Source organism: Mchenga conophoros, linkage group LG9 (assembly GCF_057382185.1).
Source record: "Mchenga conophoros isolate Kocher_MC1m ecotype Shallow Benthic linkage group LG9, M_conophoros_male_GT1.1, whole genome shotgun sequence".
Lineage (NCBI taxonomy): Eukaryota > Metazoa > Chordata > Actinopteri > Cichliformes > Cichlidae > Mchenga > Mchenga conophoros.
This window is the reverse complement of record NC_140534.1, coordinates 31,762,712-31,834,800: the sequence shown is the minus strand read 5'-3', so window position 1 is coordinate 31,834,800 and position 72,089 is coordinate 31,762,712. Positions and strand designations below refer to the sequence as shown.

Below are 72,089 nucleotides of genomic sequence, written 5' to 3'. Positions count from 1 at the left end.
CTCAACGTGTTCACAATAAACTGTGAACAGACACCGAGGAGAGCAGCAGAAGACCTCATTCAGGAGCTAAACTCAACATGAACTGAACTCACAGTAAAGTTAGCTCGGTGCTTACCTTTAGATGAGCCCACAAACCGAGAGAAACTCCGCGATGAAGCTGCAACTCTTTCCAAACACAGGAAACAGATCAGGGAGCAGAGACCCACGTGGTTCACGCTGATCTCAGCTACGATCCAGGAGACAAGGGTGGGCAGATCGATGCAGATATCGATCCAAACGGTGGTTTAGTTTGTTTTATCATCCAAAATCAGGATTTTACTCGCTTAGGATGAAACGGTAACTCCGTCTGCGTAAACTGTGTCCAGCATGTGATCCCGGAACGGACTTCTTCTTCTTTGTATTGGTTATTGGCGGTTGTCAAACACCAAAATGGTGCCTTACCGCCACCAACTGGTGTGGAGTGAAACGTCGACACCAGAATCCTCCCTCAATGTATACTCTGTTTTAAAAACTGGAATAAGGCCTGACAACTTTCACTTCTTGAACCCTTTTGCAGTAAACTTACGTTTTGAACAGCGGGCGCGTCAACATTATCCCCCTATTCAGCTTCTCGGCGACTCAAAGGTTTGACAGTCACCAATAGTGGTGATCAAACCAATATGTCCAAATCTTATTCCAGATATGACCACCTCCTCTCTCCTACTCCTTCCTGTGCTTCTCATTTCTCCTACCCTCCTTAAATTTCTTTCTCCCTCCCACTGTTTTTGTCATGTTTCCTTTATTTCTCGCCTTATTATACTCGTTATCTCTGTCTGACAGAAGTTAATAGCCAGTTCAGTTAACCCCATGTTTTGTGGCTTTCTTCACAACTCTGTCGTTTCATTTCCTCTGACTCCATAGTGAGCTGGAATCCATAAAAAGCCAACTATAAGTCCCATCATGTGTATTTCGTTAAATGTTTGCTGAACCTCTGTTAGTACATCTGCTCTACTTTCTGAGTGGCTACACTGTAAACTGGCCAATGAAGAGCTTCAGTCTGAACAAATGCCTGATTGTAACGGTCACATGTCTTCTACCCACTGAACAGCTGACAGTACTGGAAGCATTTCTCCAGTGTGTACTGACGGTCCACCATTGATCCTTTTCAGGTACCACAAATGCTACCCCGGTTTGACTGGCTGTATTCTTTGATGCACCTGTATATATTTGTACATAATTATAATACTGATCAATGTAAGTCTGTACTGTATGTAAGTTTAAATTAAATTCCCTATTCCTGTTCTTCTTCTCATGTAATGTGAAATCTACTGTGGCATCAGTATATTTGGCTCCAGGGGAATTTATCATCTTTCTGTCTGGTTGGGTTTTTTTTTTTTTAGCATCTATTTTTTATTATTTGGTAAGAGTGAATTCTGGTCCACACTAGTTAGTGGTGGCAATGCCCCACCTCCTTATTTGCAAAACGTCAAAAAAAAGTGAGCATGCACCAGGAGAGGAAGACTGTGTCCAAATTCAGGGGACTGATACTTGAAATGCCGTATTTGTAGGCAATTATGTCACAGCGATGCGATGAAGGCTTTCCAAAGTCGAAGAGTCCTCCGAATGTGGTGACGAACGTGTCCTACTTTTCCACACATTTCAAGGATGGGTCTGGTGTATCCTTTGTGGCCCACCATATCCGAGGATTCACTGCGAGTCATACAGGAGAATTTTTCTCATAAGAATACCAAACGAAGTAGGAGTTAATGCTGGAGAGGAATACACTATTAAATTAAGTATATGAAAATCTGGTTGTATAAAAGTTACATTTTTGTAGTGGTTGTGTTGTTAGACTTTGGGCATTTGCATATGGTTTTTACAAAATTAATATAATCTTTGTAAAAACTGCTCGTAAACTAGCTTGTATGGTGGGTCTTGTGATTTTTCATGTATTGCCGCTAACACACAGCTGATTTAGATTTTTAGAATTAACCTTTTTGTGATATGCTTTGGTACCAAAGAGCAAACGGCTCAATTTATTAAAATCAGGCAATAACAATAACCTCTTCACTGGGGTGAAGAATCCAGCCACTGTGGCATGGAGGTACAAGAATAAATCAATTTACACATCATATTGATTTGGGTACAATTTATTAACCCTCATGCTGTACAGAACCTGTGGTGTTGTTAAGGTTCAAAATTGAGGAAGGAGAGTACAAACCACCCTTGGTCCAGAAGCTCTTGGTCAAACAATGATTTTTAATTCACACGTGGGAAGATCACTAGAAACAGCAATTGATCTTCAACTTAATCAAAGCATAAACAGATATTTATACCGTCAGGGCTTAAATTTAATGACGCCCCTTCAACGTCACAGATACATTTTATACATAGATCAAATCAAAACCACAATGACTTTTGACACCGTTTAAAAGAACAATTGTCTTCTATCTTCATAACAGGTGCTTCCTGTCACTGCCGGATGCTCGCCTGTCATCCTGACACCTCAGCAGCAGTTCTGCGACAAACTGCTCTTTTTGCAACCCCAAGCAAAACATGATTAAACTTTCACCTATAAATGATTCTCTAACTGAGTGTGTGTGTGTGTGTGTGTCTGTGTGCTAACCACAATTGCACCCTGTTTCACCTCGCGACTAGCTCCTGACCTCTAACCAGACAGAGAGACAGAAGCCGCTCTGATATGTAACAACTGAAACTATGTATGTGTCCTCTACTAAATAAATGTTTTAATCAAGAACCCCTACTAAAAGCTTAATACAAGAATATGAACATATAAAAGATATTAAAATGAACTGTTGTGTAAGCATGTATTGCAATTCCTTCTATGTTCTAGTTTTCCCTCAGCATGGATCATCTAGACACTCTCACTAGGTGAAGCTTTAGACCATTAATGAACCTCAAATAAGCACAGATATGCATTGTGTATAAAATAGTTAGAACTGCACCTGGAATACAAAGTTAACATTATCATAAACATCTTAAGGCCATCTTAAAGCTATCTGTTACATTGTTAAAGCAATGATCAATTTGAATAACCTAGTAATTCAAATGGCCTCGTCTGGCCTAAACTACAGATTATATTATTAATGCAATGGTAATAATGATGATTATTTAACAATAGCAGTAAAATAATTTCCCTGCTCCACAGTGTCCAGATTGTAGATGGATTTAGGGATAGATATTTGATGGCACCTGTGTGTGCTGCTTGCCGTCAGCTGTTACCTGCTTTGTTTTTGCTAGCTTTGTTTACATCTGTTTTCTTCAAAAATGTCTGTACACTTCTGGTTTATGACTTCCAATCGCTACTAAATATCAGAGCCACTGAGGTAGAGCAATTCCGACTGGCCCAAGGACGTGAAGATTTTCATATCCCACCTGTGTTCGAGACTGTACCACTGTTCCTCCGGTGCGATCCACAATGCCATCCCACCAGGAAGAAATGTCAAAGAAGGCGAGGGCAACAGGGCAGTGTATTGGTAAAATTCAAAAATTGCATGGCTGCTTCACCAACGGCTAATCCTTACGCTCTTCTGAACAAATTTGCCCCGGAGATCAAGTTGTTCATCTACGGGCGATCCCTGGAATTGGTGCACCTATTGGAATTGGCCAGCAACCCTGTATTAGCTAGATTGACTCTGGTTAATGCGAGGTGCTAAAAAAAGATAAAACCTTTATTTTGAACGACTTCTTCACCACTCATCGCTTAAATCTTCTTCTGGTGACGGAAACTTGGCTAAACTTGGGTGAGTTAAGCTCGCTTTCGGATGTTGTCCCTCCAGGCTGTGAATATCTGAAGTCGCCATGATCTACTGGCCAGGCTGGAGGGCTCGCCATAGTTAATAAAACTATTTCAACTGTCAGCATTGGAATGCTCTTCTGCTAGATTAGGGGATACATTGTCCTCAAAAACCTAAATTTTTTGTGGGGTTCCCCAGGGGTCCATTCTTGGCACAGTTCTCTTTTCAATTTATATCCTCTCTATGCGCTCAATTTTTTAAAAAACATGGCATCTCACACCTTTGTTATGCAGACAACTCACGGATTTACCTGCCACTGAAACATAAATCTGTGAGTCCTTTGAAGGGATTGCTGGATTGTTTGGAGGATGTTAAGGCGTGGATGGCTTTAAATGTTCTCAGTTTAAATGAACCGAAAACAAAGATCATTGTGTTTGGTCCCTGTGACCACTACGACTTTGGGCCCTTAGGAATTTATTTTGAAAGAGCCCTTGGGAGGAACCTAGGAGTGAGCTTTGATAGTAATCTAACATTTGATAAACATATTAATGCTGTCATCAAGACCAGTTTCTTTCATCTTCAGCTACTTGCAAAGTGAAGCCAATTCTCTGTTTTAGAGACTTTGAGATAGCTATTCATGCCTTCATTTCATCTCACCTCGACTTATGTAATAGTCTTTACTCTGGTGTTAGTCTGTCATCAGTTAGCCGACTGCAGCTAGTCCAAACACTGCAGCACAGTTACTAACTGGCACATGGAACTACTTTGAACACCGGCGCCCCCGTGCGTGGCAGCTTGTTACAGCAGCTCCGCTCATTCTCAGCTTCTTTCTTATCTCCTCTTTACTTTTGCCATTTTTTTTTTTGTATCTAAAGTTTCAGCTGTTAGATTCTGCAGTCATGGACTACCGTTTTGTGCTAGTCTTGGTTGTCTTTCTCTGTTTTTTTTTTCAACTTTTGTTGGCCGTGTTTGGGAACCCGGCACATGGATATGGATCCTTTGTTTAGTGTAGGTATCAGCTGTTACCGCTGCGTCCCGCAGCAGAGCTGCCGGTGGACAAACACGACATTCCCAGCAAGCTGAGAAGGACACAACGTGGGTGTCGTGCTGGGAGGGAGCGCTGTCGGCAGAGAAGGAGACGCTACAGACCATCTGCCCCTTCTGTAATCACTGGAAACGTAAGATCTTTACCAGGCACGTTCAGAGGGGGGGCGCAAGGGGCTTGAGCACCCGTCCCTTTCCTGATGGGAGCCCAAAGTGCCCGTTTGTTGAGGCATTTTTTTTATGTGTGTGTACTTGTGGAGTCCTGTCTGTGCCCCTCAAAAATAATATTTAACTATCAATCATAGTTTTTGCTAAATAAAAGGATCTGACTTGCATCAGTCACATGATCGCCATTAACCAATGATTGCCCTTGATGGCAAAACGCTCTGGTTACGAGCGTTCTGCTACATGGACCAGTTGTTGGAGAGGTATTCCAGTATAAAAATAATAATAAGCACAATTGGAATGTTTTGCTGCTGTCAGAAATTTATTATAGATTAAGTGCAGGAGTTGTTAGGTGTGGATAATTACATAATAGTTAATTGCAATAGCAAGGTGTGCCTTGTTCTCAAATGGACACCAAGTGGAGAGTGATAGATGAGATGAGGGGATGTCATATACTGGCATGAATTCAAAATTCTGCTCCTCACATACAAGGTCTTAAATAATCAGGCCCCGTCTTATCTTAATGACCTTGTAGTACCATATCACCTTATTAGAGCACTTTGCTCTCGCACTGCAGGCTTACTTGTTGTTCCTAGAGTATTTAAAAGTAGAATGGGAGGGAGAGCCTTCAGTTTTCAGGCCCCTCTTCTGTGGAACCAGCTTCCAGTTTGGATTCGGGAGACAGACACTATCTCTACTTTCAGTTCTGTTCTAGGATGCCCTCTGGACCTAGAGGTGGTGAGTGACAGGAGAATGGTGGCTAAGCTGTCATCCCTGTTGGACAACATCTCCAACCCCATGCAGGAGACTCTGACAGCTCTGAGCAGCTCCTTCAGTGGCTGCGGCACCTACGATGTGGGACGGAGAGATTTCGCAGGTCTTTCCTCCCCACTGCTGTCAGACTCCACAAGAAAGACTTCAACTGACCAAGCACACACATCCACACATGTGGATTCGATTGTATGTAGTATTTTATTTCATTCTATTCTATTGTGTACAGTATCTCATGGATGTATTATTCCAGTGTTTTTTCTCAAAATTTTCTATGCAACTTTGCACTGTCCACTGATGTAACAAAACAAATTTCCCACACGTAGGATTAATAAAGGTTATCTTATTTTATGCAACCAAGACTACATATCTCCCATACTGGCATCCTTACACTGGCTGCCAGTTAGGTTTTGAATTAATTTTAAGATTTTATTATGTGTTTTTAAGGCGTTGCATGGGTTAGCACCCTCATACCTATCTGATCTTTTAAATTGGTTCGCTCCTATAAGATCACTGAAGTCTGTGGATCAGATGCTCTTAGCTGTCCCAAGGTCCAGATTAAACATAGAGGATAAGAAAGGTCTGGCCTCTCTTATCTGGAAACAAAATTAACAAAATTGATTGAAAAACCTGTTGCAAAAATTCATTTTCGTTTTGTTTTGTGAAGCTACAAACTGATGAACTAGATTACTGGTAGAATGATGTATAGAATGATTTAGAATGATGTTTTTTCTACAGTTGACAGGCTAACAAACCCTCCTGTGTCAGTGGCAGCTGAACTTCATTCGACCATGACCTGTAATGACTTTGCCAAATTCTTCACAGAAAAAATCCAAAAGATTAGACAAGCAATTGGTACATCAACAGCAGATTCAGGATATGTACTGTGTCCACTGAAAAACTGTTTAAACACTAGAGGTGGGAATCACCATACATCCCGCGATACGATATTATCACAATACTTAACGCACGATACGATATTATTGCAATTTTTTAAAATATTTTGCGATATTCAGATTCTGTACATAAAGGTCAACTTTATCAATATTCATTTTATCTAATATCAAAGTCTCACACTCAGTCTTTCTCTCATTTCAGTCAGTTTTATTGTTGACAAACTGAACGGTTTGTATTACAGTCTAGTCCAACTTAACTGAATGCAACAATCTGGTACAATTATAGCTATTCTGAACTATGCAATTTATGAAAACTATGCAGCCCATTCAGCAACTGAAGAATTAGAAAGTAAATTAAAACAAAATATAATTTTACATTAAATAAAAAAGTTTTAAACTTAATTAAAATAAAACATGTCTTAAATTAAAATAAGTAAACTGTCATGTTTATTGCTGCCAAAAAAAAAAGTTAAACACATTTGGACAGTGAAGGAATGTCAGGATTCTTGCTCAGAAAAAGGATCAACATGCTCTGAAGTAAGAGCATGTTCCAGTCCACAAAAACTTTTTTTGTAACAAAATATCGATTTCTGCTGTCCCTGTATCGATACATTATTAGCAAACAAAATATCACGATGCTACACAGTATCGATTTTTTCCCCCACCCCTATTAAATACCATCAAACAGTTTCACCCTATTAACAGCAAAGACCTGGAGGACATCTTAGGTCAACTGAACTCCTCCTGCTGTTTAGATGTCCTGCCAACAGGTTTTTTCAAAAAGGTCTCAAAGAGTCAGATGTGTTACAGATCGTCAACTTTTCTTTAATGTCAGGTGTGTTTCCAGAACCACTAAAAACTGCTGTAATTAAACCTATACTAAAAAAGGACAATCTTGACAAGACACAAATGAACAACTACAGGCCGATCTCAAATCTCCCATTTTTAAGTAAAATCATTGAAAAGCAGTTTCTCAACAGCTCAGTTACTTCTTAAAACAGAATAACTGCTATGATGCCTTCCAGTCAGGTTTTAGACAGAACCACAGCACTGAAACCGCTCTGACCAAAGTGTTCAATGACATATGTCTGAATACAGACAGTGGAAAAATGTCAGTCTTAGTTTTACTGGATCTCAGTGCAGCATTTGATACAGTTGACCACAACATATTACTCAAACGACTGGAGAACTGGGCAGGTCTTTCAGGACTGTACTAAACTGGTTCAAAACATACTTAGAAAACAGGAAATACTTTGTATCAATAGGTAACTTCACATCTGAGCAGACAAGTATCACATGTGGAGTTCCCCAAGGTTCCCTCTTGGGACCCCTTCTGTTTAACATTTACATGCTCCCACTGGCACAGATTATAAAGCACAACAAAATAAACTGTCATAGCTATGCAGATGACACACAAATATATATCACAATGTCACCAGGAGACTGAGGCCCTGTACAGGCTCTTGGTAAATGCATTGAGGAAATTAATGACTGGTTGTGCCACAATTTTCTCCAGCTAAACAAAAACAAAAGTGAGGTAATAGTCTTTGGTGCCAAAGAAAAACGATTACAGGTCACCAGAGAACTTCAATCTATACACCTAAAAACCACAAACCAGGCGAGAAATTTGGGTGTAGTGATGGATGCAGCCCTACACTTAGAAAAACACATTAAGACAATAACAAAATCAGCTTACTATCACCTCAAGAATATTTCAAGGATAAAAGATCTAATGTCCCAACAGTGCATGGAAAAACTAGTCCATGCATTCATCTTTAGTAGGCTTGATTACTGTAACAGCATCTTTACAGGTCTACCTAAAAAATTCAGTCAGACATCTACAGCTCATTCAGAACTCTGCTGCTCGAGTCGTCACTAAGACCAAAAAAGTGGACCACATCAGTCCAGCTCTGAGGTCTTTACACTGGCTGCCTGTCCGTCAGAGGATAGACTTTAAAGTCCTGATGCTGGTCTATAAAGCTCTGAATGGTTTAGGACCAAAATACATCAGTGACCTCCTGACCCAGTATGAACCTTCCAGATCCCTCAGGTCATCTGGATCCGGCTTTTTATCAGTTCCCAGAGTCAGAACCAGACACGGAGAAGCTGCATTCAGCTTTTATGCTCCTTATATCTGGAACAAACTCCCAGAAAGCCTCAGATCAGCTGAAACACTCAGTTTATTTAAATCCAGGTTGAAGACTCACCTATTCTCAGCTGCATTTGAATAAAACACCAAATCCACACTTTTAAGCTTAAATTTCAATACTTACATTTTAACTACTGATTTTATCTACTGTTCTGATTTTATCGACTGTTTTTTAATCAATTTTAAATCATTCTTTTTATTTGTTTTTGTTTTTGAATGTCTCTGTAAAGCACTTTGAATGACCTTGTTGTGGAATTGTGCTATATAAATAAACTTGCCTTGCCTATAAATGAAACATGGTTTGCCCTCTTATGCATATTGTAAAGATGTATCATGACTAGTAATGTGGGATACCACTGATTTCATTTCTGATTCGATACCAAGTAAAATTCAGGCTGGTATCGATGATACTGAACCGATACTGATACTTTGTACAAAAAATTATTTTATTTATTGTATCTTCTATTGTATCTCCAATTTTAGCATCATCATGATTACAGGACATCAGACTACTTGTTCTTATCACTTAATAATGCAGAAGTCATCATATAATAAAAAAACTTAAGTGGTGCGCTATTTGAACACTTTGCCTGCCTGCAGCATTAAAGGACTCCGCGAGAGACGTCTGTCTCGCCCTAGCAGCACCTGTCCTCTCCACTTCAGTTCGCCTCAACATACACTCATCATATCCTGCGATATGATTTACTCTCAGGTGTTTGACGAGGTTAGTGGAGCTGCCATGACACCTCACTTTCTTACCACATGAATCGCAAACCATGTCTCGGCTGTTTGTGGAGATAAAATACGTCCGCAGATGACCCCAGTTATGCTCAGCCATTGTTGTGAGTGCGCACGCCAGGCTCTGCGACACATTTATACAGCCGTATTTCAAACATGACTATGAAAGGCGGAAGAGGAAGTAGTTCCTTCCAGTGTAGACGATCCAAATGGTATTTCTTTATTTTCTTTCCACTGTGTTCCTCTTAATGATGAACTACAAATTTACCCTAAATTACTAAAATATCGATATTTTAATATGAGAATCGATTCTAGAACATAAGTTACTGGTATTTGAGGAATCAATATTTCAGTATCGATCCACGCATCACTAATAATGATTTATTATGCCTCCTTTAAGTTCAATAATTACTATGGCTGTGTCCCAATTAAGAGACTGCACGTTTGAAGTACGCGCACTACGCGTACTACGTACGGTGCGTACTATAAGTACGAGAAGTGCGGAAGTGAGAGGCTTGTGAAATGGGACGGTATACGCTTCGTCGCGCTGTTCAGGTTGCCTAGCAACCATAATACTAACCGCGAGACACGTTACATACAGCTTTGTTTGACAGAAATGAAGGAGAAAAATGTTTTGTTGGTCATTCATTTTTGTCATGACATCACTTTGATTAGTTGAGTATCTGAGGCTGAGACCACGGGACTGTAAAACATGATTGTTGGGCTTCATTTCTGTGCTGAACAGTCATTTAAGATTAGTTAGTAAATAACAATTAGTTAATGTTGTTCATGAGACTAAAGCCATCTCACTGTGGTAATGTAAATATAATATGGCCAATATTATAGTATTGTCAGATTATTATATATATATATATATATATATATATATATATATATATACACACACACACATATACATATATCACTGACTTTCAGGTTGTTGTGTTTGTGGATATATGACTGACTTTACTTATTAAACATTCGCACATAAATAAGTGACGTCATATTCAGTACTTTTGACAGTTCACTCTTCGGCCGCTCCATCTTATTAGGGAAATTCCACATACATAAATGTAAATTTCAAAACTCAACCCCATCATTTAATTTGTTTTTGATTGAAATTGAATATTACTTAAACTCTCTTAAATTAACTTCCAATAAAAAAGGTTTATCATTGATTGAAATTCATTCAGAAATGTTTAACGAATGAGCTGTCACAACTTTCAAGTACAAAGTTGTTATGAAGTCTGTCACATTCCCCCCCTTTTTTTCTTTTCTATCCTTTATTTATTTATCCTTCTTATTTCATTGTACTGTATATTGTTACTCTTATTTGCCTTGCATGTCTACTGTACAAACTGAACTGGAATGACTGACTGTTCGCTTTATGATTTCAATGAAGTTTGGAAAAAAAAAACCAACCTCTTCGGCCACTCCCTTCTCCCGTATTTTGCGGCACACTTCTCCACACCCACCGCCGCGCTATGAATTGTGGGATATATGGGACCACGAAGCGTGCACCGGACCACGCTTGATATTTGGGGAAATCGACGGCGCATTTGGAGTATGCATTTGAAGTACACTTCGAATTGGGACAGCCGTCGTCGCGTGGCGGTGACGTAACTGCACTTAAAATGCGTACTTCAAGCGTACAGTCTCTTAATTGGGACACAGCCTATGTCCTCTGCCTCATGTAATTAGGAGCTGGTGTGTAGGAGCCATTTTTCTTATTTCCCTGTCCTTATCACCACTAGAGGGTTGTATTTCATTTTATGTACTGGTTATGGCAGAGGTAGGTACGGGGTTATTTAAGGTCAAGGGTAATTCTGTCCAGGTGTTGCTGATGAGAAGGGGCAAACCATTTCCTACTGTGCTTAGTCTAGTTACTTGTTGTCTGTGTTTAAATGGAAATTCAAATGGATGTTGCAAAGGAAATAAAAGTCCCCTTAGGCCCCCTCCTTGATTCAGTCTTTCCCTTGTCATGTAAATGGTCTCCTTGACTCTGGTCTCAAACCGGCGTTCCTCCCTGTCCAGGATGTGTACTTGTGTTCCTGGAGGACAGGCGGGTCCATGGACCAGTCCACAGCTGAACACCGTACTTGGGTTCAACTTCCAGTGAAACTGAGGCCACAGCTCAGGACAATAGAAGATTGAAAAATGCTGCCTGGTCTAATGGGTCTCAATCTCTGCAACGTTCGGCTTTCAGAATTTGTCTTAAACACCATAAAAGCATGGATCCATCCCACCTTGTATCAGGAAAACGTTGATGAACTCTGAGCAAATGAAACCACAACTTTAAAAAAATGAATTCCCAAAATTAATTGTTTCGACATCTTAAACACAAAATCATAAGTTTTAATACCTACAGCAAGTTTAAGGAAAAATACAAGATTTTAAAGATGTTTCAAATTTTTCTCAAATGTAATACAGCAGATGGAACTTACATGCATCTTCTATGGGATTGTCTAAAAATATCTAAATTCTGGCTCTGCATCAACAAGGAAATGAACTTGATACTAAACTGTAAGATCTGTAAAGATCCGGGTCAATTCTTACCACAGTTGCTGCCTCTGAATAAAAATCTGGACAAAAGAGATCCACATTATTAAATAAGCTTACGTTTAATGTCAGGAGATGTGTTATTGAACTGGATTACGGAGCAGCCCCGCTACTGTAACTCAAGTGTTACAAGGAAATTTTTCATAACTTTCAGGTCAGATTTTAAATAAGCTGCAGGAACCCTGTTCAGTGTGAGTGGAGAGCAGCCAAGTCTCCTCCTCTGATAAACCTCCATCTGTGCCACTGAAAACAGTTCATCTGACTGTGACTGTAAACATGTTTCCATTTGTCACTTCAGCCTTTACTCTGAAATACAGGAAATGAAATCACAGCTCAAACTTCTTCATCCAACTGCTGGAACAAAGCGAACCACTCGACATGAACACTGAAGCAGAACAGTTTAGAAAGCTTAAAATGAGACTAGGGAACCATTTTCATTCATAGTTGCCTCATCAGATCTTTACAGGAGATTCACTCTGAACTCTGTGGAGCCTGATCTCAAGGGTTTTGAGTCTGACCCTGAAACCAGAAGAGGATCTTTCTGTCTCTTTAGATTCACTGTGATCCAGTGATGGGAGTGATTTCAGCCCTGAGTGATCACGCTGATGTTTGCACAGAGCAGACAATGAGGTGAATGTTTGGGCACATTGGTAACAGTGAAACAGTTTATTAGTAACGTGGGATCGTTTGTGTTCGGAGTATGAACTGAGATTCCTGAAGCTCTTGTCACACTGGTCACAGCTGTAGTTTCCTTCCATGTGTGCACGTTCATGATAGTTACGATTAGCTGATTGTGAGAAGCTTTTGTCACAGTGTCTGCACTTGTATGGTTTCTCTCCTGTGTGGACTTGTTTGTGTGTTTTAAGCCCACTTGCAGTAATGAAAGATGACCCACACTGATCACAGAGGTGCTTTTTAACCCCACTGTGAATGAGTTCATGGCGTTTTAATCCACTTGATGTGGTGAAGCTTCTTCCACATTCTTTGCAGTATTTCAGTTTGTCTCCAGTGTGTTTACGTTGATGTGTTTTTAGGGTGTATTGGTGACTGAAATTTTTTCCACAGAGGTCACAACGAAAGTCTTTCCCACCAACACAGTGATGACAGGGTTGAGAACTGGATCCATCTGTGTCGCTCTGCTTCTAAACAAAGACACAAAGACAGTGTAAGTCAGTCCTTCACCATTTTTATCCTGAACGTCGCCTGAAATAAAGAGCGAATAAAAAACAAAATCATAACTGAAATGAAAATCTGAATAATCACTCAGAGCTGCTTTTTCAAGGCATCTTCCTTGGGGGGCTCAACCCGGGGTAGCGGTCATGTCCGGTTGAGGGCTCTGTTGGCTCTCAGATGACTGTTTCCTCGCGGCTGCGTGCAGCGGGGCTAGGGGAGGGTCTGTGCTGATGGACGTGGGTTACTGACCTGGTGGCCTGGCTGCCCCTGGGTGGGTCCGGGATGGGCGTGAGGTTCTGGGGGCGCTCCGTCTCCGGGCTGGGGCCCGGGCCGGGCCTCGGGGGCTTGGGTCCTGGTTGGTGTTTTGCCGGGGTTGTGGGCGGGTGGGTGCATGGGGGCCCAGCCCTGGAGCAGGGTGCCGCCGGTGCGTCGAGCCACCTGGGGGGCTCTTCAACTGGTGGGGGAGATGGTCACATCTGCAGGAGCTTTCCTCTCTTCAGGGACTCTCTCTGCAGGAGGGGGAGATACAGGAGAGGTGGAGGAAGATCTCAGCCTGGGCGTTTACTGTCTTATGTAGTCTGGAAGATGAGTGGATGGTGGGGTGGGTGCAGCTTTTTCTGTGGTGGGGTTGGGTGAACTGTCCCGGGCTCTGTGGGGCCGGGAGGCGCTGCTGCACTGGGCCCCGGTCTGGATGGGCCTGGGCCCTCTTTCTCTGGCGGGTCGCGGAGTGTGGGAGTGCCTACTGGGGTCAGCGGGGGAGCTGGCCCCAGGGAGGGGTTACCTGCCCCTCCCTTCCTTCCCTCCCCATCTCCAGCTGCCTCCCTCTTCCCGCTCCACCACAACCACCCACACATGCAGGGCCTTGGAGTAGGGGTATGTCACCAGGGTGCAGAGGAGGCTACCCCCCCCCTCTGTCTCCTTCCGGCTGCCTCTGCCTCAATTTTACCCCACAACTTAGACATTCACATTATTCACACTCTCATTACACATACATATAGGATCTTAGGGGTGGGCACAATCACGGAGTCCATATTACCATCAGGGTGTACACCTCACCCCTGGCGTCGTTGCCCACCTCTCAATTTTAAATACACTTAGACATTGAGGGCTATCAGGAGGGACTATGCGCTTACCTGCTGCTCCTTGGCAGGTAGCTCCATGCCCTCCTGGGTTTTAATTGCACCTTAGAACACACATGCATCAACACTACAATGAGCGGGTGGAGGGAGGTTTGGAGTCTTCTCCCACCCCCATTCTCTGCGGCCTGCTGGAGCGGGAGGGCTAGGAGGAGTTGGCCGCCCGACTGCGGTCTGAAGTGTGGGGCCTCCCTGCTGCTACGGAGTCGGGGCGGTCTGCCTCTCCCCACCGCAGGGAAAAGGGTAACACCACCTGGGTCTGGGTGCAGTTCCCCCCTCCAGGGGCAAGGGTACCTAGACCCGGTTTGTAGAGTACGCTTGGGGAGTGTGATCGTGTGTACAGCGTCTCTTTATGTCTGTCTCCACGTTGGTTGAGTGTGGAGTGAGTGCATATGAGAGCATGAGGGGGGGAATGGATGTTTGTGTCTGTGTGTGCCTGTATGTCTGTGTCTATATGTCAGGTTGGGTATCAGACACCACCTCTCTGGGGACACCTCAGGCCCTCCAAGGTTTGGAGGCATATCTCCACCCACCACCACTTCCCCTGCCGGTGGCGGACTCCCTCAGACATCGGTGCGTTGGTGGTTCTTTGTGTCTGGGGGTGGGCACCCAGGTACACACCGGCTCACTCCTTGGCGGCCGCTTATCGGGGCCTGGAACCTGGGGCTCGCTTGGACCACTTCGGAGGTGGGGTGCCCCCGGCCTCTCGGCCTGGGGCTCGGTCACTCAGGCACAGCTGGCTGCCGGCGGAGCTCACGGGCGCGTCACTGCAACTCCCCCTGACTTCTGCTCCGCGGCTGCTGAGTGAACCCTCATCTGGGACTCTCCTCAGCTCTTACTGGGACAGTGGTGCGGCTGCCCCTCTGTTGGTCTTCCATGGTTTCTTGTGTTCTGGGGGCCTCTGGATGTCTGGAGTTTTGATCTCCTCCATACCTGCTTCATACCCTGGAGGACGGGGCTGTGGCCCCCCCCACACTCCCTAGCAGATCGTTACATGGAGAAACCTTTGGAATACAAGCACGCTGATCCACACAGGTATGCACACGGGTGTTCACTGCTCGTAGACTTAAATTACACCTTTCTTGGCTACTACTTCGAAGCACATCTGTCCTGCGTGCTGCACAACAACATTGAATATTTAGTATTTACTGCTGTTTACACTTAGCTAGATTAATGCGATGGTGTTGTGTTTAGTATGTTTTTTTTGTCTTCTATTCTTCTCTCAACAGGTGATCCAGGAGATTTTAATTTTTTTTCTCCCCCCCTTTCTCACTGTCCCTCTCCCCTTCTGTTTTTCCTTTCCTTCCTCTTTCTTCCTCCCTTTCCTATCCCTCACTGATGTCTGTCCCGTCTGTAACATCTGAAAATACAATATAATAAATAATAAAAACAAAGATCGACCAAATGGACCAATACGGCAATGCCACGAAGATCCATTTGGCAAAGTAAATCCACTGGGTATCCTTGTTGGTCTTCAGACAACAATTCTGATGGCTAAAGAACCAAATGGGACAGGCAAAAAAAAAAAAAAAAAAAAAAAAAAAAAAAGAGCTGCTTTTTCATGCAGTAGAATTGACGAAACATCAGAATCAGTGAGCTGCAAGCTTTCAGCCCCGACCGTGTCCGTGCTGTCAGGTGAGAAGGGCGACAACTCACTGATTCTGATCCGCGGGTCGGCGCTTTGTGTTTACGTCTTTGTGCAGAATCCGTGTACCTGCTCTCATTTACTGTTTGGTGGTTGTCAAAATTTTGTAAGGTTTCAACTGAGATTCGGGGCTTTTCGAGCAAAATAAAATTATATTAAAAAAATCGATTCAGGATTTTAATGAATTGATGTCACGTTATCCAAGCCAGAATTGATTTTAATCAGTAAATTGATTATCAAAACCCACCCCTAGCTGAGACAGTTTAATGAGCAGAGTTGTTCCAAACAGTCAGGCTAAAATGACAAGATAAAAATATAAATACATACCTCACAGTAACTGCACTTGGAGAGTCTCTTTCTGGTGTGGATCTGTTGGTGTAGTCTCAGGTAATGTGGAGATTTAAAAGTCTTCTCACACAGGTCACATTTATAAGGTCTCTCCTCAGTGTGGGTAAACATGTGGCGTTGTAACTGCTTGTTGGTTATAAACTGTTTGCCACACTGATCACAGCAGTACACATCATGTCCGGTGTGAATGCGTAGGTGTGTATTTCGGTTCCCTAACCGACTGAAGGTTTTCCCACAGATGTCACAGCTGTATGCCTTAATTCCAGAGTGGGTAACTAGATGACTCTGTAGGTGGCCACTTTGAGTAAAAGCTCTTCCACACTGATCACAGCTGTACGCTTTAACTCCACTGTGGATGAGTTGGTGGTTTTTTAGGGAATCCTTCCTGGAAAAAGACTTTCCACACAACTCACAGCTGAACGGTCTCTCTCCAGTGTGGCTGACCTGATGAAGTTTCAGGTGACATTTGGAAATAAAACCCTTCCCACACTCGTCACAGGTGTATGTTTTCTCTCCCTTTCTTCTGTGAGGTTTGTCAGCCTCCTAAGAGCGCTGACTTCTCGCTCCATGTTGGTCCTGCAGTGACAGAGATACAAACAGAGGCAGTGAGTGAAATGCAGTCGTGGAACAAACTCAACCTTCAAACTCCCTCCATTAACACTAGTTTTAAACCTGAAGGTGGAGCGTGGCACCAAACACCTTAAAGGTCTCTTATCCCCACCTGCTGGTAGTTCTAACACATTACATCCAACCTGCTGTTAAAAATAATTCATGACTGTTTAAACACTCTAAAATCATTTTTCCTTGTTTTCCTTACTTTTACTCCCCACAGAAAAAAAAGACTTTCTACTCATTATATTTTCAAAACAGACTTTTTACTTTTGGTTTCAAACATCAAACTGATTTGAGCCTGAAAAGTAACACATGAAAGACAATCCTGATCGTGTACTAATCACCAGGGTTTGAAACATAAAAAGAGATGAAAGAGGCAAAACTGTGAGTCATAGTCAGGAGTTAAAGTGAGACGTTGTTCTTCTTTCTTTTTTGCACAGCACCTGAACAAACAGGTAATTTCAAATGCAGCGTTTCTATCAACAAACATCAGCAAACACACAAACTGTTTGTGTGCAGTTTGTCTCACAGTGTGTTGCTGGCTAAAGGTCCAGCTGCTGCACATCACAGGGAGAGAAAAGAAAGAGAGCTAACTTCACTCAGAGATGGAGAAAGATAAGACACACAGGACAGGAGAGGAAGAAGAGAGGTTAGATTTAAAGGGAAGGACTGCTCAGTGGGATTTGATCAACTGGAGATTAAAGCTTACATGTAAGTCGTCATGTGTTGAAATCAGATATTGGGTCTGTACATGTGACATTATGTTTTTTCTTTCAGATTATGAAACATGCTGCAAAACAATCTGAGGCAGATTAACTGTGCCGCCTCAGATGCAGCCTTTTCCATGCAGTAGAATTGCTAACATGCTAACACAGTTTAATTTGCAGAGTTGTTCCAAACAGTCAGGCTAAAATGACAAGATAAAAATATAAATACATACCTCACAGTAAGTGCGCTTGGAGAGTCTCTTTCTGGTGTGGATCTGTTGGTGTCGTCTCAGGTAATGTGGAGATTTAAAAGTCTTCTCACACAGGTCACATTTATAAGGTCTCTCCTCCGAGTGGGTCAACATGTGGCGTTGTAACTGCGTGTTGGTTATAAACTGTTTGCCACACTGATCACAGCAGTACACAAAATGTCTGGTGTGAATGCGTAGGTGTGTATTTAGAGTTTCTTTCAGGCTGAAAGTTTTTCCACAAATGTCACAGCTGTATGCCTTAATTCCAGAGTGGGTAACTAGATGCCTCTGTAAGCTGCTACTGTCAGTAAAAGCTCTGCCACACTGATCACAGCTGTACGCTTTAACTCCACTGTGGATGAGTTGGTGTGCTTTTAGGCCACTCTTCCAGGAAAAAGTCTTTCCACACAAGTCACAGCTGAACGGTCTCTCTCCAGTGTGGATGACCTGATGACGTTTTAGTAAACACTTCTCAGTAAAATCCTTCCCACACTCGTCACAGGTGTGTTTTTTCTCTCCCTTTCTTCTGTGAGGTTTGTCGGCCTCCTGAGAGCGCTGACTTCTCGTTCCATGTTGGTCCTGCAGTGACAGAGATACAAACAGAGGCAGTGAGTGAAATGCAGTCGTGGAACAAACTCAACCTTCAAACTCCCTCCATTAACACTAGTTTTAAACCTGAAGGTGGAGTGTGGCACCAAACACCTTAAAGGTCTCTTATCCCCACCTGCTGGTAGTTCTAACACATTACATCCAACCTGGTGTTAAAATAATTAATCACTGTTTAAACACTCTAGAATATTTTTTCTTTACTTTTACTCCCCACAGAAAAAAAGGACTTTCTACTCATTATATTTTCAAAACAGACTTTTTACTTTTGGTTTGAGGAATTTGAGGGGTGTTATTTCATCACTGCAGGCATCAAACATCAAACTGATTTGAGCCTGAAAAGTAACACATGAAAGACAATCCTGATCGTGTACTAATCACCAGGGTTTGAAACATAAAAAGAGATGAAAGAGGCAAAACTGTGAGTCATAGTCAGGAGTTAAAGTGAGATGTTGTTCTTCTTTCTTTTTTGCACAGCACCTGAACAAACAGGTAATTTCAAATGCAGCGTTTCTATCAACAAACATCAGCAAACACACAAACTGTTCGTGTGCAGTTTGTCTCACAGTGTGTTGCTGGCTAAAGGTCCAGCTGCTGCACATCACAGGGAGAGAAAAGAAAGAGAGCTAACTTCACTCAGAGATGGAGAAAGATAAGACACACAGGACAGGAGAGGAAGAAGAGAAGTTAGATTTAAAGGGAAGGACTGCTCAGTGGGATTTGATCAACTGGAGATTAAAGCTTACATGTAAGTCCTCATGTGTTGACATCAGATATTGGGTCTGTACATGTGACATTATGTTTTTTCATAAACTGAAAGATGCTGCAAAACAATCTGAGACAAACTAACTGTGTGATTGTATATATACTAAAATACAACACAGTCATATAACAGGTTGGGAGGATGAGAGTTTTAGACGTGACTGATTATTTGGTGAAACTGTGATACTTTCCTCACCTCCTGTGTTGAGCTCATTGTTTCCTCTGTAGTGACTCAGCTGAGTCCAGATGGCTGAAAATGTTCCTCTGCTGCTCCGTCAGACTCTTCTCCTCCTGCTGATCAGCTGGGACACAAAACAGATCTTTGTTAGGCTCCACACTGCACTGAAGAGTCAAAGTGTCTCATATGTTCATCTGACAACACAAAGTACAAATTTCACTCTGATTGCTTGTAGAAATCTTGTGAGACGTGTTGTGCTGCAAAGTGAGGAAACTCTCTCACTCACTTATACTTCAGGAGGAACTTTGTGACATTGGCTCTAATATTCTAAGCAGCCCTTTACTATGACAGGGCCAGAAAGTCCTATTTGATGGTGAGTTACAGTTGTCTGCAACTCCTTTTATTGTATTGATGTTCGTTCCTCACTAACGGTTTCAACACTCTCTCATCCCCATCTGTTTCCTGTTTCTCGTTGTGAGGCCCCATGATCGTATATGACACATCCTCAGTAGGGCTGGGCCATATCATACCGTTCACGGTAATACCGGTGTAATTTTGGGCAACGATAGGAAAATGAAATATCGCGATAGAATATGGGTAAAATGCGCATGCGCAGTGCCTGTGATTACATACGCACATGGTGGCGACGCAGAATGAGAAGAGCGAAAGTGGATCGTTAAATGAAATGGATGAACCAGAATTGGTTTGTAAAAATGCTGCAACTTCAGTGGTGTGGAACTGGTTTAGCTTTCGTCCGTCACATACACAACAAAGCACTATTTTTGGTAGCGCATGCTAGCGGGCCGCCGTTATTACAGTGTTGTTTGGAAAATACGGCACACTTAAAATCAATCCTTTGATTTTTCTGAAAATCGACAGTGTCCATTATAATCCCGTGTGCCTTATGTAGGAATTCTGGTTGTGTTTACTGACCTGGAAACGATTTTATGTACACGGTGCTCGAAAATCTGTCAAATGTTTCAGTACGACTTTGCTATGCTACGAAGCCGCACCGCTTGATGGATTGTCGGAGCAATACGGCTGTCGTAGGCAGGAGCCTCGCGGAGTGATACGTACTGTGCTTCAACATAATGTTACCGTATTGTGTGTGTATAACCTCTTTTTAAGTTTTGTGGATATTATACATGGTTATGCTGAGGATATGTCGGCCAGTTTCCACTGGAAATGCCTTTTGGTTAAACTGTCAACAAGGAATTTGCGCTGTTACATTTTTATATAACTTTAATGCACATAAAAAAAAAAAAAAAACAGCTGCTTGTTTAAGTGAAAATACATTGATGTTTTTTTTGCACTAATAAAGTTGTGGAGTTGTAAAGCATTTTGTCTAGTGTCAATTATATTGTCAGTTATATCGTTATCGCAAATTTTCAAATGTACATCGTGATAAATATTTTTGGTCATATCGCCCTGCTCTAATCCTGAGTACATCCTGTTCTAATCTGCGCAGGCACGTATGCAGTTACAAGCAAAACACTACTTTAAATGACTTCCAGTTTAAACCTTCTATCGCCTCTTGATTAATATGGCACTTATTTAAATATTGCAACATTTATATTTCCCACAGTACTGATGGTCTTTGATTAATGAGCTTTGATCAGTGGTTTCAGTGCTTTCCTTCCTGCTTTGACTGCAGCTGTGTTTGACACAGGAAGACATTATTACATTCTTCACGATTATACTTTATTCTTTTTGGGGGAAGTGCAGCTTTAAACCTTCACATGATTCAAGTCAACCCAACAAATCAATCTGAACGATCACAAGTGGGAAAAACTTCTGTAGACAAAATAAAATAAAACCCAACATTCAATCCACAACATGATTAAAAATATGATTTCTCCAAATCACCAAGAGCTGCACATTAACCACCACAATATATTTTATTCTCTGTGCTTCCAAATATGAACACTGTTTACTTTCATCTCTGTTTCATTAGTTTTTGTTAACATCTTCCTGTGCATCACTTTACAGCAGCCAGACTCATTAAAATGAGACTTTGTAGGAGTTCACTTCCTCTCATGTGTTCATCCACAGCAGCTGACTAAAGACTAAATAATATTTTTTATGTTCTTGACAAATTTGTTAATTCAGTCGAAGCTGGTCTCTACTTTGGAATCAGGTTTCACGACCTTTTACTTTGAAATTAGGTGTCCGCATATCTCGCCGTAATACTTAGAATACAAAGGAAACACAAAACATGGTGGAGGCTGACTTGACTGTAATTCTCAAACTGGAGGCTGGGTTGACACCAGTAGCATGTTGAGCTAATGATTAGCTGGTGTTTTTCTCCAAACACTCTCTCACTCTTCTCTCAACGTGTTCACAATAAACTGTGAACAGACACCGAGGAGAGCAGCAGAAGACCTCATTCAGGAGCTAAACTCAACATGAACTGAACTCACAGTAAAGTTAGCTCGGTGCTTACCTTTAGATGAGCCCACAAACCGAGAGAAACTCCGCGATGAAGCTGCAACTCTTTCCAAACACAGGAAACAGATCAGGGAGCAGAGACCCACGTGGTTCACGCTGATCTCAGCTACGATCCAGGAGACAAGGGTGGGCAGATCGATGCAGATATCGATCCAAACGCTGGTAGTGGTTTATGATCGATACTTTAGTTTGTTTTCTCCTCTAAGTTCACTAGTTTACTCGCTTTGGATGAAAAAGTAGCTCCGTCTGTGCAAACTGCGTACGGCATGTCACCACGGAGCATGCTTCTTCTTCTTTATATTGTTGGCAAATAACAAAATGGTGCATTACCGCCACCAACTGGTATGGAGATTGAATTGAAACGTCGATTAGCAAAGCAAAGCATGTCAGGGTGGCGTAAAGCCGCAATGCCCACCCGCTCAACACAGGCAACCCAGTATATGACTGTCCCCTCCTTTCTTACTCCCACTGTTTTTGCCATCTTTTCTTGATTTCTTGCCTTATGATACTCTTTGTTTCTGTCAATAGCCAGGTCAACTACCCCATGTGTTGTGGCTTCCTTCGCAGCTCTCTCTGTTGTTTCATTTGCTCTGACTCCATAATGAGCTGGAATCCATAAAAAGGCAACTATAAGTCCCATCATGTGTATCTTGTAAAATGTTTGCTGAACCTCTGTTAGTACTTCTGCTCTACTTTCTGAGTGGTGTTACGCAGGGCTGTGCAGAGAGGTTTAAAGGGGCGGGTGCTCAAAGTTAAAAAGGGGCACATTGAACCAGGCTGAATAACAGCAACACACATTCATCAAGAATCTAATATGGGAAGGGCAGGGCTGTGTTGATCTGAGACTGTAGACATTAAAAAGTCCATAGGAGAGATGGTAGCTGATTAAACAAGTGTCATGAGATAATAACAAAATGCAAAGATTGGTGACAGCACTTGGAACCATAAGGCAACAAAAAACTGTGAGAAATAATTTAGGCTCTGCCTGTGACTCACTCTTTGCTTCTCTTCTTCCTTCCATCCCATCTTTTCATATATCACTCTCCACTTGCTATGTGAGAACAAGGCACAACTTTCTATTGCAATAAACTATAAGCTAATTATCCACACCTAACAACTCTTGCACTTAATCTATAATAAAATGATGACAGAAAAATGTTATAGCACTGCCTTTAGTAGCCTCACACAGCTCCTGCTGTTTCCTCCTCATGTCCTTACCAGCCATGTCTGGACAATGTTATATCATGAGTAATATTTTTTTTTAAAATCCATCAAAATAAAACACACACATGCACGCACACACAGTGACATTTTAGACCTTCTTCAGAATACTGTATATACTATGGGCATCATGGTGCTGATCCAGAATCCTTACATTATTATTTATTACTAGAGCTACAATAATAAAGCAATGAGGAGGGGGAAGTAATAAATATGAAATAATGTCATTATGATGATTCCATTTGTTTCACTATCCACTCTGTGCAGGGCAAAGCTTATTACATGTTTAAACTGTAGAGATACAATAATTTTACTGCTGTAAAATCCAAATTTTGTCTTATTTAAAATATAAATCTAATATAATCTTCTTCTTAATGTATGTTCTTTAAAATACAGCGTGTTTTTTAAAATATTATAATTATAATAATTATTATGTGGACATGCATATTAGATCGTTTTTAGTGAAATATAATCCCTCCAGAAAGGCAGGAAAAGCCCTGTAACTTACTTTAAAACTAAATATGTTTCTAAATACTTTAAAACTAAATATGTTCCCTAAAACGGTGACAGAGCTACAGACCCATGACAGCCTTACACAGGTAGCCAGCAGCTATGACCAGCACTACTTGTGCAGTTAATAAAAGGACAGGTAATGTTTGTCGCGCTGTTGCACACACAGCACGCTCGTTTGTTTCAGTTCGTCAGTTGCAACAAGACAACTTACCAACATGTACGTAATAAGCTAATACTCCTGGGTGCTACACACTACAGTGTGCGCTGTACACCTACTTACTGGTTTTGTCGCATCAGTTTGTGTCTCTGAGTTAACTTGTGTTTCTCCTACAGCTCCGGACCGCTAAAAATGCGCGTGCAAACTCTGTGTCTGTGTGCGTATGCACGAGCATGTGAGTGCCTGTGTGTGCACGTACCTGTGTGTATGTGTGAGTGCAAGTGAGTGAGTGTGCATGTAGGTGTGGGTGCGTCGTAACAGTCAAAGCACTGTGTGTGTGTCTGTATCTGTGACTTCCTGCCGGTCATATGCGTAATCTCCTCAGCCAAGCTACACCAAATTCCTTTAGACAACACACAAAACACAGTTAAGATATTACATACACTGAGACCCCCACTCTGCATCCACTGGGCCATTGGCCTCTTGTTGTCTTACATTTACAGATAAGGTGGAGAGTCTCCTGCAAACCTACTTCTAAGTTTATAACAATTATGACCGTTTATTAGATTCAGGTTAAAGCATCAGATTCCGCATCCCCCACTGTAGCTTCCTGTCTCCTTTTATGACAGGCAGACCCCCAGTTTCAATAAATTCCTTTGCCTCTACAAAATTACACACACTCTCAGGCCTATAGCTAAGCCAAACTAAAACACACAGACAAATCCTTCCCTATTTCTCTGATCTACTGGTGGACACTCTCATCTAAGCAAATTTAACACATTATATTGTAATAATTGTTTTCTTGTACTCACAGTGGCTACACTGTAAACTGTCCATCATTGATCCTTTTCAGGGACAACAAATGCTACCCCGGTTTGACTGGCTGTATTCTTTGATGCATCTGTGTATATTTGTACATAATTATAATACTGATCAATGTAAGTCTGTACTTTATGTGAGTTTGAATTAAATGCCCTATCCCTGTTATTCTTTTCATGTAATGTGAAATCTACTGTGGCATCAGTAGATTTGGCTCCAGCAGATCCCAGGAACAACATCGGAGATCTCTGCCCAAGGAGCGCAGTCCTAGGAACAGCTAGGATGTGCAGGACCCTCAAGCTCCCAGGCCTCTGGTAGAGGACCTGAGCTTGAAGGATAGACCACCCGCAGGAGCGAGAGGGGAATTTATTATCTTTTTGTTTGGTTTGGTTTTTAACATTTTTGATTGTTTGATAAGCTCAAATTCTGATCCACACTCCAAGCCAGATGGTTGGTGGCAGCAAAGCACCACATTCTTGTTTGCCAAATGCCAAAAAAGATAATGATGGAGAAGAAGGGGGCGGAGCAAAGTGAGCTGCTCCAGGAGAGGAGGGCTGTGTCCAAATTCAGGGGGAATGATGCTTCAATGCACTATTTGTAGGCAATTATGTCACAGCGACGTGATGAAGGCTTTCCAAATTCATCGTCTAAATGTGGCAACAAATGCGTCCTACTTTTCCCCAGATTTGAAGGATGGGTCGGGTGTATCCTTCGTGGCCCACCATATCCCAGGATTCATTTCCAGTCATCCAGGAGAATTTTTTGTACACTTTTAAATGCAATTATATGAACATCTGGTGGTACTAATATACATTTTTGTAGTGTTTGTGTTGTTAGGGTTTGGGCATCTGCGTATGTTTATCTTTAAATCTTTGTAAAAAGTGCCAGTAAACTAGCTTTCGTGTGTCTTGTGGTTTTCATGTATTGCTGCTTACATATGTCGTTGATTTTATTTCCAGATTATGACAAACAGAATTCCAATGAGTTATAGTGATATTGTTGCCAGATGCAGATGAAGTTCTTTTAGACTGTGCCATGTGTTGTGTTGTGTCATGTCAAATGTGTATTCATACCAAGTGGCAGTCCTAGCCTGTTTGGCGCGAACACTCCCTCTGCCCCCACCCCCCACCCCCCCACACACACAGACACAAAACATATTAAGGATTATACATTAACATAAAACTGTTGTCGGAACCATACTGAATTTCGCCAGAGAAACACACACACACACAGACACACATATGAAGAGAGAGAGAGAATGCATTGTATGCAAACGGCTACCAAACAGCCATCATAATTCGTCATACAATGAGAACTGGACGAATCAACGATTGACAACGACTAATTAATATTAAAATCTGTAACATAATGTATTGTTTGGAGTTTAGTCTGTTACTGTTGATATTTTTACCATTTCTTTTTGGAGCAACTGTAACCCACATATTTCCTTAGGGATTAATAAAGTATTCTGACTCTGATTGTTTCAGGATGACCTGCCATCATCCAATCACACATCTGCTTACCTGCATCTTTTGCTCGTTTCTCTTCTTCTTTTCTATTTTTTCTAAACTGAGCACCTGATGGCTTTGAACTTTTCTTGTACATCTTCCATTGGTTTTAATTTTGCACTAGTATGAACACAAATCCCCCAACCCGAGGATCACCACAACATAACCTAACAGACCTACACCTTAGTTCTCAGATTCACTTTGTGTAGGCTTTATTTCTGGGATTTCACACAACCCAGGATTCAAATCATGAATACATAATGGGCTTGGATTTGCACCATTATGAATGAAATGTGCTCTATCTGGAAGCAGCCGGCCCCCCTCCCCTGTCGACAGGTTGTGTGTGAGATCATAAAACTGTAAATTATAAATTTTAAATTGTTATTGATCCCTTTACCCCTGGTCCTAAAGTGCATATTTATTTTCTTACTCTTCTTATATTTGTTATTTGTTTACTTGCACTGCTGTAACTGGAGCCTCGTCGTCTCGTCTCTCTATATACTGGACTGTATGTAGCGGAGCTGTCAATAAAGTTTACTTTGACTTCAGCAGCAAGCAGGCGCACCGAGGGCTCTCGCGCTCACTTTTCGCCTATAGAATTTCGAAAAAACATCGGTGCAAATTATAAGTCTGTATCATAATGTCTCGTGTTTTCGTGTTTGTTGGTTTTTTTTATTGTTTTATTTTGTCAGTTGGTTATTAAATGCCGCTCTAGCCAGCCAGAGACTCCCCCGCCGCCCCGCCCTCTCCTCCCTGTGCCGCAAGCAGCAGGCGCACCTCGCAAACGGAGGGCGCCCTTACTCCCAGCAAATGGGCGATAGAAAACCGATCGGTGCCTGTGACATTCCCCATATGCGCTGTCTGATGTCGGGGCAACATGAGCACGAGCAATTTATTATTATTTTTTTTTAATCCGCCCCCACCACGATGCCGCCCCGGGCAACCGCCCGTGTCGTCCGTATAAAAAACCGCTACTGTTCATGCCTCCAGTGTAGGTTGAACCTCAGTATTTGTCCAGCTCCTCCATATTTCTGTTGACCAACACTTTGGCTTGTTCCGGTGTTCCATTGAGTTTAATGAATACTTTACAGTTGGTGGTCCATGTATTCTGAATTTTTCCCTATTTCTTCAAGTAACGTGCTTTCCTGGCAATGTCCGCATTTCTTTTTATCAGATGTTCATTCATGAAGACATCGGCTCCTTTCAGTTTCTTTCCTTGTTTTAACAGTGCTGTTTTGTGTTTTCTGTTAGCAAATCTCACAATGATGGCTGGTTTGTCACCGTCATTTTTTCGGGGTAGAGGGTGGCAAGCCTCAATGTTGTTATAATTCACTTCCACACATCTGTTTATTTTATTTTTTTTCCTGTCCCGTTTGGCTCTTTTGCCCTCAGAATTGTTGTCTAAAGGCAAAGAAAGATGCCCAACGGATTTACTTTACCAAATTGACCATCCCAGCCTTGCCATAATGGTCCATTTGATTCACCTTTTATTGTTTATTTTATTTTCACTTGCTGAATATGGGACAGACTTGACTGGAGGAAAGAAGGGGAGAAAGAAAGAGGGAAAGAGAAACAGCTGAGAAGAGGGACGGGGGAGAAGGGCAAAAAACAAAAACCAACAGAATGGGCAGGAAAAAAAAAAGAAAAAGAAAATGCATATATCGATCACCTGGATCACCTGTTGAGAAAGAAAAAAGAAAACAAGCAGAAGAGAACAAGAGTAATAGAATAAACAACATCACAATGATATATGGGAATATGACAGTAAATACTAAATATTAAACATTATTGTGCAGCACATAAGATCAACAGAACACAGTGTGCTTTGAGGTAGGAGCCAAAAAGGGTGTAGTTTGTGGGTGTGATCACCCGTGTGTACACCTGTGAGCATGGACGCGCTTGTTTTTTTAAAAGGTTCCTTCATGTAATGATCTGCTAGAGGGTGTGGGGGGGCCACAGCCCCGTCCTCCAGGGTATGAAGCAGGTATGGAGGAGATCAAAACTCCAGACATCCAGAGGCCCCCAGAACACAAGAGACCAAGGAAGACTAACAGAGGGGCACCCGCGCCACTGTCCCAGAAAGAGCTGAGGAGAGTCCCAGATGAGGGCTCACTCAGCAGCCGCGGAGCAGAAGCCAGGGGGAGTTGCAGTGACGCGCCCGTGAGCTCCGCCGGCAGCCAGCTGTGCCTGAGTGACCGAGCCCCAGGCCGAGAGGCTGGGGGCACCCCACCTCCGAAGTGGCCCGAGCGAGCCCCAGGATCCAGGCCCCGATAAGCGGCCGCCAAGGAGTGAGCCGGTGTGTACCTGGACGCCCATCCCCAGACACAAAGAACCACCAACGCACCGATGTCTGAGGGAGTCGCCACTGGCAGGGGAAGTGGTGGTGGGGGGAGATAGGCCTCCAAACCTTGGAGGGCCTGAGATGTCCCCAGAGAGGTGGCGTCTGATACCCAACCTGACATATAGACACAGACATACAGGCACACACAGATACAAACATCCATTCCCACCCTCATGCTCTCATATGCACTTACTCCACACTCAACCAACGTGCAGACAGACATAAAGAGACGCTGTACACACGATCACACTCCCCAAGCGTACTCTACGAACCGGGTCTAGGTACCCTTGCCCCTGGAGGGGGGAACTGCACCCAGACCCAGGTGGTGTTACCCTTTTCCCTGCGGTGGGGAGAGGCAGACCGCCCCGACTCCGCAGCAGCAGGGAGGCCCCACACTCTAGACCGCAGTCGGACGGCCAACTCCTCCTCCTAGCCCCCCCGCTCCAGCAGGTCGCAGAGAATGGGGGTGAGAGAAGACTCCAAACCTCCCTCCACCCGCTCATTGTAGTGTTGATGCATGTGTGTTCTAAGGTGCATTTAAAACCCAGGAGGGCATGGAGCTACCTGCCAGAGAGCAGCAGGTAAGCGCATAGTCCCTCCTGCTAGCCCTCAATGTCTACGTGTATTTAAAATTGAGAGGTGGGCAATGACGCCAGGGGTGAGGTGTACACCCTGATGGTAACTTGGATTCCGTGTATCGTGCACACCCCCAAGATCCTATATGTATGTGTAATGAGAGTGTGAGTGATGTGAATGTCTAAGTTGTGGGATAAAATTGAGGCAGAGGCAGCCAGAAGGGGACAGAGGGGACAGAGGGGGGGGGGGGGGGGGTTAGCCTCCTCTGCACCCTGGTGATATACCCCTACTCCAAGGCCCTGCATGTGTGGGTGGTTGTGGTGGAGCGGGAAGAGGGAGGCAGCTGGAGATGGGGAGGGAAGGAAGCCGCTCCCCCGCTGACCCCAGTAGGCACCCCCATACTCCGCGACCCGCCAGGGAAATGGGGCCCAGGCCCATCCAGACCGGGGCCCAGTGCAGCAGCGCCTCCCGGCCCCACAGAGCCCGGGACAGTCCACCCAACCCCACCACCGAGAAAACTGCACCCACCCCACCATCCACTCATCTTCCAGACTACATAAGACAATAGACGCCCAGGCTGAGATCTTCCTCCACCTCTCCTATATCTCCCCTTCCTGCAGAGAGAGTTCCTGAAGAGAGGAAAGCTCCTGCAAGATGTGACAACCTCCCCCACCAGTTGAAGAGCCCCCCAGGTGGCTCGACGCACCGGCGGCACCCTGTGCCAGGGCTGGGCCCCCATGCACCCGCCCGCCCACAACCCCGGCAACACACCAACCAGGACCCAAGCCCCCGAGGCCCGGCCAGGGCCCCAGCCCAGAGACGGAGCGCCCCCAGAACCTCACGCCCATCCCGGACCCACCCAGGGGCAGCCAGGCTACCAGGTCAGTAACCCACGTCCGTCAGCACAGACCCTCCCCTAGCCCCGCTGCATACAGCCACGAGGAAACAGTCACCTGAGAGCCAACAGAGCCCTTAACCGGACATGACCGCTACCCCGCGTTGAGCCCCCCAAGGAAGATGCCTCCGGGGAACCCCCCGACGCCCTAGGCCTGTCCCTACCCCCACACCAATCACAACAGTGAAGGCGGGACCAAACTATGACCCCCCCACCCCCACTAGGTGATGGAGCTGATCAAAGGAGCCCAGAGCAATTGATCTGATGTGGTGGCAGAGGCTGTATCAAGACTAATGTAATCTAATAGATAATTTCTATATTGGTTAGAATTAAGATTATTTTTATTTTTCCAGTTCATGAGGACTGTTTTCTTGGCTATGCATAGGGCAGTGAAAACCATATGGGCTATATTCTTTTCTGAAGTGACATTATCTAAGCTGCCCAACAAACACACTAAGGGGGAAGTTGGAATGTTACATTTCAGACACTTTGATAAGTCTTCACATATCTCGCGCCAAAACTTCTGAACTGGTGGACAGAACCAAAGAGCGTGGATATAATTGTCCGGTGAATTGTATACACCGGTTTTAAAATGTTAATGACAGGCCACTAAAACCAGAGTTATGATTAAAAAAAAATATTAGCCAAGCTTTTTCTAAATACTTTCGTCACATGTTTTTTTAAAAAGTATTTTCTAAGGACAGCAGAAAAACAGTAAAGAAAGAAAAAGGCCACCTCTTTCCTATTGGTTGAAAAATGTACTATGTCGACCAATTTTTTATAGATTTGGGATTTGGTTGTTTAGGAAGAGGGGAACATTTTGGGAGTGACACCAGAGAGACAGAGAAATTGAGTTTGTACTACGTGGTTTGAGATGTGGGAGATTTGTGACGTTTAGTGTGGAGTGTGTAGTTGGTGTGTTGTGTTGTGTAGTTTTGGCAGATGGCAATGTAAACACAGTCTGCAGGTGGAAAAGAGAAGTGATGAAGCTCCTGTTGTCAGACCTGCAAGTTTATCCCTGTGGTGTTCTCTTCTTTGTTGTGGCGAACAGACACAGATAATTTGTGGGGCATCTTATTGTGACACCAGTGGCCCGTTCTTCGTACGTCGCTTACTACATCCAAGATCAAATGACACATCCAAGACCGAATCATCGCGCTAACCGTGAGCTCGCTAATCCGGTTCTCCGAACACACCTGCTGTTGATGATTAGTACAGCTGGATGAAGTAATGTGCGATCACTGGGTGTCGTAAAAGGGGCTACGCATCGATAGTAGAAACATTGATCGGCAACCCTCTGATTGGTCGGCGAAAATGTCGAAGGAGAGCGCTCGGTATTTTTCGGCAGCAGAGCAAGAACTCTTGAGTGAGGGATTTCAGGAGTTTCAGAGTTTAATCAGAACGCAAGGGAACACTGCAAAGGCTGCAAAAGCAAGGAGAGAGGGCTGGCAGAAAGTTGCTGACAAATTAAACTCGTAAGTGATTTAATAATAACAATAATAATGGAGTGGATTGATATAGCGCTTTTCAAGGCACCCAAAGCGCTTTACAATGCCACTATTCAGTCACTCTCACATTCACACACTGGTGGAGGCAGCTACAGTTGTAGCCACAGCTGCCCTGGGGCAGACTGACAGAAGCCAGGCTGCCATATCGCGCCATTGGCCCCTCTGGCCAACACCAGTAGGCGGTAGGGTAGATTTATTATATTACACTATATTATCCAATATTATATTACATTATATTATATTATGTTATATTATATCCCCTTACACATTAGAGCCACAACAGGACCCACTAGAACATGGGAACAAGTAAAAGTGAAATATAAGAATATTCTACAGAATGGTAATATTTATCACTTATATTGCTTGTAGTCTCTTGAAAAGAGACCCTGAAATAATCTGTTTGTTTGTTCATAACAGCAACCAAGAAAAGGGCAGAGCAAAAAAAAGACAGGTGGTGGTCCTGCACCCCCTCGTCAACAAGTTGGTTAAGTAAATAATACCCTCACGGGAAAATCGATATCTCTCTATGAGCACACTGTCGCGCTGAGCTAAAGGATCCTGTCTGTCCCGCAATATACGCTGAATTCTGAGGACTCTCCTTATCAATCTTGCACCTTCCGCAATGGGTGGCTCGCGTATACGGACAGGACATGGCTGCGACAGGCTTCCCAAATCCACCTTCGCTTTTATAGCCGTGGTCTCTCATCTTGATTACACAAAGTAATTTGCAATTGCTACTCTGAAATATGAATTACATCTGTAATAATCAAATACATGTAATAGAATGTTAATAGTACATTTCCCTTTTTTAGGAAATGACCTGTATGTATCTGTGTGAAATCAATAAATGGATCAAGTGCTGCATTGTCTTTAGTTACATTGATGTTATTTATTTATGGTGAAACAGTGGTGGGATATCGCTGTTGCTTTCGTATAAATGAAGCGGACATACCTGCGTGGCCGCGATCTAATCCTGTTTGCTCCCGAGCAGGTTTACGCTTACGGCTCTGTTGCTATGGCAGCAAGTCCCGGATGAGCTTCGGGGAACCGAACGATCCAAGATCACGCGAAATCGTCAACAATCGTCAACAATCTAATCCAGCTAACCTACGAGGTACGAAGAACGGGCCCCTGTTTGTTCTCTCATTTTAGTTATACTAATATTTTTAAATGGTTGTACAAAATAAAATAAAAAAAATGCCAGGTGTGCATTGGCTGCATTTTAAGATAAATAACTGTATATATTTACACAATGTGTGCATAAGTTTTAAAAGTGTACAATTTATATTTGCATTTCAAGTTCTAAAATAATTTACTGAACATGTCTGTGGTTTTTACAGTAAAAAAAAAATACTGCTAGGTTTTATGTTTTTTTTATGTGATTTCAGGAATCTTGTGTTAGTACAACAATAACTATATTTAGACACGTGAGTTTGAACTAAAAACAATGATACCAAACAAGGCAGGAAAAAAACAACCTTTCTGATCTTTTAAATTGGTACACTCCTGTAAGATCACTGAGGTCTGTGGATGCTCTCAGCTGTCCCGAGGTCCAGATTAAACACAGAGGAGACCGGGCCGTTGCTGTGACTGCTTTTAAATTGTGGAACAAACTTCACATCAGGACCTCTCCAACACTGGACACTTTTTAAACCCATCTAAAAAACCCACTTTTATTCCTTGGCTTTTAAATCAGGATGAGTTTGTACTACTTTTATCTTACTTCTTACTCAAATCTTCTAATTTTATGATTCCTTTTAACTTTTATCATGTCGTCCTATGTTTTTATCTCTTTTGATGATCTTAAATGTACAGCCCCTTGGTCAACAGTTGCTGTTTTCAATGTGCTATATAAATACATTTGACTTGACTGGACTTGACTATATAGTCAGGAGTGTTGAAATGCTATGGAGGAACTGCAGTATTTGCAGGAGTTAAGCATGCCAGCTAACATTAAATTTCTGATTCAAACTTTTTCATTTAAACTGAGAGAAAAATAGAGAACAAAGGCAAATGAGATTCTCGAGAAGAATGGCCAAAGAGCATGTTTCCCAGATATTGTTTTAGAAAGAAAGTTTCGGATAACAAATGGAGTTTCAACTGTGCAAAATGTTTATTCTGTAAACTGAATGGAGGAAAACCCAGCCAACAACAGATGGCAGACCTGCCAGAGGAAAGAGTGGTTCCAGATCTGCAACCTTTCAGAAACGTTTCAACAAAAGTTGAATTCCAACAATGGCAGCAGCTACTTAGTTGTAATATTACTCTTTCTGGGTCAGAAAATACACTTTTAAGATATTTTGAGGCGTGAATGTAGTTGTGCAAACGTCAGATATCTGCTCGGTTTACAAGACATCACATACTTGCAAAAGTGCTCCGATGTTTTCGGAGATGTATGAAACTTTTGCGAGATCCCGAGTTAGTTTTGTTCATGATCCTACACAGGTCATGAACAAAATGGGTTTTTTTTTTCATTGTGGGCTAAAGCAGTTAATTAAAAGTAGTCTAACATGAATGTAAATGCTGTAATGTGATTATTTTAATAAACCATGTAACTTGGATAGCTTTGATGAACTCTTTGGAGCCTGATCTCAAGGGTTTTAACTCTGACACTGAAACTAGAAGAGGATCTTTCTGTCTCTGCAGATTCACAGTGATGGGAGTGATTTCAGCCCTGAGTGATCATGCTGATGTTTGCACAGAGCAGATAATTTAGTGAATGTGGTGGCACATTGGTAACAGTGAAACAGTTTATTAGTAACGTGGGATCGTTTGTGTCTGGAGTATGAACTGAGATTCCTGAAGCTCTTGTCACACTGGTCACAGCTGTAGTTTCCTTCCATGTGTGCACGTTCAGGATAGTTACGATTAGCTGATTGTGAGAAGCTTTTGTCACAGTATCTGCACTTGTACGGTTTCTCTCCTGTGTGGACTCGTTTGTGTGTTTTAAGGTTGCCTGCAGTGATGAAGGATGACCCACACTGATCACAGAGGTGCTTTTTAACCCCACTGTGAATGAGTTCATGATGTTTTAAGTCCCTTAATCTGGTGAAGCTTCTCCCACATTCTTTGCATTTTATCATTTTATCTCCAGTGTGTTTACGCTGATGTTCTTGAAGGCCGTCTTTTCGAATGTAAGTTTTTCCACAAAGGTCGCAAAAAAAGTCTTTCCCACCACCACAGTGATGACAGGGTTGAGAACTGGATCCATCTGTGTCGCTCTGCTTCTAAACAAAGACACAAAGACAGTGTAAGTCAGTCCTTCAACATTTTTATCCTGAACGTTGCCTGAACTAAAGAACATCTCTGCAGACGTCCAATTACTGTTTCAGTTAACATGCTCAGTTTACTGGGCTGCAATAACTACAATACTACCACCATAATACTACAGTAATACTTATTTCATGTTACAGTAACATCTGAGTTACACTGAAGTACTACCACACTAATATTTTCAGGGTAATTTAAAGGCTACCAACACAGTGCTAAACTACTAATGTAACACTGCAATAATACTAATTTAAAATTAAAAAAAAAAAATTGTGTGCATGCGCCAACCAGTGCATGTTACAGTTGCTGCAAGGCCAGCAATGTTGTTGGGATGGAGCTGGACTCCCTTAGGGTAGTGTCGGAGAGGTGAATGTTATCCAGGATAAAGACAATGTTGGATTCCCATAATGCATTGCGTTTTCCCCTTCCAGTCCCCTTTCTCACTCACTATATATTAATAGACCTCTCTGCACTGAATCATATGTGTTATTAATATCTGATTAATCTAATTGAAATTGAATTGATAATTCCTCCCACCCACTCCATGACATGCTTGCTAGCCACAGGAGCACGTTCAATGAGAGACTGACATTACCAAAGAGCACCCCTGAATGGCACAGAAAGTCATTCCTGCTTGTGGCAATAGTGTGTGTGTGTGTGTGTGTATATTGTGCTATTTCTTTCTTCTTGTGTTGTCTGTTTTTGCTACTGCTTGTACTGGAGCACTGTAACCAACATAATTTCCCGTAGGATCAATAAATTCTGATTCTGACAATACTGCATTAATGACACTGTAACTGTGCATTTAAAGCACTCAGCTGACTGGGACAACAAAAACACTACTACCCCCATGACACTGCAATTATAACATTAAATTAGTATTTTAACACTAGTGTCTAAAAGTACTAAAGTTAAAAACAAGCAATGATACTACTGCTACAATATTACAAAACCGATACAACTTTGTTAACCATAATAGAAGATTACTGAATGTTTGGTTTTGTACTTATTTTCATTTGTGTTTTATTTTATTCCATGTACACCTGACAGAGGAACGAGCCGCTGTAAACAAAATGCCATCTATGCGGAAATAAAAACCATGTTATGATATACGGAAACGTTAAATAACACATGAATTATCAATTTTCAGCACTTTTAGTTTTTCATGATCGTGTAAACAAAAATCATAACTGAAATGTAAATCTGAATAATCACTCAGAGCTGCTTTTCCATGCAGTAGAATTGCTAACATGCTAACACAGTTTAATGAGCAGAGTTGTTCCAAACAGTCAGGCTAAAATGACAAGATAACAATATACATACATACCTCACAGTAACTGCACTTGGAGAGTCTCTTTCTGGTGTGGATCTGTTGGTGTCGTCTCAGGTGATGTGGAGCTTTAAAAGTCTTCTCACACAGGTCACATTTATAAGGTCTCTCCTCCGAGTGGGTCAACATGTGTTGTTGTAAATGCGTGTTGGTTATAAACTGTTTGCCACACTGATCACAGCAGTACACATCATGTCCAGTGTGAATGCGTAGGTGTATATTTCGGCTCCCTATCTGGCTGAAGGTTTTTCCACAAAAGTCACAGCTGTATGCCTTAATTCCAGAGTGGGTAACTAGATGCTTCTGTAAGCTGCTACTGTGAGTAAAAGCTCTGCCACACTGATCACAGCTGTACGCTTTAACTCCACTGTGGATGAGTTGGTGATTTTTCAGGGAACGCTTCCAGGAAAAAGACTTTCCACACAACTCACAGCTGAACAGTTTCTCTCCAGTGTGGATGACCTGATGACGTTTTAGTGTAGACTTCTCAGTAAAATCCTTCCCACACTCATCACAGGTGTATGTTGTCTCTCCCTTTCTTCTGTGAGGTTTGTCGGCCTCCTGAGAGCGCTGACTTCTCGCTCCATGTTGGTCCTGCAGTGACAGAGATACAAACAGAGGCAGTGAGTGAAATGCAGTCGTGGAACAAACTCAACCTTCAAACTCCCTCCATTAACACTAGTTTTAAACCTGAAGGTGGAGTGTGGCACCAAACACCTTAAAGGTCTCTTATCCCCACCTGCTGGTAGTTCTAACACATTACATCCAACCTGGTGTTAAAAATAATTTATGAATGTTTAAACACTTTAAAATATTTTTTCCTTATTTTCCTTACTTTTACTCCCCACATTACAAAACAAATCTGTATTTTGTTGCATTTACAAAACAGATTTTTTACTTTTGTTTTTAGGAATTTGAGGGGAGTTATTTCATCACTAAGGGCATCAAATATCAAACTGATTTGAGCCTGAAAAGTAACACATGAAAGACAATCCTGATCGTGTACTAATCACCAGGGTATGAAACATAAAAAGAGATGAAAGAGGCAAAACTGTGAGTCATAGTCAGGAGTTAAAGTGAGACGTTGTTCTTCTTTCTTTTTTGCACAGCACCTGAACAAACAGGTAATTTCAAATGCAGCGTTTCTATCAACAAACATCAGCAAACACACAAACTGTTCGTGTGCAGTTTGTCTCACAGTGTGTTGCTGGCTAAAGGTCCAGCTGCTGTACATCACAGGGAGAGAAAAGAAAGAGAGCTAACTTCACTCAGAGATGGAGAAAGATAAGACACACAGGACAGGAGAGGAAGAAGAGAGGTTAGATTTAAAGGGAAGGACTGCTCAGTGGGATTTGATCAACTGGAGATTAAAGCTTACATGTAAGTCCTCATGTGTTGAAATCAGATATTGGGTCTGTACATGTGACATGTTTTTTCAGGTTGTGAAAGATGCTGCAAAACAATCTGAGGCAGATTAACTGTGTTATTTAAAGACTGCATGAAGATCCTCTGCAGGTTAGTGCAGGATAAACAGGTTAGTTTGCTGAACTGTGATGGATTTAAAGTAAAGAACAGTGTGTGACTGGTGCACAGTGACTGTGGTGCTCATGTCACAGTTAGATAAGATAAGATGACCTTTATTAGTCCCACAGGTGGGAAATTTGTTTCGTTACAGCAAAAGTGCAAAGTTATGTAGCAGAAATTAGAAAACACTGGAATGCAATAAAATGAAATAAAATACAATAGAATAATAGAATAGAATAAAATAGAATACAAATGCTATATACAACTGAATAAGAAAATACAAAAGTACAACTGCTGCAAATCAGCTGCAAAAGTCTTTCTTGTGGAGTCTGACAGCAGTGGGGAGGAAAGACCTGCGAAATCTCTCCGTCCCACATCGTAGGTGCCGCAGCCACTGAAGGAGCTGCTCAGTGCCGTCAGAGTCTCCTGCATGGGGTGGGAGATGTTGTCCAACAGGAATGACAGCTTAGCCACCATTCTCCTGTCACTCACCACCTCCACTGGGTCCAGAGGGCATCCTAGAACAGAGCTCTGCCCTTTCCTGTAGAGGGCGTCTGAATTATGAGACCTGTCCAGTTTATTGTTCAGATGAACACCAAGGTACCCGTAGCTGTCCACAGTCTCAATGTCCATACCTTGAATGTTGAGTGGTTGCAGTGGGGGATGTTTGTGCCTGCGGAAGTCTACCACCAGCTCCTTGGTTTTACTAGTGTTGATCTGGAGGTAGTTCTGCTGGCACCAGTCAACAAAACCTTTGGTCAGTTCTCTATACTCCTTGTCATCCCCATCAGTGATGAGACCGACTATTGCAGAGTCGTCAATAGAGCATCTGTACTTCTACTTAAGTATAGAGTAAATGTACTTTTGCCTCCTCTGATCATTTCTATAATATTATTTATATCAGTGATGGCCAAATGAAGCTTTCTGAAACACTGAAGCTTGTATTGAAAAAGGTTCATTACTCAAAGCTTTTCAACACAGTCCTCTTTGGTGACATCTGCTGGCCAAAAATATGAAGAGCAGCTTGAATCTACAAATTATAATGAAGCTTCATTATAATTGCCCACTCTACAGAGCTCAGCTGAGAGCTTCTGTCTGATATCGGGCTGCTGTTGTGGTGCTTTGAACGTGTATTTTTTGGGGTGATGAAAAAACTGTTAGGTTTAATGTATGTGTTGTAGGTTGCCCTTTAAAAAGCTACACAATGCCATTTAGAAAGCTAGAATGCTTCTGTTTGCTATCTAGGTAACCTACGCATATGACTACGTGCATGACATTGATAAGGGGAACAAGCAGCCTTGAGAAGAACAGATTCTACCAACAACAATCTGGGACAGCTGCACTCTCATCATATAACCACACACAATGTATAATCACGCTTGCACAGCACAATCACTTTGTAACCAGTTATAGTAGTTTCTCATAGGTAATACAGCAACAAGCTTTATGAACATTCATGTGTGTAACCAATAAAAACAACCTGCAGGGGGAAAAGCAAGTTGAAGTGGGTTGGAGACAACTGCTTCCCCCTCGCGAGTGAAAACTTGAGCTCTGTGTGACCTCGTTCCTGAGTGAGTTTCTGTTTATCCAGCAGTATCAGGGGTAAAACTCTGACAAATGTCCATTTGATTATTAATAATGTTGATGAATAAACCTTCCTTATTTTAACATGTGCTGTGGTCTCTAAAAAACAACATAATATACAACACAGTCATATAACAGGTTGGGAGGATGAGAGTTTTAGACGTGACTGATTATTTGGTGAAACTGTGATATTTTCCTCACCTCCTGTGTTGAGCTCATTGTTTCCTCTGTAGTGACTCAGCTGAGTCCAGATGGCTGAAAATGTTCCTCTGCTGCTCCGTCAGACTCTTCTCCTCCTGCTGATCAGCTGGGACACAAAACAGATCTTTGTTAGGCTCCACACTGCACTGAAGAGTCAAAGTGTCTCATATGTTCATCTGACAACACAAAGTACAAATTTCACTCTGATTGCTTGTAGAAATCTTGTGAGACGTGTTGTGCTGCAAAGTGAGGAAACTCTCTCACTCACTTATACTTCAGGAGGAACTTTGTGACATTGGCTCTAATATTCTAAGCAGCCCTTTACTATGACAGGGCCAGAAAGTCCTATTTGAAGGTTTGGGAGAAGGACCATGTTAAAGGTGGATTGGGGTTTATACACTTTGTTATGATACAGGTAAGGCTGTAAGAGCCTGAGAAGGTGTCCTGAATGAACCTCTAAAACCAGTTTTCAGCTAACGACTCTGCTTCAGTCTGGAAAACAGCAACTACAAGTTTAAAGACTCCATCAACAATTCACACCCAGCAACAGCCTGAACAGCTCCTCCTGTGGTTTCCACAAACAGGGACAGACCTGTTACTCCCCCACCCCACACTTTCCACACCTTCAGCCCCCCAGTCCCACCACCTCCACCATTCCCCAAAAACCACTAATTAAAGCTCATTGATCAAATGCTGTGATTGCAGTGACTCACTCTCTGTGAATGGTAATCATGGTCATTGATCAGCAGTCTTTGATTAATGAGCTTTGATCAGTGGTTTCAGTGCTTTCCTTCCTGCTTTGACTGCAGCTGTGTTTGACACAGGAAGACATTTTTACATTCTTCACGATTATACTTTATTCTTTTTGGGGGAAGTGCAGCTTTAAACCTTCACATGATTCAAGTCAACCCAACAAATCAATCTGAACGATCACAGGTGGGAAAAACTTCTGTAGACAAAATAAAACAAAACCCAACATTCAATCCACAACATGATTAAAAACATGATTCTCCCAAATCACCAAGAGCTGCACATTAACCACTGTGAGATTATTATTCTATCATATGTTATCCTATGCCTGTAATCGAAATGAGTGAATCATTATACTGCTGTAAGCAGCATCATACTTCTTATTATAGAGAGTATAATTAGTATGTAGCTGTAGTTCTAGTTTGCATTATACTGCTGAATTAAAAAGAATGTGAGAATCACTAGATTTATCAGATAGGTTTGTATTATCCTATACTGTTGATTTACTGTGAATGAGCTACACTGTCTCATGACATTTCATACTGCTGAGTTAAGAAGAGAATACCTTGTGCAGACAGCACAAAGCACATTCCACAGGAGCTTCACCCCTTGTTGGAAGCAGATAAACAGGTCATAACTCACTGAGAGAGAGAAAGAATGTGAATGTTTAGGCTTTTACGACTTGGTGGGGGCCACTAGAGGCTATAAGAGCTTGAGTAACCCTCCACCAGTTGGAGATTTGCTGTGACCCTCTGCATGCATGTCTCCCCATCCGGATGGTTTGTGCTCAAAGGTGTTGAACTGTATGTAATAAAGTAATTGTTGATTGAGCATTTATACACTGAGTATTGTCCTTCCTTCAGCCCAAAGATCGAAAGAATTGGGAGAAATTAACACCACCACAATATATTTTTATTCTCTGTGCTTTCAAATATGAACACTGTTTACTTTCATCTCTGTTTCATTAGTTTTTGTTAACATCTTCCTGTGCATCACTTTACAGCAGCCACACTCATTAAAATGAGACTTTGTAGGAGTTCACTTCCTCTCATGTGTTCATCCACAGCAGCTGGACAATAAAGTTTATTGTGACCCTGATACTGCAGCAGATCGCTCTCATCCATTTCCTGTTATCACTTCAAATAGAAACGAGGCTGTAGAGGTTTGGTGCAGGCAGAAAAACAGCTGCAGGGACAATGAAAAGACTTTTCTGCTCCAACTTCTCCCAGCATGCTGAGCTAATGATTAGTTGGTGTTTTTCTCCAAACACTCTCTCACTCTTCTCTCAACGTGTTCACAATAAACTGTGAACAGACACCGAGGAGAGCAGCAGAAGACCTCATTCAGGAGCTAAACTCAACATGAACTGAACTCACAGTAAAGTTAGCTCGGTGCTTACCTTTAGATGAGCCCACAAACCGAGAGAAACTCCGCGATGAAGCTGCAACTCTTTCCAAACACAGGAAACAGATCAGGGAGCAGAGACCCACGTGGTTCACGCTGATCTCGGCTACGATCCAGGAGACAAGGGTGGGCAGATCGATGCAGATATCGATCCAAACGGTGGTTTAGTTTGTTTTATCATCCAAATTCACTCTTTTACTCGCTTAGGAAGAAACGGTAGCTCCGTCTGAGTTGTCACTGTCACTACCCGATTCGTACCGTTCACTTTAAAATCATTAATGAGGTTTATCCAACCAATGAATTCTTAAGACGGAAATTTAATTTAGATGTGAACGCCTGCACATTTTGTGAAAATGATATTGAAAGTCTGGATCACTTGTTTTTCAACTGTGAATCAGTGCACTCCTTCTGGACTGACATGTGGAGCTGGCTGCAGTCCAGGAGAATTCAGTTACCACATTTGACGGTGACAGTAATAAAATTTGGAATACTTGCTGAGAATGCAGATTTTGACCTGTTGATTAGGACGATTTTGTTAATGGGAAAAATTTTTATTCACAAATGCAGATACTTTAAAGCTAAACCATGTATAAACAGATGGCTGAATGACTTTAGACTCTGGGCTAAATCGCTGAAACTTGTGAATAACAAGAAAGCCCATAAACTTGTTGTTTTATTTAAAGAGTTTAACCTATGTTAAAAAAAAACAAAAAACTCCCTATTTTATAATCACGACTGCCCTTTTTTTGCACGTTAGTTTTTGCCTTTGGTTCGAATCCTTCAATGACTGTTCTTTATTTTTGTGCTAACTCTTTTAACTTTGTGCTTATTGTTGTTGTTTTTGGGTTTTTTTTGTTCGTTTTGTTTGTTTGTTTGTTTTGCTATAATGCTCAACCGAGGATGTAACATAATCGGATTAATGATGGTGCCTTGTATGTTAAACTGTTGTTTGTAAATAAAGTTTAATTAAAAAAAAAAAAACAAAAAACAAAAAACCCGATCCGTACCGGAAACCCGATCGGTACCCCGCATGCGCAAAAGGTTTCTACTTCCGGTCGTAGCGTTTTTCGATAGTTATGGGTCAGAGTATCTGTTAAGATGTTAAGAATAACAAGTATATCTTAAAATGTTTGCAATAATGAAGCATTTCAGTACAATGTAGACAAAAACGAAAAATAAAAAGAACGTTACGGATCAGGACTCTCCGATCCTTACTGCGCATGTGTAAAGTCTGACCGTACAAATCGGGTCTACCCGATCCGTACCGCGCATGTGCAGATGTTTTCTTCTTCTTTTGTTCGTTTAATGGCAGTTTACTCCCCAGTGTACGAGGATACCGCCACCTGCTGACCGTGCGAATAAACCCTATTATAAACTGAATTAGCGTCATTACAAACGTGTGTTAAATCTGATTTAGCGATAGTCGAGTGTGTTTATGCTTGTCTGTGAGGAGAGGATTGCTGGAATAGTGATGATGATGTGCGCTATCACTGTCAATTGTCAGTAAACACTTCATCTGGCTGATGAATCTACACATGTTTTTTTTTTCATACTTTAATTAAATTTATGCACATATTACAATCTCTCGTTGGGAGACAAAATTAGTGCAACAACATCTTGAAAAGGTTGAATAAGAAACCAAACGAAATAGGAAAAAAAAAACCCCACATATATACATATACATAAATATATGAAGGCCATTTTTATGACATATAACAGTTTACTTTCTGCGAACACTTTAACATACATGTGGCTTACTTAGTACACCAAAAACACAATCATTAAAAGGATAGAGATTGAGTCCCATTGTCGCATATCAAAGCAGCCTCTTTACATGAATCCCTCAGTAATTCTAAAGATGACAAAAAAGATTTTAATTCAATTTTCAATACAGTTAGGGAAGGTCTTTTACTTTGCCATTTGCATTTGTGTATGTGGTATTTGCCCATAATTATCACCACCTTGTGTAGCATGGACAGTTCCTTAGATGGATCACCATTATTATATAAAACTTGTGTTAGAGTCAGTGGGGTCATCCCATCTATTCTTATACTCAACCAGTCTACTAGATCTTGCCAAAAGTCAGTTGTTACTGAGCAGGAAAAAAACAAATGATCAATACTTTCCACATTTTGTGAACAAAATCCACATGGCTCTACCTCAAACCCAAACCTTTTTCTAAGCATTTCAGCTGCTGGGTAATATCCATTAATTATTTTAAATTGCATTTCTTTGACTTTGGGGGGGATAGGCCAACTTAAAACATGTGTATATTTGTTCGTTATTTTAATGTTACTCCCTTTTAATTTTGTGTTACTGTTAAAATCGTGAAATAATTCATTTTTAAATATTTTGTTTATGGTTTTATTATTACAGTTTTTATCAGTCAAAGGAATCTGATTTAGCTGTAGAGAAGGTAAACTAATTTGTCCCTTAGAGTAATATAAATAGCCTTGTATCAAACTCAACAGAGGTAAGGGGATCGCCTTACAAACCTTGTCATATTCTCTAAGGGAACACTGAATGTTAAACTTTGCATTAAAAACACCCACTGAGAGAAACTGTCCCTTTTCATCAAGTAAATCTGTTATAAAGATAATGTTTTGTTCATACCACTCTTTAATGAACAATGACTTCCTATTAATTGTAATGGTCCTGTTATTCCACAAGGTGGAGCAATGTGGTGAAAAGTTATGGGCAAACACCATCTTCCAATAAGACAAGACCTGCTTATGATATTCTGACAGTTTCACAGGCAACTTCAATATATCAAAATCACATTTCAGGAGAAAATCCAACCCTCCCACCTTTTTGAAAATATTTTTTGGGATATGGAACCATATGGAGTAAGGTTTCAAGAGGAAGGCTTTTATCCAGTTTATTTTAAATACTCCAACCATTAATTGAAAATCAATTGTCTTTATACCACCTTTAGCGTAATCTTTGACGAGTTGTGATTTTTTAATGTAATGTGTTTTATTGCGCCAAATGAATTGATAGATTATAGAGTTAATCTTTTTAATACTTTTCGGGGTAATGTATAATGAGTAAGCTGGATAAACCATCTTTGAGACGCCCTCTGATTTGGATAATAGATTGCGTCCAAAAATTGTGAGGAACGGATTTCAGCATGAACAATCAGTTCCCCAGAGAGATCCTGGAACGACGCAGGGTCCTATTCCCAGTCCGACGTAGTTTTATCCAGAAAGGCTCCCGGGCTGTCATCGCCGTGGACCGGCTCTACGTGGACGGACAACTCTACCGCGACCCCGGCACCACTCCATGGCTGTATTGACTGCACACCAAATAAGAATCCGCTGCACTATTCTCTTCACTCACACTCTCTTGTATTAACTTTTGCTTAACTATGTAATATCAGCTTGCTAATTTAGTATAACGTCACTCTCCGCCAATGCCTTAATTGGAATGTTTCCGTTTCTATTTCTTTTTCCCTCTCTCTCTCTTGCTCTTTGGTTTATTTGCTTCTCTTTTCTATCACTATGTCGATCACCTGTTTCCCTATCCATCCACAAACAACACTGTCTATTTCTACATGCTCACTCTGCACGATCACGCACACACATGCGTTTAAAGGCAACACATTTACAACAGCCACACAGCGCACACAGATATAGGACACACGCACACATTTGCTCATTTTAGTTATTATGCACACACATAGTCAGGCCTATGGAGCTTCTCGCCGCGCATTTTCTTCTCTTTATTTACAAAAAAATTACGTCTTTCCATTTTCCTCACCCGTCTAAGCGAGACACACAGCGTACATCATTAGCCACAAACACACAACTATGGGCACGCTAAGATTTGTCACATGTAATGTGCATGGAGCTGGCTCTAGGGAAAAAAGGTTAAAAATACTTAACCAACTTAAAAAAATTACAGGCAGACGTTTTTTTATTACAAGAGACCCACATGCCTGTCCCAGGTTTGAATAAACTTAAAACGCCTGAGTTTCCTAATCTGTTCTCAGCCTGTTATAATTCTAGACAAAGAGGAGTAGCAATTCTAATGCATAAAAATATTAATTTCACAGTACTCGATACAGTTATAGATCCAGAGGGCAGATTCCTAATCGTCAAACTATCTATACTTAACCAAAAGCTAGGTATTGTAAGTATATATGGTCCAAATGTTGATAACCCCTCATTCTTCCACGTTTTTTTTAGTACACTCTCCGAACACCTAGATTGCACAATTGTTCTTGGGGGAGACCTCAACCTGGGACTAAATGAAGAAATGGATAGGCTCAATACAGCAGGAACTCAGCGTAATTGGCAGTCCACAAATATAATCAAACAGTATATGAGCGACTTTGGTCTTTGTGATGCATGGCGCTCCCTTCACCCCAACAGTAAGGAATATTCTTTCTTCTCACATGTCCATCACTCCTACTCTCGTCTGGATTATTTTCTAGTCAGCAGCTCACTGCTGAGTAACATTTCAGACACTGAGATTCGTCCTATAGCTGTCAGTGATCATGGTCCTGTATCTTTAACACTAATACAGATGAATAATACTACGCCAAGTAAAAACTGGAGATTTAATACATCACTGCTCAAAGACAAAGAGTTTATCAAATACTTTAAAAAGGAGTGGACTCTATATTTAGGCTTTAATGACATACCTGGAACATCAGCATCTGTCCTCTGGGAAGCAGGGAAAGCCGTGATGAGAGGTAAAACAATCTCTTTCCCATCACATAAGAAGAAAGAAGAAAACAAAAATATTCAGGAACTAGAAAAAAACATCAAATTCTTAGAAAAAGCCTATGTGTCACACCAAGATCAAGAAATATTAAACAAAATACGCAAGACAAAACTAGAATTAAATGAAATTATTAATAAAAAGACTAAATTCTTAGTACAAAGACTTTGCCTGCAAAATTATGAACACGGTAACAAATCCGGACAATTTCTTGCTAACCAGTTAAAAATCAATAAAGAAAAAAACACTATATGTGCTGTTAAAGATTTATCTGGGAATACAATATATGATCTTAAAAAAATAAACAAATTTTTTAGGGATTTCTATGAAACTTTATATACACCACAAAAAAACCCATCTAAAAATGAAATTGATCAAGTTCTCGACAACATAACTCTTCCAAAATTATTAGACACCCAAACAATGGCACTCGATTCGCCACTGACACCAGGTGAACTCCAGGAAGCTCTGATAAGTATGCCCAATAATAAGGCTCCAGGTCCAGACGGCTTTTCAACAGATTTTTACAAAGAATTCTGGACGATTCTGGCACCAGTTTTTCACAAGATGTTGCAAGAAATCAAAGAAAATGGTAGACTACCACCAAATATGAACTCTGCAAATATCAGTCTCTTACTAAAACCAGGCAAAGACCCTGTATTTCCTTCAAGCTATCGTCCAATATCCCTTATTAATGTAGACCTTAAAATAATCTGCAAAGCTCTCTCAAAAAGATTAGAGAAAATAACCCCCCTCTTAATTCATCCTGACCAAACTGGTTTTATAAAAGGTAGGCACTCATCAACAAATACACGTAGATTACTTAATTTAATAGACTACTCATGCAGTAAAAACATTGAAACCGTAATATTTTCTTTAGATGCAGAAAAAGCATTTGACAGAGTTAACTGGAAATTTCTATTTGCAACTTTACACAAATTTGGGTTTGGATCCTCTTTCATTAACTGGTTAAAAATATTATATAATTCCCCAACAGCTTGTGTCAGAACAAATGACCAAACATCCTCCAGCTTCTGTCTCCTGAGGGGCACCAGGCAGGGATGCCCACTCTCCCCTTCACTGTTTGCTATTTTTATTGAGCCACTAGCAGCAGCAATTAGACAGGCTACAACAATTTAGGGCAGAAAATGTAAGAATGTAGAACATAAAATCAGCCTTTATGCAGATGATGTGTTACTTTTTCTCCAAAATTCACAAACCAATCTCTCTGGGGTAATTGCATTAATAAATTCTTCCTCAAGTGTCTCAGATTATTCAATTAACTGGTCAAAACCTACAGTTCTTCCGATTAATTGCTCCTTCCATAATTCCTCTCCTTCCCCACTGCAATCTGGAAATATAAAATATTTAGGTATTAATGTCTCTCCTAAGCTTTCAGAATTAACTAAATTAAACCATATCCCACTTTTAAAGACAGTAGAAGGCAATCTGGCTAGATGGAAATCTTTACCCATATTACTCATGGGAAGGGTCGCTGCTATAAAAATGATGGTCTTGCCAAAAATAAACTATTTATTTTCAATGATCCCAAATAAGCCATCACAAGATTGGTTCAGATCTCTAGACTCGTATATTTCTAAATTCCTTTGGAAAGATAAACCCCCACGTATCAGCTTAAAAACACTGAAAAAGACCAAGGATAAAGGAGGATTAGATCTGCCTAACTTTAATCACTAGTTTTTAGCCAACAGGCTTCAGTTCATCTCTAGATGGTTTAAACACACCCTCTTAGATGAACCTTGGATAGATGTAGAACACTGTAATAACCTAGAAATCTCAAACATCCAACGACATGAATGCTTCAAAAGCGTCAGCATCAGCTCTTCTCTGACAGCATGGTGGGAGTTTCTAAAAATGACAGAGTCTTCATTAATCCCATGCAAACGTACACCTATCTGGAACAATCCGGACATATTACAAAACAATAATATGATAAACTTTCCAGATTGGAGTTGCAAAGGAATTAAATACTTGGAACATATATTGGAAGGAACAGACTTTATTTCGTTTGACAGACAAAATATGGGATCAACAAGAAATGATTTTTGGATTATCAACAAATTAAACCCATAGTAAAAAAGAAATTTAATCCCAGTGAAGCTGAATTACAAACACCACCAAGTGTGGTACAATTTTTTTAATCTAAAACCCCCCAAATTATTGTCTAAAATATACAGAACACTTTCTAAAATAGATGAATCAATATCCCTTGCTATTGCAAAATGGGAAGCAGATTTATCAATCAGCTTAGACCCAAATCTTTGGTCTCAGATATGCTTAAAAACCTTTCAATGGATCAGAAATCCCAGTTTGCAATTAATACAATACAAAATATTACACAGAGTGCACTATACTGGTCATAGGATGTTCAAGATGGGCTATACGCCTTCCAACAACTGCTTGCACTTGCACTGAGATGCACATCACATAATATGCTTAATTGGTAGTAGGCTTTCGAGCCTATACAGCTTGGAGTAAGACAACATGCATGAAGAGGATGATGTGGACAAAATACTCATTTGCCTAATAATTCTGCACTCCCTGTACACCGGACAATTACATCCACGCTCTTTGGTTCTGTCCACCAGTTCAGAAGTTTTGGCGTGAGATATGTGAAGACTTATCAAAGTGTCTGAAATGTAACATTCCAGCCTCCCCTTTAGTATGCTTGCTGGGCAACTTGGATGAGGTCACTGCAGAAATAAACACGTTGTTTTTACGGCCCTATGCATTGCAAAGAAAATGGTCCTCATTAACTGGAAAAATAAAAATAATCTTAATTGTAACCAATATAAAAACCCTCTAATAGATCACATTCGTCTTGATACAGCCTCTGCCATCACATTTGATCAATCCCTTTGGGCTCCATCACCTAGTGGGGGTGGGGTGTCATGGTTTGGTCCTGCCTTCGCTATTGTAGTTGATATGGGGGTAGGGACGGCCTTAGGACGTCTGGGGAGTCCCTAGGGACGTTTTCCCTGGAGGGCCTAACCCGGGGGATGTGGCCATGACCTGGTTAGGGGCTCTGGTGGCTCTTAGATGGTGTTTTTCTTGTGGCTGCTTACAGCGGAGATGGGGCAGGGTCTGTGCTGGCGGACGTTGGTTACTGGCCTGGTAGCCTGGCTGCCCCTGGGTGGGTCCGGGATGTGCTCTCCTGTGTTTTAAAGGCACTTTAGAACAGCACACAGCAACACTACATATGAGCGGGCGTAGGGAGGTTTTGGGGTCTTCACTCACCCTGCTTCTGTTAGCCATCAGGGCTGGGGGGCTGGGAGGAGGTGCTGGCCGTCAGATTGGGGTCTGGGATGCGGGCCCTCCCTGCTACTGCAGATAAGGAGGTGGTCCGCTTGCCTCCACCCCAGAGACAAGGGTAACATCTCCTGGGTCTAGGTGCGGCTTGCCCCTCTGGGGGCACCTGGACCTGGGATATAGAGTATGTTTGGGGAGTGTGACTGTCTGTGCAGTGTCTACTTGTGTCTGTCTACACGTTGGGTGAGTGCCGAGTATTTGGTTGTGTATATGGGGGTAGGAATGCATGTTTGTGTCCGCGTGCGCCTGTTCGTCTGTGTCTATATGTCAGGTTGGGTCTTAGACTCAACCTCTCTGGGTACATCTCGGGCCCTCTAAAGGACGGAGGCCTATCTCCCCTCACCACACTCCTTGCCGGTGGATGATGCCCTCAGATGTTGGTGTGTTGGTGGTTCTTGTCGACTGGGGCTGGGCGCTCATGTATGTACCGGCTCACTCCTGGTGGCCGATTGGCGGAGCCTGGCGCCTGTGGCCCGGCTGGGCTCCTACCGGGGGGTGGGGTGCCCTCAGTCCTCTGGCCTCTGGGCCTGAAGCTCGGTCCTCTCTGGCACAGCTGGCTGCTGGCAGAGCTCGCGGGCACGCCACTGCAACCCCCTCTGGCCTCTGCTCCGTAGCTGCTGGGTGACCTCTCGTTTGGGACTCTACTCGGCTCTTCCCAGGAGGGTGGCACGGTTCCCCCCCCTTTTGGTGGTCCTCCTCGGGTCCTCGTACTCTGGGGCCTCTGGCTTGTTTTTCTTTCTTTCTTCCCCCTTTCTCACCGTCTCTTCTCCCCTTTGGTTTTCTTTCTCTCCCTCTCTTTCTTTCACTCTTTCTCCCTGTCCTATCCCCCAGTCATGCCTGTCCTGTTTGTAGCAACCGAAATTAAAATAAATACATAATTATAATAAAGGTCAATCAAATGGACCAATATGGCAAGGCCATGATGATCCACTTGGTAAAATAAATCCGCTTGGCATCTTTCTTGGCCTTAAGACAACAATTCTGATGGCTAAAGATCCAAATGGGACAAAAAAAAGAAAAAAAAAGAAAAAATTGTAATATCTCTTGTTAACCAATGATTTAGCGTTTTGGACATACCATCAATTTTGTCTTTTAGGTTTTTTGATTCTCTAGTGTTGATGTCTTTGTTTAAATAAATGCCTAGATATTTGACTTTATTTTTCACTGGAATCGTCCTCATGCTATTTTCCAAACAATCATAAAGTGGCAAAAGTTCACACTTCTTTAGATTCAGACACAAGCCTGAAGCTTTAGAAAATTTTTTAATTACATTCAGTTTCTGGAACTTAATCTAACAATAACAGCTTGTTTTCACAACTCATTGTGGTGTTGTGATGTGACTGTTCAGAGAGTTCATGATAGAAAGACGTTTGCATAAGCAGAAATAGTAAACACTTATCAGTACAACTCAGTTGCATTTCATGACAATAAAACTTAAAAATCCTCTAACAAGTTCAATATCAAAAATATTTATTCCTTCGATGTCTGAATGGTTCACAATGAGGTAAGCCATTAATTGAGTGCAAAGAATAAATAATTTTGGAGAAATTGGGCAACCCCGTCGAATTCCACGGAATACGTCTATCCTAGGTGTTATGCCTGGATTGAGCGAAACATAACTATAAATCTGCTTGTAGAACAGTTTGATCACTTTGCAAAATTTGTTTCCAAATCCAAAAAGTTCTAAAGATCTAAATTAAAAATTATGGTCTATTGAATCAAATGCTTTAAAAAAAAACAGTCAATAAATAATAGTAAACTTTCTGAATTAATAACGGATCGGTAGTCAATCATATCTAATATTAATCTTATGCTATTATGAATCTGCCTTCCTTTAATAAACGCTGATTGGCACTCATCAATTAATTTGTTTAAGATGCTCTTAATCCTATTTGCATATACTAAGGCTAATAATTTGTAATCATTACATAAAAGTGTTATGGGTCTCCAATTGTGTAGCACTTGTAAATTTTTGTTTGGTTTGGGCAATAAGGTTATTAATCCTGTTTTCATTGTTGGGGATAGTTCTTCATTTTTTAAACAATCCAAAAAGCCATTAAATAACAAATCTTTCATCTCTAGACTATAGAAATAAAATTTATTTTTTCCCCCATGCTCAATCCACTTGGCTTTAGGCCTTAATCAACTACACCATATCTAGCTGGTGTTACAAAGATTGTAAGTGTTCTGACTCGTCTGCAGTCATACAAGGCTTACCACATAATACAGTGGGGCAAAAAAGTATTTAGTCAGCCACCGATTGTGCAAGTTCCCCCACTTAAAATGATGACAGAGGTCAGTAATTTGCACCAGAGGTACACTTCAACTGTGAGAGACAGAATGTGAAAAAAAATTCCATGAATCCACATTGTAGGATTTGTAAAGAATTTATTTGCAAATTAGGGTGGAAAATAAGTATTTGGTCACCTCAAACAAGGAAAATCTCTGGCTCTCACAGACCTGTAACATCTTCTGTAAGAAGCTTTTCTGTCCCCCACTTGTTACCTGTATGAATGGCACCTGTTTGAACTCATCATCTGTATAAAAGACACCTGTCCACAGCCTCAAACAGTCACACTCCAAACTCCGCCATGGCCAAGAACAAAGAGCTTTCGAAGGACACCAGGAAAAGTATTGTAGACCTGCACCAGACTGGGAAGAGTGAATCTACAATAGGCAAGCAGCTTGGTGTGAAAAAATCAACTGTGGGAGCAATCATCAGAAAATGGAAGACATACAAGACCACTGATAATCTCCCTCGATCTGGGGCTCCACGCAAGATCTCATCCCATGGGGTCAAAATGATCATGAGAACGGTGAGCAAAGATCCCAGAACCACACGGGGGGACCTGGTGAATGACCTGCAGAGAGCTGGGACCAAAGTAACAAAGGTCACCATCAGTAACACACTACAACGGCAGGGAATCAAATCCCGCAGTGCCAGACGTGTTCCGCTGCTGAAGCCAGTGCATGTCCAGGCCCGTCTGAAGTTTGCCAGAGAGCACATGGATGATACAGCAGAGGATTGGGAGAATGTCATGTGGTCAGATGAAACCAAAGTAGAACTTTTTGGTATAAACTCAACTCGTCGTGTTTGGAGGAAGACGAATACTGAGTTGTATCCCAAGAACACCATACCTACTGTGAAGCATGGGGGTGGAAACATCATGCTATGGGGCTGTTTTTCTGCCAAGGGGACAGGACGACTGATCCGTGTTAAGGACAGAATGAATGGGGCCGTGTATCGTGAGATTTTGAGCCAAAACCTCCTTCCATCAGTGAGAACTTTGAAGATGAAACGAGGCTGGGTCTTCCAACATGACAATGATCCAAAACACACCGCCTGGGCAACAAAGGAGTGGCTCCGTAAGAAGCATTTGAAAGTCCTGGAGTGGCCTAGCCAGTCTCCAGACCTCAACCCCATAGAAAATCTGTGGCGGGAGTTGAAAGTCCGTGTTGCAAACATCACTGCTCTCGAGAAGATCTGCATGGAGGAATGGGCCAAAATACCAGCTACTGTGTGTGCAAACCTGGTAAAGACCTATAGTAAACGTTTGACCTCTGTTATTGCCAACAAAGGTTATGTTACAAAGTATTGGGTTGTATTTTTGTTATTGACCAAATACTTATTTTCCACCCTGATTTACGAATAAATTCTTTACAAATCCTACCATGTGGATTCATGGATTTTTTTTTTTTCACATTCTGTCTCTCACAGTTGAAGTGTACCTCTGGTGCAAATTACTGACCTCTGTCATCATTTTAGGTGGGGGAACTTGCACAATCGGTGGCTGACTAAATACTTTTTTGCCCCACTGTATGTATGTATGTATGTATATATATGTGTATGTATATATATGTACCGTATTTTCACGACCATAAGGCGCACTTAAAAGTCTTAGATTTTCTTCAAAAAGTACGGCGCGCCCTATAGCGCAGTGCGCCCTGTGTGTTGTAATGAGGACGTAGTAGAGAACACCATGAGAACGCTAAAGGGTGAAGTGTGGCCGAGTTGGAGGAAAGACTCGAGCGGTGGATCATCGAGCAAAGAACGAGCGGGAGAAGCGTTTCGACGGTCACCATTCGGCTAAAAGCAGTTTCACTTTCACTTTTTATGAAATGGTGCCATTTTTCCATCCGGACCAGGACTACGGTAGCGCAGCAACTTCCAGCGGATTATAAGGAAAAGCTGGCCATCTTCCGCTCCTATTGCAGCAAACACATCCAGCCCAGCCACATCACTAACATGGACGAGGTCCCGCTCACTTTTGACATCCCAGTGAGTCACACTGTGGAGAAGGGGACTAGCACGGTAGCGATACGCACAACGGGGTACGAAAAGTCTTCTTTTACTGTTGTGCTTGGCACAAAGAGTGGAAGGCAGCGCCGGGCGAGTTACGCCACAATTTGCGAATGGATTGTAGATGCTTGGGCTAACATGTCTGCTGGCACTGTTGTTCGAGCTTTCGCAAAAGCCGGCATCATTTCCGAGGAGCCGCACGGCACGGAAAGTGACTCTGACGGTGAAGAAAGTGAACCTGGAATGTTTGATGGAGATTTAGCGCAGCTGTTCAATTCAGACACAGAGGATGAGGACTTCGATGGGTTTGATTGATGATAAAAATGTGAGTACCAAACTTTGTTTTGCTCCTGCTTTATTTTTAAATACGCACACTTGTATGCTTGTGTGTTGTTGATGATGATGATTACTGGTAATAAAAATGTGAGTACCGAACTCAGGTTTGCTCCCGCTTTATTTTTAAATACGCATACGGTACTTGTATGCGCCCTATGATCCAGTGCGCCTTATGTGTGTGTTAAATACAGTAACGGCACACATAACTGAGACTGCGCCTTTTAGCACAGTGCGTCTTATGGTCGTGAAAATACGGTATATATATATATATATATATATATATATATATATATATATATACACACATACATATACACTCAACAAAAATATAAACGCAACACTTTTGTTTTTGCTCCCATTCCCCATGGGATGGACGTAGAGACCTAAAATTCATTCTAGATACACAATATAACCATCCCTCCCAAACAGTGGTCACAAATCAGTCCAAATGTGTGGTAGTGGGCACATCTGCCATATTGAGATAATCCATCCCACCTCACAGGTGTGCCACATCAGGATGCTGATCTGACATCATGAGTAGTGCACAGGTGTACCTCAGACTGCCCACAACAAAAGGCCACCCTGGAATGTGCAGTTTTTTGCGCTATTGGGGATCTGGGGACCCAGAACCGGTCAGTATCTGGTGTGACCACCATTTGCCTCATGCAGTGCAACACATCGTCGCATGGAGTCTATCAGATTGTCAATTGTGGCCTGTGGAATGTTGGTCCACTCCACTTCAATGGCTGTGTGAGGTTGTTGGATATTCGTGGGAACTGGTACACGCTGTCGTATACGCCGGTCAAGCACATCCCGAACATGCTCAATGGGTGACATGTCCGGTGAGTATGCTGGCCATGCAAGAACTGGGACATTCTCAGCTGCCATCTGCCCTGAACAATGTGAACCATGATTCATCCGTGAAGCGCACACCTCTCCAACGTGCCAGACGCCATCGAATGTGAGCATTTGCCCACACAAGTCTGTTACGGCGACGAGCTGGAGTCAGGTCAAGACCCCGATGAGGACGACGGGCATGCAGTTGAGCGTCCCTGAGACGGTTTCTGACAGTTTGTGCAGAAATTGTTTGGTTGTGCAAACCAATTGTTCCAGCAGCTGTCTGGGTGGCTGGTCTCAGACGATCTTGGAGGTGAACCTGCTGGATGTGGAGGTCCTGGGCTGGTGTGGTTACATGAGGTCTGCGGTTGTGAGGCCGGTTGGATGTGCTGCCATATTCTCTGAAACGCCTGTGGAGACGGCTTATGGTTGAGAAATGAACATTCAATGCACGGGCGACAGATCTGGTTGACATTCCTGCTGTCAGCATGCCAATTGCACGCTCCCTCATTGCTTGTGGCATCTGTGGCATTTTGCTGTGAGACAAAACTGCACATTCCAGGGTGGCCTTTTGTTGTGGGCAGTCTGAGGTACACCTGTGCACTACTCATGATGTCAGATCAGCATCCTGATGTGGCACACCTGTGAGGTGGGATGGATTATCTCAATATGGCAGATGTGCCCACTACCACACATTTGGACTGATTTGTGACCACTGTTTGGGAGGGATGGTTATATTGTGTATCTGGGATGAATTTTAGGTCTCTACGTCCATCCTATGGGGAATGGGAGCAAAAACAAAAGTGTTGCGTTTATATTTTTGTTCAGTGTATATATATGTGTGTATATATAATCACTGACTTTCAGCTTGTTGTGTTTGTGGATATATGACTGACTTTACTTATTAAACATTCGCACATAAATAAGTGACGTCATATTCAGTACTTTTGACAGTTCACTCTTCGGCCGCTCCATCTTATTAGAGAAATTCCACATACATAAATGTAAATTTCAAAACTCAACCCCATCATTTAATTTGTTTTTGATTGAAATTGAATATTACTCAAACTCTCTTAAATTAACTTCCAATAAAAAAGGTTTATCATTGATTGAAATTCATTCAGAAATGTTTAACGAATGAGCTGTCACAACTTTCAAGTACAAAGTTGTTATGAAGTCTGTCACATTCCCCCCCTTTTTTTCTTTTCTATCCTTTATTTATTTATCCTTCTTATTTCATTGTACTGTATATTGTTACTCTTATTTGCCTTGTATGTCTACTGTACAAACTGAACTGGAATGCCTGACTGTTCGCTTTATGATTTCAATAAAGTTTGGAAATAAATAAGAAACCTCTTCGGCCACTCCCTTCTGCCGTATTTTGCGGCACACTTCTCCACACCCACCGCCGCGCTATGAATTGTGGGATATATGGGACCACGAAGCGTGCACCGGACCACGCTTGATATTTGGGGAAATCGACGGCGCATTTGGAGTATGCATTTGAAGTACACTTCAAATTGGGACAGCCGTCGTCGCGTGGCGGTGACATAACCGCACTTAAAATGCGTACTTCAAGCGTGCAGTCTCTTAATTGGGACACAGCCTATGTCCTCTGCCTCAGCCATTTTTCTTATTTCCCTGTCCTTATCACCACTAGAGGGTTGTATTTCATTTTATGTACTGGTTATGGCAGAGGTAGGTACAGGGTTATTTAAGGTCAAGGGTAATTCTGTCCAGGTGTTGCTGATGAGAAGGGGCAAACCATTTCCTACTGTGCTTAGTCCAGTTACTTGTTGTCTGTGTTTAAATGGAAATTTAAATGGATGTTGCAAAGGAAATAAAAGTCCCCTTAGGCCCCCTCCTTGATTCAGAGTCTTTCCCTTGTCATGTAAATGGTCTCCTTGACTCTGGTCTCAAACAGGCGTTCCTCCCTGTCCAGGATGTGTACTTGTGTTCCTGGAGGACAGGCGGGTCCACGGACCAGTCCACAGCTGAACACCGTACTTGGGTTCAACTTCCAGTGAAACTGAGGCCACAGCTCAGGACAATAGAAGATTGAAAAATGCTGCCTGGTCTAATGGGTCTCAATCTCTGCAACGTTCGGCTTTCAGAATTTGTCTTAAACAGCATAAAAGCATGGATCCATCCCACCTTGCATCAGGAAAACGTTGATGAACTCTGAGCAAATGAAACCACAACTTTAAAAAAATGAATTCCCAAAATTAATTGTTTCGACATCTTAAACACAAAATCATAAGTTTTAATACCTACAGCAAGTTTAAGGAAAAATACAAGATTTTAAAGATGTTTCAAATTTTTCTCAAATATAAAACAGCAGATGGAACTTACATGCATCTTTTATGGAATTGTCTAAAAATATCTAAATTCTGGCTCTGCATCAACAAGGAAATGAACTTGATACTAAACTGTAAGATCTGTAAAGATCCGGGTCAATTCTTACCACAGTTGCTGCCTCTGAATAAAAATCTGGACAAAAGAGATCCACATTATTAAATAAGCTTACGTTTAATGTCAGGAGATGTGTTATTGAACTGGATTACGGAGCAGCCCCCTACTGTAACTCAGTGTTACAAGGAAACTTCATAACTTTCAGGTCAGATTTTAAATAAGCTGCAGGAACCCTGTTCAGTGTGAGTGGAGAGCAGCCAAGTCTCCTCCTCTGATAAACCTCCATCTGTGCCACTGAAAACAGTTCATCTGACTGACTGTAAACATGTTTCCATTTGTCACTTCAGCCTTTACTCTGAAATACAGGAAATGAAATCACAGCTCAAAATTCTTCATCCAACTGCTGGAACAAAGCGAACCACTCGACATGAACACTGAAGCAGAACAGTTTAGAAACCTTAAAATGAGACTAGGGAACCATTTTCATTCATAGTTGCCTCATCAGATCTTTACAGGAGATTCACTCTGAACTCTGTGGAGTCTGATCTCAAGGGTTTTGAGTCTGACCCTGAAACCAGAGGATCTTTCTGTCTCTTTAGATTCACTGTGATCCAGTGATGGGAGTGATTTCAGCCCTGAGTGATCACGCTGATGTTTGCACAGAGCAGACAATGAGGTGAATGTTTGGGCACATTGGTAACAGTGAAACAGTTTTTTAGTAACGTGGGATCGTTTGTGTTTGGAGTATGAACTGAGATTCCTGAAGCTCTTGTCACACTGGTCACAGCTGTAGTTTCCTTCCATGTGTGTATGTTCATGATAGTTACGATTAGCTGATTGTGAGAAGCTTTTGTCACAGTATCTGCACTTGTATGGTTTCTCTCCTGTGTGGACTTGTGTGTTTTAAGCCCACTTGCAGTAATGAAAGATGACACTGATCACAGATGTGCTTTTTTGTCCCACTGTGAATGAGTTCATGTCGTTTTAATCCACTTGATGTGGTGAAGCTTCTCCCACATTCTTTGCAGTATTTCAGTTCTTCTCCAGTGTGTCTACGTTGATGTGTTTTTAAGGTGTATTGGTGCCCCTCAGGGGTGTGTTCTGAGCCCTCTGCTATACACCCTCTTCACCCATGACTGTATTTCCTCCTGCGCGTCCAATCTCATTGTTAAGTTTGCCGATGACACCACAGTGCTCGGACTTATATCCAACAACGATGAGACAAACTACAGGACAGAGGTGCAACAACTAGAGTCATGGTGCCACGACAATAACTTGGTCTTAAACACCAAAAAGACCAAGGAGATCATTGTAGATTTCCGGAGGAAGGGTCATAACAACCATCTGCCTCTCTTCATTGGCAGTGAGGCGGTGGAGAGGGTGAGCAGTTTTAAATTCTTGGGGGTAACTGTGACCGAGGACCTGTCCTGGGGCAACCATATCACCTTAGTTGTACGGAAGGCCCAACAGCGCCTCTACTACCTGAGGAGACTGCGGAGCGCACACATTCCCAGATCTCTGATGTTGAACTTCTACAACTGTGCCATCAGCAGCGTCCTGACGCATGGATTTCTAGTGTGGCTCCCCAGCTGCACCAAGGCCAACCAGCAAGCACTCCAGCGGGTGGTGAAAGAAGCTGGCAGAATTATTGGAACAATTCTGCCAGAGATTAGTAATATCTTCCCCACTCGCTGTCTGAAGGTGCACAGTATCCTGCGGGACCAACATCACCCTGCGCGCCACCTTTTCCACCTGCTGCCCTCAGGGAGAAGGTACAGGTCTATACAGGCCAGAACATCCAGACTGGCCAACAGCCTGTATCCACAGGCTGTGAGGCTCCTGAATTCTGCCCCCCTCCCCTCTCTGCCCCCCTCTCACGGACAATAACCATATCCAACTTCTTAATAGCACTGAACTGGTTTGCATTGGTGCATTATATCTTTATTCTCTCTTCCCCCCCTTCTTTCTTAAATAGACAACCATCATATCTCACAGTACAATAATATTGAACGGGTTGCATTGTTGCATTTTGTCATGTTTCTCAGTTCTTTGTCTGAATGTCCTATGAACATTACCTGTCTTGTTCTCATGTTGTTGCTAAGGATTGTCTCATTGCACTGAAGTTACACTGGGTTAAATATTTACACTTGGGTTTTAACCCTTTAACACCTACCATAGAACCAAGTCCGCCAGAGCTTATATTATATTTTTACATGCTGTGGAGCCATTTTTGGGAGCATTTCAAGTTGCTATATATCAATACAACCATTATAGCCCAGATTTTAATAATATGTATTCATTAAGTGCATAGTAATTACATAAATTGCAAAAAAAGTGCAATAAACTACAAAAAAATTGAAAATCGTTTTTGATTTTTTAACATATATTTGTAGTTAGAGAAATTTAAGAGGCTTATCCCTCAAAACTGTAAATACAAAAAAGTTGCACAAAATAGTTTCCCACCACAGGAAATTTATTTTGAGTGTCTTCATAGTTTTATTTTTGAAATACACCAATTTTTATACACTGCAGGAAAAACGAAAATAAATATTATAGTGCAAATTTGCAAAAAAGCAGCATATGCATCAAAATAAACTATTTCCAGGAGTGCAATATGAGTCCTAAGCATCCCAGAAACGACACAGAAAGTCATAAAGTCAAAGATAACTTTTAAAAAAAGAGCAGTATAGGCCCTGAGGCCCTGATCGCAAAAAAGACTACATTTCTGCGAAAATGACGTCACTTCCGGTTTCGGCCAGGTAATGGCGGAAATGCAAAAGTTCGCGCTGACGTCTATTCCAACGTAGGAAGTGTTTTGAACAGCTGATCGGACCGGCAAAGCGTGTTTCTGGAATATTATGTTTTTGTTCCTGCAAGTGCTTTTTATGCAGTTTTTGCTAAGCTTTATGTGGAAGGAAACCGTGACCTAGGACAAGCTGATGGCATAAGATGTAAGTACAACTCCTCCGGTTTCATATGCAAAAAAAAATTTTGCGCTAGCTTACGTGGTTGCAGAGCTACTGGGATTTAAAAATAGTTACGCATAACAGAGCGTTCCCGCTCCGATCGGCTCTAAAGGGTTAAGGGGTTTTTTTTGTTTTTTTTTTTGTTTTTTTTTTACGGGTGTACGGAAGCCCCAAACGCAATTTCATTGTTCTTTGACAATGACAATAAATAAATACTTGACTACTTGACTTGACTTAACTGCAATTTTTTCCACAAAGGTCACAACGAAAGTCTTTCCCACCACCACAGTGATGACAGGGTTGAGAACTGGATCCATCTGTGTCGCTCTGCTTCTAAACAAAGACACAAAGACAGTGTAAGTCAGTCCTTCAACACTTTTATCCTGAACATCGCCTGAAATAAAGAGCAAATAAAAAACAAACAAAAATCATAACTGAAATGAAAATCTGAATAATCACTCAGAGCTGCTTTTTCATGTAGTAGAATTGACGAAACATCAGAATCAGTGAGCTGCAAGCCTTCAGCCCCGACCGTGTCCGTGCTGTCGGGTGAGAAAGGCGACATCTCACTGATTCTGATCTGCGGGTCGGCGCTTTGTGTTTACGTCTTTGTGCAGAATCCGTGTACCTGCTCTCATTTACTGTTTGGTGGTTGTCAAAATTTTGTGAGGTTTCACCTGAGATTCGGGCATGTCGAGCAAAATAAAATTATATTAAAAAAATCGATTCAGAATTTTAATGAATTGATGTCACGTTATCCAAGCCAGAATTGATTTTAATCAGTAAATTGATTATCAAAACCCACCCCTAGCTGAGACAGTTTAATGAGCATAATTGTTCCAAACAGTCAGGCTAAAATGACAAGTTAAAAATATAAATACATACCTCACAGTAACTGCACTTGGAGAGTCTCTTTCTGGTGTGGATCTGTTGGTGTACTCTCGGGTAATGTGGAGCTTTATAAGGTCTCTCCTCAGTGTGGGTAAACATGTGGCGTTGGAACTGTTTGTTGGTTATAAACTGTTTGCCACATTGATCACAGCAGTACACATCATGTCTGGTGTGAATGCGTAGGTGTGTATTTCGGTTCCCTAACCGGCTGAAGGTTTTCCCACAGATGTCACAGCTGTATGCCTTAATTCCAGAGTGGGTAACTAGATGACTCTGTAAGTGGCCACTTTGAGCAAAAGCTCTTCCACACTGATCACAGGTGTACGCTTTAACTCCACTGTGGATGAGTTGGTGGTTTTTTAGGGAATCCTTCCTGGAAAAAGACTTTCCACACAAGTCACAGCTGAATGGTCTCTCTCCAGTGTGGATGACCTGATGATGTTTCAGGTGACACTTGGAAATAAAACCCTTCCCACACTCATCACAGGTGTATGTTTTCTCTCTCTTTCTTCTGTGAGGTTTGTCGGCCTCCTGAGAGCGCTGACTTCTCGCTCCATGTTGGTCCTGCAGTGACAGAGATACAAACAGAGGCAGTGAGTGAAATGCAGTCGTGGAACAAACTCAACCTTCAAACTCCCTCCATTAACACTAGTTTTAAACCTGAAGGTGGAGTGTGGCACCAAACACCTTAAAGGCATCTTATCCCCACCTGCTGGTAGTTCTAACACATTACATCCAACCTGGTGTTAAAAATAATTCATGACTGTTCAAACACTCTAAAATAGTCTTTTCCTTATTTTCCTTACTTTTACTCCCCACAGAAAAAAAGACTTTCTACTCATTATATTTTCAAAATAGACTTTTTACTTTTGGTTTCAAACTCAAACTGATTTGAGCCTGAAAATTAACACATGAAATAATCCTGATCGTGTACTAATCACCAGGGTGTGAAACATAAAAAGAGATGAAAGAGGCAAAACTGTGAGTCATAGTCAGGAGTTAAAGTGAGACGTTGTTCTTCTTTCTTTTTTGCACAGCACCTGAACAAACAGGTAATTTCAAATGCAGCGTTTCTATCAACAAACATCAGCAAACACACAAACTGTTTGTGTGCAGTTTGTCTCACAGTGTGTTGCTGGCTAAAGGTCCAGCTGCTGCACATCACAGGGAGAGAAAAGAAAGAGAGCTAACTTCACTCAGAGATGGAGAAAGATAAGACACACAGGACAGGAGAGGAAGAAGAGAGGTTAGATTTAAAGGGAAGGACTGCTCAGTGGGATTTGATCAACTGGAGATTAAAGCTTACATGTAAGTCCTCATGTGTTGAAATCAGATATTGGGTCTGTACTAGAGATGGCACGATACCACTTTGTTATGTCCGATACCGATATCATAAATTTGGATATCTGTCGATATGAATCTGATATAGTGACAGGGGATTTCTTTAAATCACCCTGTAATTCTTCAGCTAAGACACCTGAGTTAGAAAACACAAAGACTGCAGTCGTATTTACACGCGTGGGCAGTCACTTCTGAGATCTGCGAATCTGCGATCTGCCTGCGTGGTACATTTATACATGTCTGTGTGTGTGTGTGTGTGTGTGTACAAAAATAACAACGTCACTCAGAGCAACAGAATCAGCACATACACACTTAAGATTATAGTTTCACTTCTGTAAAAAACATGCTCTGCAAACCTGCAGTTTCCTGTCTACACTTTGTACAGAGTGTACTAAAAGCAACGGGTTCTTTCCCTTTTCTACATTTGTACTCAAAAAACAGGAAATGGTTCAGTAGCTGGATAAATTCATCACAAGGTTATTGGGTGAAAAGTCACATAGACGTTTAGCACATTTCATGAAGCTGATCAAATTATATGAAAACAAACATCTCTTGACATATAGTGTGTTTTTAATCAATAAAGCTGTTTTTTTAAATATCTTGCTGCTTTTTGTATAAGTTCATGCTCAAGTAAAAACAACAACAAAAAAACAAAAAAAAAAACTAAAGCTATTCTGTTATACCTGTATGCAAAAAATACACTGCACCCAAAATATTTCATAGTTCAGCAATACTGACCAATCTAATGAATGTAAACCTACTCCATCCTCCCTATTCTGGTATTTTAAAGAGTAAGCAACCTAACTAATAGGGCTCTAAAACTCCCAGCAAAAAAAAACAAAAACAAAAGGCAACCACCCACCCTCCACCTCATGATACTTGCAAGGAAATCAATTATTTTTCAAGAACATTTAAATAGATTCAACATCTTCAACAGATTTGCAGACTGCACAGATGGGACCTTCCCAAAGGAAAAAGTAGTATAGCTTACTAGGGTATATTAGACTTGATAGTTACTATATACAGTAATGAACTTCTATACATTTTACATCAGATTAAAACTTTGGGTGTAAGCTTCGTATAATTATTTATTAAAAGCTAGACATTTTAAATGAGAATATGAAAGAAAAATATGTCTTTGTGCCCCCTTTTCCCTGTTAATGCCCTATCGGCCCCCCTGGCTAAACTTTGCTAGATCAGCCCCTGCACAGTTACCAGCGTCAGCTACGTAGAAAAAGATCCTGGTGTAGAACGTAAATAAATTCTAACAACAGCTTATCAAGCTTAAACGTGCTGCAGTTGTTCAGCCGCTGGTTTCCTCTTTCTGGTGCGAAGTGGGCCAAAAACAAACAAGAGAGACGGACTCGCGACAGAAAAGCCGATCAGCTGATCATTAAGCAGTTTCATGATTGAAGTAGCAGCAGGAGAGGGAGAGAGAGAGAAGAGGCAGTCGCTCCATATATCGGTTGTTAAGCTTAACGCTGGAATGCTTTACAAACATTCAGAGATGAACTTACACACTTGCTTTACTTCTCTCGGGGATAACTTCCTCGGAGATGAAATGCCGGATTGGTAGCAAGGCTCCAAATGCTCAAACAGACTGCAGACAGGTCCCGCACGCCACAACCACTTTATCACGTGATGCATACTGCTGCCACGTGCTACGGTTATGAGCCGAGTTACGCCATGTCGCAAGTTTTGTGAAGTGCTTTTTTGATATTTAATGGATCAGATTACATTTTTTATTTCTCTCCGATATCCGATCCAGTAATTTACGTCAGTATAAGACAGATACATAATATCGGATTGGTCCATCTCTAGTCTGTACATATGATTTTATGTCTTTTTTTCAGATTATGAAACTTGCTGCAAAACAATCTGAGGCAGATTAACTGTGCCGCCTCAGATGCAGCCTTTTCATGCAGTAGAATTGTTAACATGCTAACACAGTTTAATGAGCAGAGTTGTTCCAAACAGTCAGGCTAAAATGACAAGATAAAAACATAAATACATACCTCACAGTAACTGCGCTTCGAGAGTCTCTTTCTGGTGTGGACCTGTTGGTGTCGTCTCAGGTAACGTGGAGCTTTAAAAGTCTTCTCACACAGGTCACATTTATGAGGTCTCTCCTCAGTGTGGGTAAACATGTGTTGTTGTAACTGCTGGTTTCTTGTAAAGTGTTTACCACACTGATCACAGCAGTACACATCATGTCCGGTGTGAATGCGTAGGTGTGTATTTCTGCTCACAATCAGGCTGAAAGTTTTTCCACAGATGTCACAGCTGTATGCTTTAATTCCAGAGTGGGTAACTAGATGAGCCTTTAAGTTGCTACTGTCAGTAAAAGCTCTGCCACACTGATCACAGGTGTACGCTTTAACTCCACTGTGGATGACTTGGTGTCTCTTTAGGGAATCCTTCCTGGGAAAAGTCTTTCCACACAAGTCACAGCTGTATGCTTTAACTCCAGTGTGGATGACCTGATGCTGCTTCAGTTTATCCTTCTCAGTAAAATCCTTCCCACAATCGTCACAGGTGTGTTTTTTCTCTCCCTTTCTTCTGTGAGGTTTGTCGGCCTCCTGAGAGCGCTGACTTCTCGCTCCATGTTGGTCCTGCAGTGACAGAGATACAAACAGAGGCAGTGAGTGAAATGCAGTCGTGGAACAAACTCAACCTTCAAACTCCCTCCATTAACACTAGTTTTAAACCTGAAGGTGGAGCGTGGCACCAAACACCTTAAAGGTCTCTTATCCCCACCTGCTGGTAGTAGAAACAAATTACATCCAACCTGGTTTTAAAATAATTCATGACTGTTCAAACACTCTAAAATATTTTTGACTTTTTTTTTTTACTTTTACTCCTCAAACAAAAAAGACTTTCTACTCATTACATTTTCAAAACAGTCTTTTTTACTTTTGGTTTGAGAAATTTGAGGGGAGTTATTTCATCACTAAGGGCATCAAACATCAAACTGATTTGAGCCTGAAAATAACACATGAAAGACAATCCTGATCGTGTACTAATCACCAGGGTATGAAACATAAAAAGAGATGAAAGAGGCAAAACTGTGAGTCATAGTCAGGAGTTAAAGTGAGACGTTGTTCTTCTTTCTTTTTTGCACAGCACCTGAACAAACAGGTAATTTCAAATGCAGCGTTTCTATCAACAAACATCAGCAAACACACAAACTGTTTGTGTGCAGTTTGTCTCACAGTGTGTTGCTGGCTAAAGGTCCAGCTGCTGCACATCACAGGGAGAGAAAAGAAAGAGAGCTAACTTCACTCAGAGATGGAGAAAGATAAGACACACAGGACAGGAGAGGAAGAAGAGAGGTTAGATTTAAAGGGAAGGACTGCTCAGTGGGATTTGATCAACTGGAGATTAAAGCTTACATGTAAGTCCTCATGTGTTGAAATCAGATATTGGGTCTGTACATGTGACACGTTTTTTTTTTTTTCAGATTATGAAACATGCTGCAAAACAATCTGAGGCAGATTAACTGTGCCGCCTTGATGCAGCCTTTTCCAGGCAGTAGAATTGCTAACATGCTAACACAGTTTAATTTGCGGAGTTGTTCCAAACAGTCAGGCTAAAATGACAAGATAACAATATAAATACATACCTCACAGTAACTGCGCTTGTAGAGTCTCTTTCTGGTGTGGATCTTTTGGTGTCGTCTCAGGTAATGTGGAGATTTAAAAGTCTTCTCACACAGGTCACATTTATAAGGTCTCTCCTCAGTGTGGGTAAACATGTGGCGTTGTAACTGCATGTTGGTTATAAACCGTTTGCCACACTGATCACAGCAGTACACATCATGTCCGGTGTGAATGCGTAGATGTGTATTTCGGTGCCCTATCTGACTGAAGGTTTTCCCACAGATGTCACAGCTGTATGCCTTAATTCCAGAGTGGGTAACTAGATGCCTCTGTAAGTGGCCACTTTGAGTAAAAGCTCTGCCACACTGATCACAGCTGTACGCTTTAACTCCACTGTGGATGAGTTGGTGGTTTTTTAGGGAATCCTTCCTGGGAAAAGTCTTTCCACACAAGTCACAGCTGAACGGTTTCTCTCCAGTGTGGATGATCTGATGATGTTTTAGATTAGACTTCAGAGTAAATCCCATCCCACACTCGTCACAGGTGTGTTTTTTCTCTCCCTTTCTTCTGTGAGGTTTGTCGGCCTCCTGAGAGCGCTGACTTCTCGCTCCATGTTGGTCCTGCAGTGACAGAGATACAAACAGAGGCAGTGAGTGAAATGCAGTCGTGGAACAAACTCAACCTTCAAACTCCCTCCATTAACACTAGTTTTAAACCTGAAGGTGGAGTGTGGCACCAAACACCTTAAAGGTCTCTTATCCCCACCTGCTGGTAGTTCTAACACATTACATCCAACCTGCTGTTAAAAATAATTCATGACTGTTCAAACACTCTAAAATATTTTTTCCTTATTTTCCTTAGTTTTACTTCCCACAGAAAAAAAAACAAACACTTTCTACTCATTATATTATCAAAACAGACTTTTTACTTTTGGTTTCAAACATCAAACCAATTTGAGCCTGAAAAGTAACACATGAAAGACAATCCTGATCGTGTACTAATCACCAGGGTATGAAACATAAAAAGAGATGAAAGACGCAAAACTGTGAGTCATAGTCAGGAGTTAAAGTGAGATGTTGTTCTTCTTTCTTTTTTGCACAGCACCTGAACAAACAGGTAATTTCAAATGCAGCGTTTCTATCAACAAACATCAGCAAAATTCAGTTGTGTACATCCACAGAGAGCAGCAGGTCAGCTGATCACAGCCTGTACTTGAAGAAAATCTACTGGAGCTCTCAACAGAAATTATTGTGAGCTGTGATTCTTTTCCCCACGCTGAGCCACTACAGCTGATTTTAGGGTTCCCACCTGCTCAATCCCACTTTAACCTCTTCCCTGCTCATGTTCCTGTTTAGAGGCAAAGTCACGCTCTACAATGTAGGCAACAGAAAATACACATATGTTTTATTTTCCTTCATTTTCTAATTAACTGATTCAAACAGAAAACCTTTATTAGAAATAAATAGTTTGTACTTCATTTACTAATCTTATTTTATTATTACATTAATAAAGCACAAGGTTCAGTTAACTTTGGATAAAAACATGTGGTTAAAATGTTCTTCAAGGAGCTACTTTTACTTTCTTACTCTGATTACATTTCAGAGCCTGTACTTTTTCACTGTTACTTAAGTAAAGAAGTTGAATGAATACTTTTACTGAAGTATTTTTTAACACTAATATCTGTACTTAAGTATAGAGTAAAGAGAGTTTGAAGAGTTTCATAATAATTTCCCACTCTACAGAGCGCAGCTGACAGCTTCTGTCTGATATCGGGCTGCTGTTGTGGTGCTATGAACGTGTATTTTTGGGGATGATGAAAAAATGTTTTGTCTATTTGATTAATAAATATTTTTTATGAATAAACCTTCCTTATTTTAACATGTGCTGTGGTCTCTAAAAAACAACATAATATGCAACACAGTCATATAACCGGTTGGGAGGATGAGAGTTTTAGACGTGACTGATTATTTGGTGAAACTGTGATATTTTCCTCACCTCCTGTGTTGAGCTCATTGTTTCCTCTGTAGTGACTCAGCTGAGTCCAGATGGCTGAAAATGTTCCTCTGCTGCTCCGTCAGACTCTTCTCCTCCTGCTGATCAGCTGGGACACAAAACAGATCTTTGTTAGGCTCCACACTGCACTGAAGAGTCAAAGTGTCTCATATGTTCATCTGACAACACAAAGTACAAATTTCACTCTGATTGCTTGTAGAAATCTTGTGAGACGTGTTGTGCTGCAAAGTGAGGAAACTCTCTCACTCACTTATACTTCAGGAGGAACTTTGTGACATTGGCTCTAATATTCTAAGCAGCCCTTTACTATGACAGGGCCAGAAAGTCCTATTTGAAGGTTTGGGAGAAGGACCATGTTAAAGGTGGATTGGGGTTTATACACTTTGTTATGATACAGGTAAGGCTGTAAGAGCCTGAGAAGGTGTCCTGAATGAACCTCTAAAACCAGTTTTCAGCTAACGACTCTGCTTCAGTCTGGAAAACAGCAACTACAAGTTTAAAGACTCCATCAACAATTCACACCCAGCAACAGCCTGAACAGCTCCTCCTGTGGTTTCCACAAACAGGGACAGACCTGTTACTCCCCCACCCCACACTTTCCACACCTTCAGCCCCCCAGTCCCACCACCTCCGCCATTCCCCAACAACCAATGATTAAAGCTCATTGATCAAATGCTGTGATTGCAGCAACTCACTCACTGTTGTCGGGATGAAATATTATTTACTGTTACTGTTCATAATCATTATTATTATTGTTGCATCATTTATGATTTATCATTATCACTTCATTGACACATTTATTGAAACTTTTGATGTTATGTTAAAGTCTGTATTTCAGGTGTTAGTATAACTACATTATAATCTTATATACACATATAAGCTCGGTCAAGTTAATTAATGGTTTGAAGCTACAGCCGGCGCGAGTTCGACTGATCTATGGAGCAAAGCTCAAGTTGAAAGAATTGCCCTACATGTTTACAGTACAATTTACCACATATTGAAGGCTGGTGTGTATGCTCAGCAGCCTGCTGCATTGAAGTTTGCCTGGTAACAGATGACTCAAACGGAGTCAGGAAGTATACTTCTAAAATGTCTTTGTTTGTTGAGTGAGGTCATGTACTGAGGTTAAAACACAGACATAAGTCGGCCTGCACACATACATAGTAGACTTGTGTTGCTTGTAAACGGCATGCTCATGTTCTGTTCTGAAGTGCAGAGGGAGTGGAATAACAGGCAGCATCTGGAGGAACAGAGGAAGTAGCTGTTCTTTTTTAGAATATGTCCTCGCTGGAGTTACTGGAACATGCATCTGCGGTGACGCATATTACAAGTATAAATATCACACCCACCTATTGTAGATCGAGGCTGATGTTTTGCAGAGCCCATCTTCACCACATATATGTGTTTTAATAAAATCATTTGTGTTGACCCACTATGGACTTTCAGTCGTATGTCTCTTCTCAAATTCGAACCACAACACTGTGAACGGTAACCATGGCCATTGATTAATGAGCTTTGATCAGTGGTTTCAGTGCTTTCCTTCCTGCTTTGACTGCAGCTGTGTTTGACACAGGAAGACATTTTTACATTCTTCATGATTATACTTTATTCTTTTTGGGGGAAGTGCAGCTTTAAACCTTCACATGATTCAAGTCAACCCAACAAATCAATCTGAACGATCACAGGTGGGAAAAACTTCTGTAGATAAAATGAAATCAAACCCAACATTCAATCCACAACATGATTAAAAACACGATTTCACCAAATCACCAGGAGCTGCACATTAACCAACACAATATATTTTATTCTCTGTGCTTTCAAATATGAACACTGTTTACTTTCATCTCTGTTTCATTAGTTTTTGTTAACATCTTCCTGTGCATCACTTTACAGCAGCCACACTCATTAAAATGAGACTTTGTAGGAGTTCACTTCCTCTCATGTGTTCATCCACAGCAGCTGGACAAACTTATTGTGACCCTGATACTGCAGCAGATCGCTCTCATCCATTTCCTGTTATCACTTCAAATAGAAATGAGGCTGTAGAGGTTTGGTGCAGGCAGAAAAACAGCTGCAGGGACAATGAAAAGACTTTTCTGCTCCAACTTCTCCCAGCATGCTGAGCTAATGGTTAGTTGGTGTTTTTCTCCAAACACTCTCTCACTCTTCTCTCAACGTGTTCACAATAAACTGTGAACAGACACCGAGGAGAGCAGCAGAAGACCTCATTCAGGAGCTAAACTCAACATGAACTGAACTCACAGTAAAGTTAGCTCGGTGCTTACCTTTAGATGAGCCCACAAACCGAGAGAAACTCCGCGATGAAGCTGCAACTCTTTCCAAACACAGGAAACAGATCAGGGAGCAGAGACCCACGTGGTTCACGCTGATCTCAGCTACGATCCAGGAGACAAGGGTGGGCAGATCGATGCAGATATCGATCCAAACGCTGGTTTAGTATGTTTTATCATCTAAATTCACTCTTTTACTTGCTTTAGATGAGAGAATAGCTCCGTCTGTCATCCCGGAAGGCGCTTCCTCTTCTTTACATCGTTTATTGGCGGTTGTCAAACAACAAAATTGTGCTTTACCGCCACCAACTGGTGTGGAGTGTGAACTGGCACGTCGACCCTCAAATGCACACAAACAATTTTCTGTGTTTTAAAAACTGGAATAAGGCCTGATCACTTTCACTTCTTAAGTACTTTTGCAGTAAAACAATAAGATCCAGTTTCAGTTTTGTGTTTATGTTTTGGATCAGTCGCCTTCTCACAGTGTAATATTTCCTCTTCTCTCTGATCACCCAGAGATGTGGTGCAGAATATGCCATGAAAATCATTTGTTTGAAGCCAGCTCACCTCCTGCAACCACTTTTCCGAGAATACGTGCTTCTTTTGCAGTTCAGACTACTTCTGACATTTCTGTGGAGGAACACCAAAGTAATTGCTGAACCCTCTGGGGTCCAAGTATAATTTGCCATTTTTGACTACTTTTGATTTTATCTCTATATCATCTTTAAAAACAGTTTATCTCACCTTGTTTGGTATAATCTTTTCAGCACAACCTCAAATATCTGAAATTTGAGTTTTTTTTTATTTATTTCGGCATACTATATTAGCACAATTTATCTACGTTCAAGCAAAAATTCAAACTCAGAGTAGAAAAAAGTTATTTTTTTACTGTAAAACCCATAAACATGTTTAAAGAATCATTTTCATAACTTGAAATTCAAATATAAATTGTACATTTCTAAAAATTCTGCACATGTTTTGCCAATGCCTCAGGTGTTTTTATATAACAATTTAAATGTATTTACAGAACAAATAGGTGTTCTGCATCAAATAAGAAGGCACACAAATTATTTGTGCCAGTCCAAAAAATAGTTTGTGTTCAGTATAAGACAGAAGAGAACACCACAGGCCTAAACCCTGCAGGTCTGACAGCAGGAGGTGGATCAGTCCAGTTTTTCATGTGGGAACAGCGTTTACACTGGAATCTGCCTCTGATGGCTTTGATGGAGCAAATGTGACATTCAGCAGTATAACTGACACAACACAAAACAATAAACACACAACACACTAACTCTAGCCTCCAAACAACTCACTCTCTGTCTTTCTTTCGCTCGCCCGCTTTCCATCGCGGGTGGAACAACCCAGTGCCACGTGTTGCCATATCATGTTTTTTGATTGGCTGACATGGTAAACTTTAACACCAATAAGGAAGGGGTCTTTTTTCTTTTTTCACTCACAAACGGAGAGTGTTTGCTATTAGTGATGGTAAATTCGATTATTTTTACTGAATCGAGTTTGAATG

The 72,089-nt window shown here is 41.6% G+C and overlaps 2 protein-coding genes and 2 pseudogenes across 5 annotated transcripts in view; all 4 read right to left on the bottom strand.

Annotated features, from left to right (window-relative positions):
* The window catches only part of LOC146567621 (uncharacterized), a 10,814-nt pseudogene extending 10,426 nt beyond the window's left edge, over positions 1-388 (bottom strand). Inside the window, exon 1 of the transcript XR_014893958.1 lies at positions 116-388. The product of XR_014893958.1 is annotated as an uncharacterized LOC146567621 (transcript). The remainder of the gene's footprint in view (positions 1-115) is intronic.
* Positions 389-11,836: 11,448 nt separating this feature from the next.
* LOC146567620 (uncharacterized) lies at positions 11,837-22,563 on the bottom strand. Its single transcript, XM_085287560.1, has 5 exons — positions 21,921-22,563; positions 19,496-19,601; positions 18,175-18,510; positions 16,341-16,853; positions 11,837-13,201 (listed from the first exon to the last, which is right to left on the bottom strand). Exons 2-5 carry the CDS (start codon positions 19,511-19,513, stop codon positions 12,512-12,514), a joined length of 1,557 nt encoding a protein of 518 aa, XP_085143686.1. The 5' UTR covers positions 19,514-19,601; positions 21,921-22,563; the 3' UTR covers positions 11,837-12,511.
* An 18,954-nt stretch (positions 22,564-41,517) lies between these two features.
* On the bottom strand, positions 41,518-70,822 carry LOC146567618 (uncharacterized). Of its 3 annotated transcripts, none has more exons than XM_085287552.1 (8): positions 70,562-70,822; positions 68,259-68,364; positions 66,287-66,883; positions 64,680-65,276; positions 61,318-61,887; positions 60,672-60,765; positions 46,172-46,193; positions 41,518-44,821 (listed from the first exon to the last, which is right to left on the bottom strand). In XM_085287552.1, exons 2-7 carry the CDS (start codon positions 68,274-68,276, stop codon positions 46,180-46,182), a joined length of 1,890 nt encoding a protein of 629 aa, XP_085143678.1. In that variant the 5' UTR covers positions 68,277-68,364; positions 70,562-70,822; the 3' UTR covers positions 41,518-44,821; positions 46,172-46,179. The 3 variants fall into 3 exon arrangements, with proteins under 3 accessions (XP_085143678.1, XP_085143679.1, XP_085143681.1); XM_085287553.1 differs by having other exon boundaries at positions 41,518-43,378; XM_085287555.1 differs by having other exon boundaries at positions 60,672-60,762.
* LOC146567619 (zinc finger X-chromosomal protein-like) lies at positions 57,299-58,592 on the bottom strand (annotated as a pseudogene).
* Positions 70,823-72,089: the final 1,267 nt, after the last annotated feature.

Coding starts and splice junctions, on each gene's coding strand:
- LOC146567620 (XM_085287560.1), bottom strand. Junction 16,854..18,174: donor TTAAGGCATACAGCTGTGAC/ATTTGTGGAAAA, acceptor TACACCTGTGAC/GAGTGTGGGAAGGGTTTTAT. Junction 13,202..16,340: donor CCAAGTGCAGTTACTGTGAG/GTATGTATTTAT, acceptor GTCTTTGTTTAG/AAGCAGAGCGACACAGATGG.
- LOC146567618 (XM_085287552.1), bottom strand. Junction 65,277..66,286: donor ACAAGCGCAGTTACTGTGAG/GTATGTATTTAT, acceptor CTGTCACTGCAG/GACCAACATGGAGCGAGAAG. Junction 61,888..64,679: donor CGAAGCGCAGTTACTGTGAG/GTATGTATTTAT, acceptor CTGTCACTGCAG/GACCAACATGGAGCGAGAAG.